A 60,446-nucleotide genomic window follows, 5' to 3' on the forward strand; every position below is an offset into this window, starting at 1 on the left:
ATATATATTTTCTAAAGTACTATATATTTAACGTATACATGTGTATATATTTTATAAATTAGTATATAACTATATATATATATAGTGTGCGTATATATTGTAGTATATTTTATTTAAAGTAGTACGTATATATTGAATGGTACGTATATATGTGTGTATATCTTCTATAGACATATATATTTAACGTATATATGTGTATATGTTTTATAAATTAGTATATAACTATATATATAGTGTGTGTATATATTCTAGTATATTTTATTTAAATTAGTATGTATATATTGAATGGTACGTATATATGTGTGTATATCTTCTATAGACGTATATATTTAACGTATACATGCGTATATATTTTATAAATTAGTATATAACTATATATTTAATGTGTGTATATATTGTAGTATATATATTGTAGTATATTTTAGTTAAAGTAGTACGTATATATTGAATGAAACTTATATATGTGTATATCTTCTATAGACGTATATATTTAATGTATACATGTGTATATGCTTTATAAATTAGTATATAACTATATATAGTGTGTGTGTATATATATTGTAGTATATATATTGTAGTATATTTTATTTAAAGTAGTATGTATATATTGAATGGTACGTATATATGTGTGTATATCTTCTATAGACGTATATATTTAACGTATACATGTGTATATATTTTATAAATTAGTATATAACTATATATATATAGTGTGTGTGTGTGTGTGTATATTATAGTATATCTATATTGTAGTATATGTTTTATTTATAGTAGTATATATATTTAACTAACGTATAGTCGTATACACGATTACATGTGTAATTGTATATATGTATTATGTGTATATATTTTTTAAATTCTAATGTAGTATATACTATATATATAGTGTATATATATTATTTAATGTATTTAAAATGTGTATAGGTAGGTATATATAGTGTATATTGGAGAAAAAACTTTTTTTTGGTTTTTGACCGATTTTGATCGGGTTTAGGTGGGTTGGACTGGGTTGGGTTAAGTGGGCTGGTTCAGGATTGTTTTTAAAATTTTTACTGTTGGGCCCAAAATTGAACCGGCTCGTTTAACCAGGCTCGGATCCGGACCGTCCCACAACCCAATTAAATTTCACGTGCTGGTTCCTGGTTGACCCGACCCGACCCACTTAACACCTCTAATGCTATTTCTATAAGTTCCATGACATTCTTATGATTGCTTTAAACCATGAACTATAGGTGTTTGATAAAATGCCTATAAGAGTGATTGATTTAATAAAAGCCTTCATGCTTTGTCCCCCAAGCTTTAGTGTCATTTTACCATAGTTGTTTTTGAGTCCTATAGGTATTGAATACCCCCAAACCATAACTGTTTATGTAGTCTAGTCTCAGTATATTACAGAATAGTCTTCAGAACATACTATGAGCATTATCAGAATAGTCAAATATTAGTCAGTTAAACTCAGAACAGTCTAGTATTTCAGTGTCTTTCAGTTGGGAGTAGGATTTAGCACCGAGCGAGTGTAAGGATGGCGGCTTCTCCGTCAGATAGGCAGAGTTGTTAGTAGCAGTCCCTATACTCCAGAACTATGTAACCAGCGTAGGATATGAGAAGTCACCCGTCAGATTAAGCTTGACTATCTCCCAGGGGTCACCCGTCAGTTCAGGCTTGACACCCTTAGTACTTTGGACATTATATCAGTTTAATGGATCCACACAGCTAGTGTGAGTACCCATAGCACACTATTAACACCCTTCCAACTGGGGTTACAGGTTGGACCCCAATTATCTTAAATTGGGGAATATCGGTTAGATGATACCTCCCACAGTCTTAGATACAGTCTCAGTTACAGTCCCAGTTCAGTTATTCAATCTTAGTGTTTTTTTCCCAAAGAATACCAATTTCAGTTATTTCAATATTTTAGTTTATAGATTTTACTCAGTTCATGTTATATGCTTGGTCATGCATTGATTTTCATGCATACTCAGTATTTACAAATTTCCACATATTCCCAGTACCTATAGATTTTATGCTCTCTATTTAGTACTCTATGCTTTATATTCTATGCTTTACATGCATATTCAGTTTTCATGCATGTTCATGAAACCATGCATATCAGCCTACCTCATTTAGCATACCAGTACATTCAAAGTACTGATCGTATATTTTTTCTTTTGCGCTATGATATATTGTATCATAGGTTCTGACGCTCAGTTCCTAGGTAGCGATTAGACTTATCAGATCCTCAGTAGTAGCAGTGGTGAGTCTTCATACTTCGAGGATAGGCTTACTTTATTTCATATCTTAATTTAGTAGTTAGTTAGAGTTAGTTGGGGCCTGTCCCATCAACTCACAGTCATTCAGTTTTAGAGGCTTATCAGATATTAGAGTCAGTTATTCAGTATTCAGACATTACAGTTAGATATCCAGTTTATCAATATTTTATCAGATTCAGAGAATTGTTTCTCTAGATTTATATTTCAATATTGATTCAGTAATAAAACCTTATGGCATATCAGTTATTCTTCCGCATTTATGATTATGTTATTCAATGCTCATAGCAGGTACCAACTCATGGGTTAGCTTGTGGTCCCTCAGGATTATAAACATCGTGTGACATCCAGGGTGTGCTCTTGGGTCATTACAGTATCGCTATTGCCATCGTCTTACCGCGATCATGGGAGCTGAGGCTCAATTCTATATAGACTTAGCTCAAACTCGTGATCGTGATCTGGTGACCGCGATTGCACCACCTAAGACCAGTTTTTTGTCCCTTATTTTCAGTCATCCCACCCCCAATTCAATTCCACTTCACCTATAATCCTTTAATTCCTCAAATGCACCTTCAGAGTGCTACAATTTCATGGATTAATCAAAAATAAAACAAAACTACTCTAACAATCAAAATTTAAAAGATATGATGGGTTGTCTCCCATCCAGCGCCTAATTTAATATTGCGACACGACGTCTATTAATCATCAAGTCAGATCTTTGAGCTGGAGTGACCCTAGACCATCTCCTTTATCCATAATATGGATCACAGACAACACTTGTAGCTCTATTGGTTGCTTTTTGATTTTGCACACACGAAAAGAGACTTCATCATCATGCACCTAAAACTTCATTTCTCTATACTCCATATCAACTAGAGATCTTTCGGTTGCTAGAAATGGTCTCTTGAGTATGATTAATATCTCATGATCGATATCACAATCGAGGACCACAAAATCCCCCACCAATTAACCTTAACCAACACATCATACAATATGTCCACTGATTTTTTTGCGGAACAGTTCGCTATCAGGAGTCTCATAGTGGTAGGTGTGGGAGCTCCCAACTCTAGCCTTTCATACACGACATATGGCATCAAGTTGATACTCTCCCCAAGGTCATACAATGCCTTTTCAAATTTATGCATCCCGGTGGTGCAAGGAATTATAAATGCACCCGGGGCTTTCTTTTTTCTTCGCCATGGCATTTTTTATGATAGCACTACATCTGGGGGTCACTTCAATAGTCTCACCATCCACAAAGCCTCTTTTTCGACATCAAGTTCTTCATTAATTTAGCATAATCCAGAATCTCTTGAAGAGCCTCCAACAATGGAATATTGATTGAGAGATTGCTAAGCTTTGCAATAAATTTTTTAAACTTGGCATTGTCGTCTTTCTTCTTCAACCTTTGTAGAAAGTGTGGAGGAATTTTAATTGGGGGCAATGGAACACATTGAGGTTCATTCCCCATTTTTTTGTCACCATCATCACTTTAGGAGTTTCCTCCTCATCACCATTCTTTTTAACTTTAATTGGTTCCTCATCACCCTCTTCAAGAGACATTGAAGCACCATCACTTGGCATTTTGGATCGCTTCCTCTTCGTATTCATTTAATCATCAAGAGATTTTTCCTCAACTTCGACTATATGCTCACCAAGATTTCTACCACTTCTTATAACTATGACCATAACTTGGGCATCATTCTTTGGATTTGCCACCGTGTCACTAGGTAGGCCTCCTTTTGGTATAGCATTAAGTTGGGTTGAAATTTGCCCCACTTGTGTCTCCAATTTCTTGATGGAAGTCGAATGTGAAATGATAGTTTGGTTAAGTTGAGAAAAGTCACTCGTCATCTCCCTTACTATTTTGTTGGTACCTTCAACACGCATCAAAATTATAGCAAGCACATCCTCGATTTTAGATTTTTTGAGTCTACCGAGTTTGATTCTTTATCCTTGATACAATCATGAGGGGGCGTATATTTATCATAACCTCTCTCATTGTCCCTCCAATCTCGATCTCTATCCCTTTCTCTATTACACTAATCACGATCTCGGTCTCAATTGTCCTAACCTTGATTCCTATCTTAAATTTAGTAGGCGGGGCAGAAACTCCCCAGATGATTTTCCAAAAACCTTGTCTTTTCATCGAGTGCCTTAGATTCATCCTCATTATAACTTTTATCACCTTGAGAGGCAACGATATTGATAGCTTTTATAGGTGCTTCACTTCCCGACAACGATGTCATTTCTGATAATTCTCAAGTTACATCATTATTTTGATGCAAGGCGATCGTCGTCAATATATATCCAATAAAATTCAGAGTTAAATCTACAAGGAGTGTAAACTAGTGTCCGATACCTATGTGTGTTGAGAGTTAACTATGTGTTAACCTGTAATGCGAAACTAAAACAAAACATGAACATAAAATGAGGGTTTTGGTGTAAATATTTGTTAAACAAAATTACACAATAACACTAATAAGTGGTTGAACAAGTGATAAGTGAACTATATTAAGAAAAACTTTGGGTTATGCTATCTTAGGGGTTACTCATGTATGGATAATCAAGAGTTAGTCCAAGTTTTAGTTAAGGGTCTGGGTAGGCTAGATTTAGGGTATCAGTGTTAGTCTTTCAACAAAATACTAAATTTCACTCACGGGTTCTTTCGAATACCTCATGATCCTGACAAATTCATCAATCTAATACCTCATACTAATATGCTAATTTCTAAGATGATGCTTCTTAGCATAGCCAATCCAATAATATCCCTATTTCTAAGATAATACCACAAGAGAAGCTAATTAGAATTGTAGTTCACAATTACTCATAATCTATATCCCTCTTTCAAGGATGATATGGGATCCAAGACAATTGGGGTTTTCACCCATAATTTTTTCAATTCAAAATAGAGTAATAGCAAAACCCAGCATCCTTAACTAGTTATTTGGACTAATAATTAACCCCCACACAATATTAACCACCTAATTAGACATAACCCCAAGATAAAAATTTAGCTACTCATGAAACTAAAGAGAGAAGACATACCCAAGTTGGCATTCAATGCATCCATTGAAAAGCAATGCAAGATCAAATCCAAACTTCAATTTCAAATTACAACTAAAAATTCTTTGGAAATAATTACTAACAATTGTTCTTTCCTTAATATCGAATGTTTTCTCTCTACCCATAAATGGAAAATTTGTTAAAAGATGCTGAAAATGTGCAAAGGTTTTGCCCTTTTGAGTTTTAGGATTCAACTACATGAAATTATAATTCTACCCTTGAAAATTCCTGGCCAACCACGATCGCCATCTCCTGGTCGTGATCGCATTTCTGCGATCGTGTGGCATCTTAGTACGATCGCCATATACTGACTTTTATTGACTGATCACTATCGTAACTCTCAGATTGATCACGGTTCTTGAGAGTCATCTGATCTTCAACTCCTATTCCTTTATGCTCACTTTCCTTCTTTTCCAACTTGATCTCAATTCATTTTCATCATATATCACAAAAACTGGACATTAATGCATTTAAATAGAGGATTCGTCTTATTTACACAATTAAATCATTATAGTGTTCATGACTTTGGATATAAATGAGTGACAAATTTGCCACTCATCAGTGATCATTTTTACTATTTTATTACTTCATTGTATCATTGAATAGCATTGTTGTTATTGTGATTAGTTAATTAGTTAGCTACTTATTAGTTGGTTGTTAGTGTAGTTTGTTGCATAGTGAGCTATCACAGAAAGGTTCTATAATAGTTAGTTACTTGATGTTTTCCTCTTTTAACTCAATCTATAAAAAGGTTGAATGTGTACTTTATTGTAACTACTTTGAAAAAACAGTTATAAAGTTCCCTCTCTATTCTTCTTTCTTTCTCCTTCAAAGCTCCATCAATAGAGTCATAGCTACATAGGGTCGTTTTCACAGTACTGTTATTATTTTTGTATTGGTAAATATTGGGAATGTTCTTGACAATTATTGCTCAAGTGATAAATATTGGTATCTGTATGTTGGTGTTGTTGATGATTTATGTATATAAATATTTGTCTATATTGGTGTTGCTGGTGGTGATATATGTATATATGTGGTAAAAATTATTGTTAATATCCCAATAGATGTGTAATATATTGGAACATATTAAGTATCTCTTGGGAATAATTGTACCATCTGTTGATTTACTGTTATGATGTTTTTACAGATGAGTAATCTGTTGGAATAGATGGGCCATCTGTTGGTTTGGTTTCTTGCATGATCACTCATTTATTGCAATATATGAGTGATTTATAGTATAAATAAAAATAGTAGGGTATATTATTTTGATTTCTTCCAACAGATGATCCATCTGCTGTAATAGCTGGGTCATCTATTCGACCAAATAAAAATAATAGGGTATACTATTTTGATTTCCTTCAACAGGTGATTTATCTGTTGCAATAAATCGCTCATCTATTGAAACTGTTATTTTACTGTATTGTACTTGTCAAATTCACTGTTACCCTTTTTTTAATGGTGCATAAATCAATTATAATCTTTCTTATTTTTCCCTTTATTTGTAGCTAAAATGGCTCCCAAAAGAAAAAAAGTGAATTAACTTCAACGAAAGAAAGAAGTAAAGTAGCTAGGCTACATTCACCACTAGATGAGCTTGATGTTCAAGTAATATCTCAATCAAAAGTAGAAGTCTCTTCTCAATCAGCTCTAGATATAGAATAAGAGAAGGAAAAAAAGAGAATGAAGTAAAAATAAGTGAAAAATTTGTAGGTTTAAATAAAGATAAACAAGGAGATGTAGAAAGTAAGGGATATGAGAAAAATGGAGAGAAAAGTAATGAAAATGTAAAGGATGTAGATATAGATAAAGAAGGGAATAGAGAAGATGATAAAGTAAAAGAATATGATAAAGATAATGAAAGAGGCGAAGATGAGGGAGAAGAAGAGAAAAGAGAAGATGATGAAAATGAATACGAGGAGGAAGAAAGGTTCACACGAGATCCTGAATTTAGATAAAAAAGTCAACATGATCTAAATAATAATATTGATCCTAATAGCCCTTCCATTGAAGAGTTAGTCAAAATCTTCTGTATTGATAACCTTTTTGTGAGGGTGTAGTGTGATGGTGCCACAATTTAAATGTTCAATCATGAAAAAATCTTTTGAGACCTTCAGAAAAATACTTTAAGAATAAAATTGAATGTTTATTTTAGGGACAATTGCTTTAGACAATATCTTAATTTGCCGGAGAATAATAATGCTCGTTTTTAAATAACCATGGTGTATGGTCTTCTTACTATGTATGAGAATAAAGATAAGATGAATTAGGTCTCAATAAATTACTATAACATGCCACCTTGTTTTGGTTGGAAGGACTTTGCCATAGTTATTGTATTAAAATGATGTCCTCCTTCTCAACCTATACCCATTGCAAAATAAAAAAGTACCCGCACACCAAAAACAACAATAAAGAAATGAGCTAAGTCAACTACTAAGACGGTCAAGAAAATTCAAAAAGGTAAATCAAGTGATGACAATGACGTGGTGTCCCTTGTTGGTCCAAGCTTTAAAAATACAAATTTTATTGAAAAGTTGAAAGGTAAAAGACCATCAAAGAAGCACAAGTAATTATTGTGCCTGGTTTGATTGTATATAATATTTTTGAGCGAGAGACTTTAGCAACAACATACCACTTGATCTAATAAATCTCCTCTAAGATTTAAAGGCATTCAACAGCTACCTTTGAGGTCATAAAAAGCTTCAAAATACCCATCAAATGTTTGTTGACTTCATTAACGCCAAAGATAGTAAACTTATATGGATTTTCATGGGCTTTCATGTTAAATATTTTCTTTTTATGTTTCATTTATATTTTTAGTGAATAATGCTTTAGATTTGTTGGCATAATTTTAATAGATTTTGACATTTGAAGTCATTTCTCATCTCAGACAACAAGTAAACGACTATCAAGAGGAGGTTTCTAGTCTAAGAATTCTGAAATGATTGTCAGAAAAAAATGATTAAAAAAATTAAAACTTCTTAATCTTTTCAACCCCCTCCCCCCAGGGTGTGTTTCTCACACCCTCACAAGTTTACTTATGAAACTCAAAAAATGAGGACAGTTTAAGTGTATTTTTGAAACTTCACTCATAGACTGTAGTATTTTTTTAGATTCATAAATATAATAAAAACTTTTGGTATAAAGAGACCTCATTCTTCTCTAGAATGCAAATTGTATTTTTCTTTGTTTAAGATTTAGCCAATTATTTCATACCACATGAACAGTAAAAGTATAATTGTAAATTTTGGGGCTTCTCATTTGAAGGAACCAAATCATCTATAAAATGATATATCTTTCCCTGAACCTTGAATGTGTAAATACCTGAGTTTCTTTTTGCTAGATCTTTATCATATTTAACACCAAGTGAAGTGAACGCAAACATATTATTGTATGTTCTAATATAAGTACAAAAATTTTCTGATTCCTCAGTTTTTTCAAAGTATAAGTTGGATAATTCAGTCGGCATTTTATGTAATGTTAATATTATTGAACCACTACTATAGCAAAATCACGGAGGTTCGTATTCAAACCTTTTTGCATTACAATATTAACAGTTTGAAATCCTTTTTAAAGCAACGTATTCACTTCGTTGCTCAATTGTAGCTAGATATAGCTTTTTTATGCGTCGATTATCTGAATTTTAAACAAATATCATTAGAGAAAAGAGAGCGCCAATGAAATGGCAAAATAAATAATATTGTACTACAAGATTTGTATAAACCTTTGGTGGCAAGGGTTTGGACACTTTGATTAGATGTGCTGCATGTGCCTCCTTACATGCAAACAAACATATATCACAAACAATAATTCATACAATATGTGTCGTGGGGGAAATATAGTATCGAGGTAAACTTACCTGTTTTATGAATCACAAATGGGCTATGTACATCTTTTGTTTTTTCTAGATTATCATGCAACACAGTTAGATATGGTTGATGGCAGACCTCTGGTACAAATAATAGCTAAGATATTTAAAATAAAAGTCAAAGTACAACAAACTAAAAGTATATGGTATATAAATGTGAGTGTCATAATATCACCTCTTTCATGAAGTGGTGGCAATTCTCCTCTGGGAAGAGTTATTCATTTTTGAAGCCCTGGATTGTAGCAAGGAGATATTGGCTGGTTTGATGTATTTCCTAATATGAAAATAGTCATCCTCAATAATAAAGCAGGCATAATATATCACAATGGAGGAATGTAATGCGAACAAGTGATATATAAGTGGTGAACAGTTAGTAAGGAAGTTGGCAGTTGAAGGTTGTCCTGTCAGCTTCCCAAGGGTTATTTCCGTCATTTTTGCTACCTTTTCAAGGGCTATTTTCATCATTGGCTATTTCCATCATTTTAATAAGGCAACTTGATTATTTTAACTTTCACTTGTAATCACCGCTTCTGTGTTTTCCTCTTCCGTTATCTTTCTACCCTTTTTGCTTCTTCCTCCGTCACGGTGATAAAGACGACGGCGTTTGATCTACAAAAAATTATTTATGAAAAATTGGTAATTTATTTATTTTTGGGTTTAATGGTTGGATCTGGACTGATTTTTTTTATTTGCTTTGTTTCGAGGGTTTTGAGAAAATTTTAAAAAAAATTTCCTTGTTTGATAAATCGTAAGAAGTTGATTTGAATCTTTGTTGGAGTTTTGTTTGTATAAGATGAATTAGTGAAGTATCAAGTTGGGAAGCATTTTCTGGTTACATAAATCATGAGAAAATGATTTCGATTTTTGTTTTCAGCTTGATAAATTAGTGAACTAGCAAGTTCTCATTTTTTTCCCATTTTTCAGTTAAGGTAATTGAGGATTCTATGCTAAGAGAAAAATAAAATTTTAATTTTTTTTTGGTTACATAAACCATGAAAAAATTCTTTGGATTTTTGATTTCGGTTTGATAAATTAGTGAACTAGAAAGTTAGCATTTTTTCCCGTTTCGAGCTAAGTTAAATGAGGGTTATACTTGAGTCAAATAGTTACTATTTGAAGACTATGTCCCTGTGGTTGAGCAAATTAGGAAGTTATATATATGGAAAAGGGGATTAGAAGATTGGAGAATCAAATCCTCAGCAGCAATGCCAAAGCTCGAGCTCAGGTGCACCAAGGAAGTTATAAAGTACAAAAGAAAGGGGGATTTAGAAAAGATGTGTCAGTTTTTTTATGGAGAGGCATTTGACTAATTAAAGGGGCATTTGACTATATTGTTAATGTGCGGGCATGCTTATTTTTAAGAATTAAAATGTAAGAACAATGCTAACTTAGTATAGCCGTGTCGTAAGCTCTTAAAAGATTGTGTATACAGAGCCGACATCTGTGTAGCTAGACCATTTCACAGAGACACAGTATCCAATAAAGCTGAAATTCCAATCTTTATTGATTTAGACCTTGAAGCACCAGCTGATGAGAGATTAGAGTTAGTCAAGTTTATAAAAAGGGAATCTCTGTTTGTTGAAGTTGGGAGTGTGAGAGTTATCGTGAGATCTAATTTGGTTACTTATAAAAGGCCTACTATAAACTTCTGTTGCATATATGTATAGTTTAGTTGCAAACATAGGTTTTGACTGTGAATTAATTGTATGTATACATTGTTTAATACAACTACATTAATAGTTTTCAATAAAATAATTCAGGTATTTCAATGTAATCGGCTAAGACCTTGAAGGAAAATTTGGTGAAGCTCCTCAACCAGAGTTGCGCGAGCAAGGCCATATATCTGGTGCTTTTTTTTATGTAACCAGGGGAATAATTCCAGGGTTGAAGGTTAGTAGTAATATGTGTGTAATACTACTAATATGTGTATAATACTACTGAGTTTAACTTCCACACGCTACATTGACAGTGTCAAATACTTTTTCCTCTATCAAGTCACCCTGGGGATAACAATTATTTAATAACCTAAAAATAAGACGTTATCTACTACTGGCGATTAAAATACATTGGTAGAGCAAAAAATTGTTTACATTGTCGACTGGATTTAAGTAAAGTCCTTCTAGGAGTTCACCAAAAGCACCACATTTTTCGTTTAGGGGTCTTTGAAGCTATGTTACTCGGACTCATCAGAAATGTTGACAGGTGCATATCAAATCCTCTAAAAGTAGTGCATTTTTTATGGAGCGTATACTGATACGACAATATTTTTGGAATGTCAGATCAACATAGCTTTGAAGCTTCCGACTTGTTATATCCTTAATATAGTACCAATGGATTCTTTTCTTCTCTATATTGAATTTGCTGAAGATAAGAAGAGTAGATTACAACACACCTGATGGAACTTGTATATGAGACTACATTGATATGAATGACCTAATCGACGCTCATGTAAAAGCGTTGGAGCACACAATACCTAGCAAAGTTGGCATCTACAACGTTGGGATAGGAAAAGGTTTGCTTCCACTGCTTTCTTTGTTTCGAAGTTACAAAAATCACTTGACATTTGTGGATGCGCGAAACTTAAAATACTAAACTCTGTCGCGAAATTAATCAACTAGTCTAACTCGTTTTTTCCTTTGGCTGAATTAGTGGTCATAATTGAGAAATTCTTTTCATTATCTACTGCTTTTCACCATTCTGTTGAAAAACAAAGTAGTACAAATAAAAATAGTTAATGAAAAAAAAAATGAAATGGTAATTTAATAAGAAGAACTAAAAGAAATTGGTTGACATCTTATTTACAGCATCACACAAATTTGGTGGTACCATTCTCCGAAGTAAATGATCTTTTTGGTTAATATTAGCTATAGTATTTCTAGAGATACCTTCCTGCTTGTCTCTGTCAGTACTCAACAAAGTTCTGCCAGAACATGGTGCCTGACTCTAAGTGTGGTTTGGTCCATGATTCAATATATTTGTGTTGAGTATCAACCAATAGATGCATTGACAATTAGGTTGAAACTTGAACATAGGCGACAGGGGAAAGCCGTTACTTTTGTCCCCTTTCTTTGCAATTCTAATTGCTATGGTCTTTAATTATTAGCAAGCTCTTACCCTTGTTTTTCTCGAGACGAAAAATAGAGTTGATTCATTGGAGCATTGGCTTTGTATGAATGGTTTCCCTGCTACTGCTATTCAAGGGGATAGAAATCATCAGATATTGATGATTTCTCTATAATTCTGGTACAGTTCCGATGTAGCTATTTATTCTCCATTTTAAATTATGTGCTTGTGACCTTAGAGATGTGCTTCATTTTTAATTAATTGAAGCCTAATAATGAATTCCGTTTCAATGCTAACTTATTTTTAACCATAGTAACTTTGCAACTCTTAATTGTACATTACAGTTCATCTTCACTGCAACCTTTACTTCTTCGGTGGAGCGTTGATCCCGTATAAAGAGATGCCAGAAATGGAAACTTATATTGGATTCTCCAAGTAGCCTACTACCATCATCTACAATGGTCTGTCCTGAAATCTCAGAAATTCGCCTTCTATATTGTCAACTGATTTCCCTCAAATGATACAATCTCAAGTAATTGTGCGCTGCAATTCTCATTCCTAAACCAGCTTCTTCTGCACTTGAGATATTATGTTTTTTCCGCATGCAATCCATGAATAGAGGTAGAACTTTGAATTGAATTTCTTACAATATGTAGATGAAAGTATTAGTGTGTTAGTTGCGTTACCAACTGCTTCAATGTGTTTGAAATCCCTTGAAATAACTTATAGAACTGAAAATTCGACATACAAAATTAACAGTTACAAATCATACTTGTGTCGCTATTATTGGGCTCGTGCTTGCGCGGGCACCACCATCTAGTATATATATCATTTATAAATTTACTTTAGTATTCTATGTTTTATCTTTTTATTTTATGTAATCCCTTTTATACAACAAGTCTCAATTTTATATTTCCAAAGCTCAATCTGATTATGCATCAAATCTTGTTATCTATGTAAATAAAATATACAAAACCATTTTATAAAACTTGGCTCTTTGATGTTCATATGTGTGTGTGTGTATGGCTCTGTGTGGGCCTTTGGTCTAAGATAAATCCTGGGTATTGTATCAACTTTAGCTTAAAGTTGCAATCTTTATACACTTCAAGGCATTTTTGGAAAAAAAAAAAAATGGTGTTAATTAAAGTTTTTGATTGCTGAATCCTTTTAGTCCAACATAAATCGTGGATATTTATTATTTTATTTTCAACTTTATTTATCTATTTCAGCTTAAAGTTGCAATTTTTATACACTTCAAGTAACTTTTATGAAAGAAAAATAGTATATTTGAAGGTTCTGAACAATGTGTTTGATGACTTAACACATTCTTTCGCGTTGGGCTTGTGCTAACACGAGCCTTGCACCTCTAGTTATATTTATAAAGAGTACTAGTCAAGTGTACGTGCGTTGCACGTGTGCTTCATGTTGAGCCATTGATATAATATCTATATCTATATATATATATATATATATATAATATAATTTATTGAAAAACAAAAATTGACTTTAAAGACTAAAGATAGTCACGTAAATAAAAGCTTGTTTTCCAGCATCACTTAACGGATAATAATAACAAAAACAATGGATACTAATAGATTGAAAACTACAACAAAATAATATGATTAAACCTAACATTTACATAACAATCATTCAAAGTTCGAACATTCATCTACCATCTGTAAAATATAACAAAATCATGCGATGATCGAGATATCAACCTAACCTTACACAAAAATCATTCAAAGCTCGAACATTCATCTACCACCTTTAAAATACAATAAATAATACGATGATCCAGATATCATGAAAATACGATTAAACCTAAGTTTTACATAAAAATTTCTCGAAGCCCGACTGAACGTTCATCTACCACCTGTATTAGGTAGAAAAAACAACAGATACTAATAGAACATAAACTACAATAATTGAGATATTGGAAAAATACAATTAAACCTAACCTTTTACTCAGATAATTCTTCAAAGTCAAATCAAACATTCTTTTACAATATATCAAAACGATACGATTAAACCTAAAGCACAATCAAACACTCATTCATCTACAATATAGACTTGAAATTGATGAAAGTGTTACATACCGCACCTTCAAAACTCATTTACTTAAATAGAATTGAAAATATATATATATATATATATATGATAAAATTCTAATTGATTTAGAAATATTAAATACTATGATTTCTTGTCTGAATTAAATATGGACTATTTTTAATGTTTATATATAATTCGAACTTTTTACTGGTGGAGTATAAAATTTGGCAAAAAAAATATTAATTAACGGAAGTACCTCTTAAAAGGAATAATATATTTAGGTTACATGTTTGCTAGTGATTGTATTGTTCTTTTTTCATTTTAATGAATTCTTCTAAAATTGGGATATTTCAAGAAGATTCCTACTTGTAATAGGATACTATAATTAATTTTTTTTTTCCTTTTTGTTGTGTGCAATTTTATTTTTATTACAAATAATTAAATAATAGTAAATAAACTACATGTTGTCTTAAACTTTTAAGATAAAAACTATACTTAAAGAAAAATATGATAATTTATCACCATATGTTTTCTCAAAAATCACTTTAACCTATTTTTGTTTCCTATCATATTGTCGTAAAAAGGAATGATTCTCAATTTATAAAAATTCAAATTCAAAATTTTTACTTCAAAGAAAGTCACCAAACTATGAAAATTTTTATTTTTCTTTACTATTTAGGACTTTTTCTATGTTACTTTTTTTTATTTGGTGTTTTACTATAATTAATTTTACAATACCCATTATGAAATTAGTAATACCCCTTTTCCGTGCACAAACAAATTATTAAAATAACAATTTTTTGGAGCTAAAGTAATTATTTTTCTACTATCATATATTTTAGGATTCTTTAATTATTAATCATGGAAAAAATCATAAAGTCATAGTCTAACAACACAAAATTTATCGAAAATATGCATGAAAAAATATTTGGATATAAACCTTTGAGAAGCTGCATATTCTTACAACACAAATAGAAAAAAAAATGGCATTTATTAGCAACTGAAAAATAGAGAAAGATGAAGAATAATACACATATTTATTCTTTAATTTTTATTTACATTAACAAGAAACAAAAAAAAAATTGAATGACAACAAAAAAGAAAAATTTATTCATATATTTTAGAATTCTTTAATTATAAATCATAAAAAAATCATAAAGTGATAGCCTAATAGTGCAAAATTTATAGAAAATATAGCTGAAATACCTGATTATAAACTGTTGAAATGCATATTCCTACAACACAAAATAGAAAAAAAATAGAGAAAGATGAAGAATAATACAAATATTTATTATTTAATTTTTCGTTATATCATCAAGAAACAAAGAAATCTTGAACGATGATAAGAAAGAAAATTATAAAAATATAATTTGTAATAAATTAAATCTACATATGACTGATATAAAAAAATCTGTAATATTGGGAGAATAATATCTCTAAGTTGATGTGAAAGGAATAATAATTAATTTATAGAAATTCAAATTCTTTTATTCTTAGAAAATGATTCTTTAAATAAGAAATTTTTATTTTTTTTTGTCTTTTGAAAAAAGTAACAATCAATTATGTTATTAAATTATTTAAGGTAGTATATTATGTTTTTAACTAACCAAAGTATTTACGGTGGCTTTAATTTTCCTTTTAGGATCATAACGTGAAAATGGGGGGAGGGATTGCCATATATTATATTATATTTTAATATATTTTAGCAATTATTAGTTTTATATATTTTAGGAATTAATATTATAAATATAATTATATAATAAAATAATAATGTCAAAAGACGATTTAATTTATAGCGGAGACTTTTAATGAAGGGCAAAAAGTTCAAATCACTTTTCTAAGGCTCTTCACACTTTTAATATGTTATAAATTATAGATATAGATTATAGATTATAGATATAGATTATAGATTATAGATATAGATATAGATATAGATATAGATATAGATATAGATATAGATATAGATATAGATTAATAAATTATTTTTTGCTAACATGATTAAAATGATCTAATTTTCTTTTGCAAAAATTATAAATCTAAGGAGTATACCCTTAAATTACACACAACGAATAGAAAATTAAGAATTTTATTTGACAACTAAAAAAATGTAATAAAATAGTAAAACTTGATTAAAGAGCTTATTTGGTCAAGTTATCACAAATTGTTTATTTTGAGAAACACTTTCATCAAAATAACTTTTCAAAAGAACACTTTCAGAGAAAAATGATATGTATTTAATCAATTCATTTAAAAAGTATTTTTAATAAATAAATTTGTTTCGCCAATCTTTTCAAAAACATTTTTGAGAGACAAGTAACGAAAAAGCACAAGCATCATTAGTTCATTCCATATTTTACTGTGAAGATTGTTTAAATGGATTTTTTTTTTCAAATATCTATTGTCAAAGCCTTTAAAGTTATGTGAAAAAATATTAACTCATATTTTCTAGCAATTATTTCAGAGAGAAATATAAGAAAGGGGCATGTAAATTTGTATTATGCAAATATGCAATCATATATTAATATTTCAATTCAGATACATATAGACATTCTTAGACCTGTAGACTCTTAGACATGTAAAAAATATAGGAAAGAGACATGTAAATGTGTTTCACGCAATCATATATTAACATTTGAAGCTATAAGACATATAGGTATTCTTGAAAAATATAAATATTCTATAAGAAACTCTATGAAGAGAAATGTTCGACAATGTTTTTTTAGCTAATATTAGCTTAGTGTATTTCATATGACTCAATGAGAGTCGATCTACGTAAAACAATGGGCATTCGTCATTAACAATTCATACGCACTGTTATAGTTTATTAACCAACTCTTTCGCACTATTATAGTTTAATCCCAAATCATGAAAATATTCATTTTCACCTGTAGGATTCTATTATTGTGTATCAACTTCAATTCCCTTTCACATGATTCTAACGAACGCAACCAGTTTATTAGTAACATCCAATTATACAATTCTTTGTCGTTTGGTGTAAACTATGTTCAATTCCCTCTTATAATACTCTTAATATGTTAACCACTCTTTCACTCTTCATATCTTTCTCTATTTCTAACCCTAAATTTAAGAATACTCATTTTAATACTGTTAAAGAAATAAATTTTGGATATAACTCAACCTCAAAAGTTATCTTATAAAGAGAGTTTCCAATTCCATATAAGGAAACCGATTACCTATCCTTTTTCGACGTGGGTCTCTTAACACTATCCCACACACCCAAACTTTATTAACTGAGGTGTGAACAATATGATATGGGGGCCCAATATCGTTGAACAAAGAATTGAGATGGGTCTGACTTTGATATCATGTTAGACTTGTAACATTCCATATTGCGAACATAATAAAAAGACGAAAACCTTAGAGAGGAAAAGAAAGAAGAAAATTTTGTTTATATCTGGTTACAACTGACCCTTCAAGTCCCTTTATAGAAAATACTCTATCCGTAATACATTACAATTAGGACATAAAAGGAAATGAGCTAGTCCTCTAACTTGGGCCTACACCGATGGATGAAATCGATAGGGGTCTCTATCAACACCTCCCTCAAGCTGGAGTATGTAAATACATGCAACTTGCACAACATTGAATGATGAAGAGGACATGGAAGAACTTTCTTCATTATATCAGCCTACTGATCACATTAACAAACATAATGGATAAAAATAAGATCAGTGATCAGACAATCACGTACAAAATGACGATCAATTTCAATATTTGATGTTCTTATGAAAAATTGAATTCCTTGCAATAGGAAGAGCAACCCGATTGTCACAAAATATAAGAACATAAGAAAACATAACAAACCCCAAATCATAAAAAATGTGAAAAAGCAAACAACCTCAACAACAACATTACGTAAAATGTGATACTTAGCCTCAGCTGAGAACAAGGATATGGTGGGTTGTTTCTTATTCTTCCAAGAGATTGGGTGACCACCAAGTGTTATGTAAAAAACCAGTGACTTGTTTACGAGATGAGGTATATGTAGCCCAGTCAGAATCGGAAAAAACGTAGAGTGAAAAGTTAGAACTGAAAGACAAAAAAATGCCTTGATGAGGAACATTCATCAGATATGTCAAGAGATGGAACCCAACCAATATATGAGGAACATGAGGGTAATTAAGAAATTGAATTATCTGTTGAACAACAAAAGCATTATTAGGTCTAGTATGTTGAAGAAAATTCAACTTTTCAATAAGCCATCAGTAAATAGTAGGATTAGCAAATAGGATAACCAGAATCAGTACTTAACTTAAGAGAACAATCCAAATGTGTAGATAGGTCTAAGATAAATCAAACTCTTTTAACAAGTCACTAGTATGTTTATGCTGATTCATAAGATAGTAGTTTTCAACAAGTCACTAGTATGTTTATGCTGATTCATAAGATAGTCAGAAGAATGAGAAGTGATCTCCAAGCCCCAAAAATATTTCACTAAACCTAAATCCTTGATCTTAAAAGTGACATCCAGAAAAGACGTAAGATAGTCATCTCAACTATATTAGAAACAACTAACAAGATGTCATCAGCATACACCACACGAATAATTAGGGGATCATTAGAAGACTTAACAGACAATGATTAGTCATTCTTGTTAGGGATGTAGCCTCTAGATAATAAAGCCTCAGACAACTTAGAAAATTATTGTCTAGAAGCCTGTTTGAGGTCATATAAGGGCTTTCTGAATTTACAAATCAGAGGAGAATCAAATAAAACAGATGAAGAAGACACATGAAGCCCAAAAGAACAATCGATTTCAATATTTGGTGTGCTTATGAAAAGTTGAATTCCTTGCAATATGAAGACCAGTCTGGTTGTCACAGAATTTTATTATTATATATGTAATTAGGGAGAATCCAAAGATTTGGTAGTACTTAGTTGGATTTCAACTAATGCTTATCCAAATATTTTGTCATCTTTAGTTAGATTGCATTTAATGTTTATCAATTACTTTAAAAGATTTCTTTTTCTAAATTATCATTTGACATTTGTTTTAACTTATTATTTCATATTAATTTATTTTGTCTCCTTTTTTATATTATCCTCAATGTTGCTTAACTTGCCATTATACAATAACTAAAAAAATATTTTTATTTTTGTAAATTTAAATAATTATATTGACGTTTAAAATGCTATAAAAAAAGTAATAAGCCATAGAAAAAGTGATAGTGACACCATAAAAGATTTATTTATCCAATTAAATTAAAAATTAAAAAATTGACTATTTCTTTTATATGAAAAAAATAATAAGAGATAACACCCAGCTTTTTAAAATCTATTTTTATCTCTAATTGAAGTTTTAATAATCTTGTAAGATTTGACCCATTGAAAGAACATTTACAAAAGGATTTTGCTAAATCAGACTTTCAACTATTTAATTTAAATGTTATCTTTATTTATAAATTAACTTTATTGATGTAATAATACAATAATTTGTAACATCAAATATTTTTTATATTTACTTAAATATTGTATTTCTTAAAAATAAAATGGCCTAGTCAATAAATTTAATTGAGAAAAAGATAATAAAGGTAATTCAACATAAAATAACAATCATTTTAGATTGTTAAAAACTTTTATTTAAAAAAATTCAGTAAATGAAAAAAGAACAGTTTTAGAGCGTGCGTTTGTTTGAAAATTAAAAGTCTAAAAAAAAACTATAAAAAATATTGTTTTTTAACTTACATTTTACTCCCTTCATTTTAACTTATTTGTCTGATTTTGACTTAGCCGAAGTTTAAACGTGTGATGAAAATTTTAAAATTTTGTGATCTTAAATAGAAGATATATGTGGAAAGAACCTAAAAATTCTTTAATCTTATGGCATTAAATATGTCATATGGAAAGAAAGAAATTAAAAGAGTCTAAAAAAAGGAAAGATATATTCTTTTTTAAACGAACTAAAAAAGAAATAGGACACAAGAAAATTGAACGTATATATGATTTAACATTTAAAAAGTATTGAGAAATTATCAAACTACTTTCAACTAATACTATAATGTTACAAAAACAAAATAAAAAACAAGAGTAGCAAAAAACATAAAAGATTATAAATATAACTATTAAAAGGTAGTTTGAGCGAGCCTTTCAATATATCTAGTATAGGAACAACAACAACAACAACAAACCCAGTGTGTTCCCACAAAGTGGGGTCTAGGGAGGGTAAGATGTATGCAGTCCATACCGCTACCTTTGAAGAAGTAGAGAGGTTGTTTCCGATAAACCCTCGGCTCAAGATAAAGAATAGGTGACAAGGAGATGGATTACATAACAAAAAAGGCGTAAGGAATAATAAAAAGTAAATCAGAGCAATACGAAAATACGAGAGAAACAACAACACAAAATAAACAGATAGCAACTGAGAAAATATGAAAGGGACACCCACGTATAAGTAACACATACTCGCCGCCATAGACACCTATAGACACAGACCTAAGGTTACTAACCCGGCTACACAAGATCTCTCCTGGTGGCTTGCTACAACCCACATCCTTCCGTTAGCCTTCTACCCTTATCCACGACCTCCACACCTTTCTATCTAGGGTTATGTCCTCAGTAAGCTGCAACTGCTTCATGTCACGTCTGATCACCCCCCTTCAGTATTTCTTCGGCCTACCTCTACTCTTCATGAAGCCATCCAACGCTAGTATCTCACACCTACGCATTGGGGTATCCGTGTCCCTCCTCATCACATGTTCAAACCATCTCAGCCTTCCTCCCCACATTTTGTCCTCCACCAACGCCACTTCCATTTTCTCCCGGATAATCTCATTCCTAATCTTGTTCCCTCTAGTAAGCCCACACATCCAACGCATCATCCTCATTTCCGTCACCCTCACTTTTTAGATGTGGGAGTTCTTGACTGGCCAACACTCCATATTATACAACATGGTCGGATGGACTACCACTTTATAGGATTTGCCTTTAAGCTTAAGGGATATTTTCTTATCACACAGCACCCTTGAGGCGAGCCTCCACTTCATCCAACCTCATATGGATTAAAGACCCAAGATACTTAAAACTATCCCTCTTACAAACATCTTTGGAGTCCAACCTCACCACCATATCGTCCTCCTAGCTCAAGTCACTAAACTTGCATTCCAAATACTCTGTCTTTGACCTAATCAACCTGAACCCATTCGACTCAAGGGTTTGCCTCCAAACCTCCAATTTGTCATTCACGCCCCTCTGCGTATCATCAATCAGCACTACACATCCACAAATAGAGTACACTAAGGCACCTCACCTTGAATACTCCGCGTCAACACATCCATCACCATCACAAACAGGAACGGACTAAGAGTCGATCTCTGATGCAACCCTGTCTCAACCGAAAAATGGTCTAAATCTCTTCCCACCGTCCTCACCCTGGTCTTCCCTCCATCATATATCTCCTTAATAACTCTGGTGTATGCCACTGGGACCCCTCTCACCTCCAAACACCTCCAAAGAACCTTCCTTGGAACTTTATCATACGTTTTTTCTATGTCGATGAACACCAAGTGTAAATCCCTCTTCCTTTCTCTATACTGCTCCACCAATCTTCTCACCAAATGGATTGCCTCTGTCATTGAACGACCAGGCCTAAATCGAAATTGGTTCTCCGAAACAGACACAACCCTTCTTAATCTCCGCTCAAGCACTCTCTCTCAAATCTTCATAGTGTGACTCAACAGCTTAATACCCCTGTAGTTGTTGCAACTCTGAATGTCACCCTTGTTTTTATAAAGCAAAATCATTGTACTCTATCTCCAAGCCTCCGGCATTCTCGCAGTCTTAAAAATATCGTTAAATAAATCCGTCAATCACCTAAGCCTTGTCCCACCCGCATACTTCCAAAAATCCACCGAAATCTCATCCGGCCCCGTCGCCTTACCCCTCCGCATCTTACGAATAACCTCTTTAACCTCCTCCACCTTAAAACGCCTGCAGTAGCTGAAATTACGGCTCTTCTCCGAATGCTCCAGCTCCCCTAGCTCAATGTTTCTGTCCTCTTCCTCGTTCAAAAGTCTATGAAAGTAGTCCTGCCATCTCTTCTTAATGTAAGCATCTTCCACCAGACTACCATCCTCCCCTTTAATGTACTTCACTTGATCTAGGTCACGACCCTTCCGCTCTCTAACTTTTGCAAACTTATACAACCTCTTATCCCCTCGTTTCTCCTCCAACCCCGCATACAAACGCTCAAACACTGCTGACTTGGCAGCCGTAACTGCCAAGTTAGCCTCCTTCCTAGCTACCTTGTACACCTCCCTATTCACCCATTTCTCTTCTTTATTTTTACTCTTAATCAACTCAACATATGCCCCCTTCTTGATCTCTACTTTCTTCTTTACTTCTTCATTCCACCACCAGTCCCCCTTATGCCGACCTGTCCGGCCCTTCGAAATACCCAACACACCTTTAGCAGTCTCTGTGATGTAGCTGGCCGCCCTATCCCATATAGCACCCATGTCCCCCCTACACTCCCACCCCCTATACCCGTCACTTTTTCCCCTATCTCCAGTGTACTTTCTGGCGTCAAGCTACCTCACTTTATTCTAGATCGACCCTCTCCGACCCATCTCTTCTTCCTCTTCTTGATAGACAAGTCCATCACTAACAGTCTATGCTGGGTCAAGAGGTGCTCGCTAGAAATGACCTTACAGTCCTTACATAGCACCCTATCCCCCTTCCTAAGCAGCAGAAAGTCAACCTGAGTCTTGCCTTTTGCGCTTCGGAAGGTAATTAGGTGATCCTCCTTCTTCGGGAAACTTGAGTTTACAACCACCAGCTCAAAGGCCCTCACAAAATCTAACAGGGCCGCTCCTTCGCCATTTCTAACACCGAAGCCAAAACCACCATGCACATCATCATAGCTTCCAGGTAGGACCCTAATGTGTCCATTGAAGTCCCCTGCTATGACGATCTTCTCCACGCTAGGCACGCTTTTCACCACCTTGTCCAAATCTTCCCAAAATCTCGCCTTCACCTCCCCTTCCAAGCCCATTTGCGGTGCATAAACACTACACACATGCAATGTAAAACCTCCAAGACCAACTTAATCTTCATCAGCCTATCACTGACCCTCTTAACCTCTACCACCTGACCTCTAAGCTCCTCATCCACTAAGATGCCATAAATCAACAAAAATATGAAGAAGCAAACAACCTCAGCTACAACATTACGTAAAATGTGATACTTAGCCTCAGTTGAGGAGAGGGATATAATGGGTTGTTTATTATTCTTTCAAGAGATTGGGCGACCACCAAATTTTATGTAACAAACTAGTGACTGATTTACGAGATGAGGCACATGTAGCTCAGTCAGAATCAGAAAAAACCTGGAGTAAAAAGTTAGAATTGGAAGACAACAAATGCCCTAATCAGAAGCATTCATCAGATATCTCAAGAGATGAAACCCAACCAATATATGAGGAACACGAGGGTAACTAAGAAATTGAATTATCTGTTAAACAATAAAAGAAATATCAGGTCTAGTATATTGAAGAAAATTCAACTTTCCAATGAGAGATCAATAAATAGTAGAATCAACGAATAAGAACACCAGAATAAGTACTTAACTTGAGAGAACAATCCAAAGGTATCGAGAGGTATGAGATAAATCAAACTCTCCCAACAAGTCACTAGTATATTTATGCTGATTCATAAGATAGTCAGAAGAATGAGAAGTGATCTCCAAGCCTAAAAAATATTTCACTAAATCTAAATCCTTGATTTTAAAAGTGACATCCAGAAAAGACATAAGATTAGTCATCTCAACTATATTAGACCAACTAAAAAGAAGCTTCATATGGACATCCTCATTGGAGATCACCATGTGATATGGTATTAATATATAGCTCTCTTTGACATGCAAAGTGTTTTTAAAATTTTTAATGGTGCTTTAAAATCTTAGGAAATTTTACCGAGCCTTATATTTGGACAATCTTTGCGAAAAATAAAAGGCCATAAGATAAAGCTTCACAAAAAAAAAAAAGAAAAAAGAGAAAATAAAGAAGAGAAAAGAAAAGAATAAGAAAAGAAAGAAAGCCTAGACAACAAATACGAACCGTTAGATCAAACTTGATCCATCGGCAGAGGAACTGGAAATATTTGCCCTAAAGTTTTATTGACTTCGCTGCACTCGTCTTGTTCGATTTCTCCATAGATTGTTTGGGGTGCAAAAGAAAATTGTCAGATTAACGAGGAAGAAAGGTAGCAATGAGTCGGAGCTTAGGAATACCGGTGAAGCTTCTACACGAAGCGACAGGGCATATAGTAACTGTAGAGATGAAGAGCGGAGAACTTTACAGAGGAAGTATGGTTGAGTGCGAGGACAACTGGAATTGCCAGCTCGAAAGTATCACTTACACTGCTAAAGTATGCTTCTTACATGTTCCTAATTTGCTTGATTTCCCGTTTTATTTTAACTTTTTATCAATGCCGTGTTTGCTGTTTCTTATATCCAACAAAACCCTAGTTCCCGTTTGGCCATGAGAGAATTCACTTTTTTCCCTTTTTTTTTCTCTTTATTCAAAAAATGATGTTTGGCTATGAAAACTCACTGTATTTGGAAAAGTGAAAACAAGTCTCAACCAATTTTCACTTTTTTCACTCTCCCACTTCTCGATATTCATGACCTAACACAACTCTAACTCCAACTCCAATTTTTTTTTTCATGGCCAAATGCCCACATAATCTCACATTATTCGTAGTATTCTTGTGTAGCTTATAATTAGGTAAAATTTATTTTTGAAAAAAATAAAGAATTATTTCGAGGTCAGATGGAAAAATTAGGCGTCGAGTTGTGTTGACCATTATTTTGGATAGTGAAGTAGTTGAGTAATGGGCAGCCTGGTTCAATAAAGCTGTAAGGGTTGAAACACAAGGGTTTATTGTACGTAGCCTTACACTGCATTTGTAAGGGTTGAAATATAAGGGTTTATTGTATGTAGCCTTACACTGCATTTCTACCCTGATTATTTGTCAAATGTCTCTTTAGTTTGGATGCTTAACCTTGGTAGTCTTAGCTATCATGTACTTGCTGTCACGACCCGAGCCGGGGCCCTGGCCGCGTCGTGCATCCCGAACCACGAAGGCTCGAGAGACCTCTTGGCCCATCCCATTAGTGATATTGTCTGCTCTGGGCCCAGGTCCGCACGGCTTTAAAATACGTCACTAGGGATAAAGGCTTGCTTACTTATGTACCCAGCATCCCTTCTGTGTTTTGCCAATGTGGGACTCCTTATCCAAAGTTGGGGCGTTACATATACCCCCTTATGGACTCAACATCCTCGCTGAAGTTTGCCCCACCGAATGGGATTTGCCTAGACTCAGGACTGAGGTTTGCCCCGTCTTACCGAGATTTGCCTAAACTCAGTTCAAATTCTGGCCCACATTGACAGGGCTGACACAGGAGTGGCTCTGATACCATTTTGTCACGACCTGAGTCGGGGCCCTGGCCACGATGGGCATCTCGAACCACGAAGGCCCGAGAGACCCTTATAACGGCCCAACCCACTAGTGATATTGTCCGCTCTGGGCCCAGGCCCGCACAACTTTAAAACGCATTACTAGGGATTAAAGCTTGCTTACTTATATATGCAGCATCCCTCCTGTGTTTTGGTGATGACTCTCCTTATCCTATGTTGGGGTGTTACATTTGCAGTGGGAGCATTTTCTAGAAACCTACTTGAATATCAGTACAGAAACCTAGTTGAAATCTGAGTTAGTATTTTGGGAGGAGGTAGTTACAGCATGGCACCCACTTCCTTGCTGTTTCTGGGATGAGCTCGGGCTTTTGGGATAGCTTGTTCTGGGCTTAAGTTAAAGAATCTCATTTTCTAACACAAATGTCTCATTGATTGGATTTCAATCTCTTAGTCTTTATTGTCCTGTATTTTTCTGTTGCAAGTTAATATTTAGTTTTCGCTTAAATTTATGTTGTCTTCAAATGAAGGATTATACTGTGTTTTCTGAAAACAAAAGTGTCTTTACTTCCTGAGAGAAATATAAGAGAAAAATATTATTGAATTGTTGTAACTATATTATTACATTGAGGTCCTATTTATAGACAATACATTCCAATCCTTTTCCTAATAGGACACTACATTACAATTCTTTTCCAAGTAGGATTTTATATGCTATTCCTATTCCTACTCATATTCTAACACTCCCCCTCAATCTGGTGCATAGAAGACATTTGTATCAAGCTTTTTATGGATGTAACTAATATGAGAATCGGTGAGGGACTTGGTGAAGATATCTGCAAGAAAACTAATAAGGACTGCTTTGAACGTCTGGGAAACCTCAATTGAAACGGAAAAAACTGAAAAAATGATCCGAAAAGTAGTAAATATTATTGTAAAGTCGATGTGTAGCCGGAAAATTGTCGAAAACTGGTATAAAATATACAGGTTATCTCGAAATCAAGAGACAAGTAGATCTTGAACATGAAAGTCACCAGAAACTTAGCCGGAACATGCTCACACGCCGGATTATTAGATTTGATGGCTGAAAAGTGACTAGAATCTGAGGAACAAATAAGTATATGGGTAGGGTCGGAATGATGACACGATTCTACAGAAAAAGAGAAATATGTGTTGGGTCGGAATGATGGCACGACCCTATTGAGAAATAGCAATCATATGAGTAGGGTCGGAATGACTGCACGATCCTACTGGAAAAGAGAAATTATATGGGCAGGGTCGGAATGATGGCACGACCCTACTGAAAAAGATATGAGGAGTCACCGGAAAGACATATGGAATGAGTCACCGAAAGATGCATGGTGCTATGCAACTCAGATATGAGACAGTAGTCCGGAAAGATGCACGGTGCTACGCAAATCAGATATGAGAAACTAGTCATCGAAAAGAAGTACGGTGCTAAGAAAAATAGATATGAAAAAGTAGTCACCGGACAGATGCATGGTGCTACGCAAAGATATGAGAAAATAGTCACTAGAAAGACACACGGTGAGTCAGTGACCCAACTTTTGCTAACATAATCATTGGCCAGACGGGCGGCATATATGGATTATAGCTGCCCGCCGGTAGTGGAAACTCTTTGATTCTTTACCAAGATCATGGAAGCTTTGATACCATGTGAGAAATATAGGAGAGAAATATTATTGAATTGTTGTAACTACATTATTACATTGAGGCCCTATTTATAGACAATACATTCCGATCCTTTTCCTAATAGGATACTACATTACAATTCTTTTCCAAATAGGATTTTATATGCTATTCCTATTCCTACTCATATTCTAACACTTCCAAACAGCTCTATTTTATGAAAATGAAGGACTTTTGGCCTGTATGGCTTATTGGAACATTTTCTGTTTCCATTCTTCAAGAAAGTTATGATTTTTTATTCTTTCATATACAATTATTGGAAGAGTTGTTTGGTATTAGAAAATGAAAACAGCTCTCTGGCTGATCTCCAACCATCTTCCATTAGCTAAGCAGAAGCAAATATTTTCAACGAACAAGCTTTTTATTGTTTAAAGCAATTTTAATGATTTCCAGCAACAAGAGAATGCTGGAAGGTATTTACAAGGATAACATCATGACGAGTCGTGAAATGAGCTAAAAGAGTCTACCATGGCTTCTTCAATGCTTAATTTGGCACATGAAGAAATCAAAATCACAGGCGAAAGTGATTGAAAACTAAATATGCAAACATAAGAAGAGAGGCAGAGCCATCTGTTAAACCTGTCTGATTTAAGTGCTGAGGATCTTTGGATATCAAGTAGAGATGGAGCCGTAGAAGTTGGACAAGTAGACAGTAGTTAGTCTTTGGCAGGCTCTTTTCTCAAGGTAAATGTGGATAATAATCTGGTGCTGCTCCTCCTGTCAATTCCATGTAAAGTATGAGCTCCCTTGTACTCCTATGAACAAATTGGCGAAAAAAGGTATGAAATAGTGTTAAGCGCTGAGATGTTATTTAATTCTATTCTGTGAGGATGCCTTCAAAAATTATTTTCATGGTGGGGAAAGATGCTCATATTGGAGATTCTCAGGTTCGTATTGAGAGATGTTTAAGAGATAGAGGGAGGGGGACGGTGTGGAGAAAGTAAGGGAAGGGAAGGCCAGATGGATTTAAGTTTGTACATAACTATCTATAAATGAATAATAACTCCCATGCTCTCATTATAACAAAAAATCAACTTCCAAACTTTGTTTTCCAGGATTTTCAGGAACTTGATCCCTTTGTTAACGAACAGATTTTCCAAAATCCCATCTTTTCCTGGAAAAGGATAACATAGGACAAGGAAAGTCTACAAAACACTACCAAATTTTCCTTTTTCTTTAGGTTATCAAATACTCCACAGCAATTTACAAAAATTAACCAAGTATGTGAGGGATTTGATATATTGTAAACTTTTGTTTACCAAAATTTAATATTTGATATTCCTCCGTCCCATTTTATGTGTCACCATTTACTTTTTTGGTCCGTCCCAAAAAGAATGTCACCTTTTCTTATTTCGTAACTATTTAACGACACAATTCCACTTTTACCCTTATTGGTCCACTCATAAGGTCCCACATAATTAAAGATAGTAGTAGTAGATTTTTTAATAAAGGACAATTTGATAAACATCACCAAGTCTTTCCTTATTTCTTAAACTCCGTGCCCGGTCAAAGTATGCCACATAAAATGGGATGAAGGGAGTATCATATTGCCCATGGATAGCAGGTTAATTTAGACTGTGATAGGGGGAAACACTAGAGTAGCGGGTCTTTTTCCCCTTCATACAGTGGTATCTGTGTCAGCTCACACACACCTCACATAATCCCTACCAGCTACCTGCTCTATCCGTTGCAGATCACTTAACTTTTTGCCTTTGTTGAGATTTGAACCTTGTTAACACATGATCCATCTTATTTTCATTGATCATTAGGTCACCCTTTGATTGAATATTGACTAAAATTGCTTGATCACAACTTTTTCTAGTTATATGCGTCTTAAGAAGTGATTTAACCTAAATTGCACTCCAAAAGGCAGGAGTATGTGCTACACAAATCATTTTAAATCACACTCAACGAAATGAGTGCTGCACATATCATTTTGCATCACGCTCAAGGAAATTAATACCAATTTCCAACACAACACAAGCATAAAAACATGGACTTCCAACAACAACATCAACAACAACAAACCCAGTGTATTCCCACAAAGTGGGGTGTGTGGAGGGTAAGATGTACGCAGTCCATACTGCTACCTCCGAAGAAGTAGAGAGGGTGTTTTCGATAGACCCCCGACTCAAGATAAAGAATAGTAAATAAGAGGGGTGGAGTGGGGGTGGGGGGGAGATGGGTGACATAAAAGAATATAATAGATTAAAAGGCCAGTAAAATAAACAAATATAAAAGAAATATCTAAGTAGGCAACACAAGCAAACATGTCAATCTGCTACCTGCTTATCATCCTTTATAATTGAGGTAATAAATCATAAAAGTCAATTTAAGTGACAAAAAACATGGACTTCCATGAAAAAAAGTCTCAGATACCTCACAATAAGGGTATAATATTAACAATAATATAACTAGACTTTAGTCCCAAACAATAAGGGTACATCTAATATAAATTCCTCCTCCACCTTCCATATCCGTTTATCTATTGTATGATAAGAAATTCAGAGGGTCTTGATGCATTGTTGGAAACTTGGTGGATCATTGGCCCATCCCTCTATCCCTTTCCACTTAAATACTAGAGTTTTGTCTGCGACATGATTGAAACTTGTGATGTGCACCTAACCGAACATCACATGTTGCGATCTTACTACTAGAGCAAAGCCCTATGAACCTTCCATATCCAACAACAGCAACAACAACTACAACATATACCAGAATATTCCCACAAAGTGGGATCTGAAAGGGTCAAGTGTATGCAGTCCGTACCACTATCTCACATGGATGTGCACCTAACCGAACATCACATGTTGCGATCTTACTACTAGAGCAAAGCCCTATGAACCTTCCATATCCAACAACAGCAACAACAACAACAACACATACAAGAATATTCCCACAAAGTGGGATCTGGAAGGGTCAAGTGTATGCAGTCCGTACCACTATCTCACAGGTGAGGTACAGAGGCTGTTTCCAACCCCTTCCATATCCATATATAAAATATGGATGACGGATCCTATTGTAAATAATTAATACATAAACGACAACACAAAACATAGCAACGGTCAGTATATGAAACTTCTAGCCTTTGAAGTTTGTCTTGTTATTTGGCTTTCTGATGTTCTATTAGATCAAGTGTGTATTCCTGGTAGTAAAGGTGCTAAGAAGAGGTTTAGAATTTGTGAATTTTTGCTGTCATGTTTCTGTTGCGCTTCCCAATTGTGTTTCTCAAGTTCCTTCTTTTTTAGTTTCTTCACTTCCAATTTCTTGTGGGGTGCAACTTACTCTCCAGTGCATTAGCTGAACTGGTAAATAATGTGAAATTGTTCTTATACTGCAGTCCCTGTCCTTGATATTTTTCTTAACACTGTCTGTGAAGAAAAAACATCAGGATATATCATAAAGCATCCCAATCTTATTGAACCTTTGCCATAGAAAAAGAGTGATTTTTGCAATCCTTGAGTTGAAACTCCTATGGATAGTTGATGATAAGCCTGGGTACTTGGGAGGGTTTGGTAAAACAAAATAAGAACCCGGAAAAAGCTGATTTAGCAATACGTCAGAGTCTTATTTTGCATTTGTTGCTGCATGCCTGGTATTGGATGAATGATTCAGCTTCTAAGCTGTAATACTTTGTTCTTTATCCAGTTGCTCATGGAAAAAGAAATGTACCTTCTGTCTATGGGGTCTTCTAAAATATTTTTTGTAATGCAGGATGGAAGGGTGTCACAACTGGAACATGTTTTTATCAGAGGCAGTAAAGTCAGGTATATAGAAATATACATGCTCCTATTGCATGAGTTTAGGCTGTTTCCTGGTAAAATCGTAGCTGAACTTTAATTTCCACCAGGTTCATGATAATTCCAGATATGCTTAAGAATGCTCCCATGTTCAAGCGTTTAGAAGCTAGAATTAAGGTACTTCACTGAAGTATCCATCTTTGTTTTATCCTTGTACTTCACTTATGTTAGTTGTTACGTGTTTAACTTATGTTTAATTTCACTTTTGAAGGGCAAAGGTTCTTCACTTGGTGTTGGACGGGGACGTGCTATGGCCATGCGAGCTAAAGTGAGCGTTGCTTCTATTCCTTTTACTTGTTTTCTCTGTTTGACACCAACTGCTAAAACTTAACCACATACTATCTCTTGTAGAATTTAGGTATATGCTGTTAATATGCTTGATTTTGCAAAATCTGGGGCTCAAAGAAACGGAGGGAGATTGATTTATTTACTTCTACTGTGTTCCTTAGTTTGCTTCTTAGAGGAAGTTGAGCTTATCTATCTTTTGGTTCGTCTAGTTTGAGAAAGTTGTCAGCTCTTGATACGTTTACTTCTACCCTCCATTTTACTATAACTCTAAAAGAGTACCTTGCTGGTTGCTCTAGGTTGTTGTGAGTTGGAATTGTGATCCTCCCAAGAACTTTAGTGGGATTTCATATCCTCCTTTCCTTTCGTGGGAGAGAAGGAGAGGAGAGGATGTTACATAGAATTGCTCTTTGAAAAAATAGAAGGATGTCATGAAGAATTTGTTTGTGTTTTATAGCTAGCCAAGAATTGTACTTCTAGTGAAGAGATGAAATGTGCCTGATTATAAACATGTTTGCAGGCTCAGGCAGCAGGTCGTGGAGCAGCACCTGGTCGTGGTGTTGTACCCCCTGTAAGAAGATGATTGTCCCACACGGGATTTCATGTGATCTGGTTTTGAGTTCTTAAGTTGTATTGGCAGTAAGCTTCTGCTCCCTTGTAATTTAAATATTAAGGAACATTCGGTGTAGAATTTTGACTTCCTAGTCTAGATATGACTTGAGAGAGCTGGACAATTGAGTGACTTTCGGATGGCTGCCATAAATTATAGTAATATGGATTGGCATAGTTTCTCTATCAACATTTTGTGATCCAAGAGTATTTTGCTGTGCCTCAGTTTAGTGATGGATTGTGATTTTTTTCTAGTGTTTTAAATGCAAATGGTCCCTTTTTGATTGGCTGGAACGTCTTCCGGTGCTTAGCTGAATGGATTCGCCAGAACATCCAGCATGGTATCTTGTAGTCATGTATGTTTATAAATGCTTTTCCTTGTGAGGGCTGTAGCTGAAGCGAGCGGACAAAAAACAGATATTTTAGGTTAAACCATTGGTGATTTACTTCTGGAAGTTGACTTGGATAGAGTGCTACGTTCATTTCTCAAAGTATCGTAGTAGTGCAACATACCTTGTTTCTCCCTGCCACGTATATCTTTGGTTTTCATTTTCTCCATGCCTGTTGTAATAAATCATGATTATTATTTTTAATGATAGTGTTTGGGCTTAGATTGCACGTTGTAAATCATGAGTATAATATGGCTTGTTTTACTGGTTTGATTGAACGGCAAAGAGAGAGAGTCGAAGCATATATTAATTTTAAGTATCAATTTGATTTAAATCCAGAACCTTTAATAAAGCGTGAATCTGAGCACAAGCATTTTTAGTTGTGCAAGGAGCTCCCACTCGTTAGCGCCACTAGTGGTCAACATTATGGATGAAAACTAAGCAAGGATTAGGTGCACATCCCACCCAAAAACAAAAACTTGAGTCAATTCCTTTCATATGCTTAAACTTTGACGAATAAAGTTGAATCAACGAATGGATATGGTTGATTTCTTTGAAAGAGTAGGTAACTTAAATTTACTGAGCTGAGTACATCTCTAAAGTTAGAAGATGCAATCGCATTCTTATTGCTTGCGATACCATATGCATATAGATGTTACTGTAGTTTTGATATTGCTTGTAATACCATTGAGTAATACCAACCCTGTGATTAGTAAATAAAATCTCTCTCTGTATACATCAACAAAAGTTTAGAAAAAACTCTAATTTATTTCATGGCCAAACATGACTCCAATTTTCAATATCATTTTTCACTTTGAATATAATGTTATAAACTAATAAAGAATAAAGAAGAAGAGTAGAGAGAATAGAGAGAGTATTTCTTATTTCTCTTAAGGGATGAATTACAATGAAGGAAAATTCTTTTATTTATAGGGGAAAACTAACCTTGGGGTTTGTAACTTTTTCATAAATAGGCATACACAATATATGAGGAGGTAGGTATTCACTATATATGGTAAAGTAGACATTCACTATATATGGTACATTTATAACATTCCCCCTTGAATGTCTAATTGATAGATAATACGTATATATGCTGTCTTATTAAAAACCTTACAAGGAAAACCTAGTGGGACAAAACCTCGTAAGGGAAAAAGAGTACAAAGTGTATTAACTCCCCCTAATGAGAACATCCTTGAACCTTTGCATTCCGATCTTGTGCATCATCTTCTTGAAAGTTGCAGTTGGAAGAGACTTGGTGAATAGATTAGCCACATTATCACTTGACGAACCTGTTCCACATTAATATCACCATTCTTTTAGAGCTCATCTGTATAGAAAAGTTTTGGCGGAATGTGCTTCATTCTATCTTCTTTTATGAATCCCCTCTTAAGTTGTGCTACGCATGCTGCATTATCTTCATATAAAATTGTGGGTACTTTGTCACATTTCAAACCGCATCTTTCTCGAATGAGATGTATTATGGACCTTAACCACACACATTCTCGGCTTGCTTCATGAATAACTATATTCTCAGCATGGTTCGATGAGGTGGCTACGACAGACTGCTTTGCGGATCTCCAAGATATGGCAGTACCCCCACATATGAATACATAACCTGTTTGAGAACGAGCTTTATGCGGGTCGGATAAGTACCCAGCATCAGCATAACTAACAAGATCGGGACTGCAATCTTTAGAATAAAATAGGCTTATATCGGTAGTCCTTTTTAGATACCGTAATATGTGTTTGATCCCATTCCAATGTCTCCTAGTAGGAGCAGAACTATACCTTGCTAACAAATTAATTGAAAAGGCTATATCAGGCCTTGTAGTATTTGCAAGATACATTAGTGTATCAATTGCACAAAGATATGGTATTTCAGGACCAAGGAGTTCCCCATTCTTTTCTTGAGGTCGGAATGGATCCTTGTTCACATCAAGTGATCGAATAACCATCGGAGTACTTAATGAATATGCACTATCCATAGAGAATCTTTTCAACACCTTTTTTATATAGGCAGATTGATGGACAAAGATACCGTTTGTCATATGCTCAATTTGCAAACCAAGGCATAATTTTGTCTTTTCGAGATCTTTCATCTCAAATTCTTTCTTTAGGTAATCAATTGTCTTTTGAAGCTCGATTGGAGCTCCAATAAGGTTTATGTCATCGACATAGACAGCAAGTATAACAAATTCCGATGTTGTTTTCTTTATAAAAACACATGGGCAAATTTCATTATTCGTATAACCTTTCTTAGATAAATATTCACTAAGACGGTTATACCACATGCGTCCAGATTGCTTCAAATCATACAATGATCTTTGCAATCAAATAGAATACATTTTTCGAGGCTTTGAACTATATGTTTTCGGCATTTTAAATCCTTTGGGAATTTTCATGTATATCTCATTATCAAGTGATCCATATAGGTAGGCTGTTACCACATCTATTAAATGCATTTCAAGTCTCTCATGGATAGTGAAACTAATAAGATAACGCAATGTTATTGCATCCATAACTGGTGAATATGTCTCGTCATAATCGACACAGGCTGTTGTGAAAAACCTTGTGCAACAAGGCGTGCCTTATACCTTTGTATTTTATTTTTCTCATTTCTTTTTCACACAAAGACCCATTTATAGCCAACAGGCTTAGCACCATTAGGTGTTTGAGCTATAGGTCCAAAAACTTCACGTTTAGCAAGTGAATTCAATTCAAATTGAATTGCTTCTTGCCATTTTGGTCAGTCATTTCTTTGTTGACATTCTGTGACAGATCGAGGTTTAAGATCCTCACTATCTTGCATGATTTTTATTGCAACATTATATGCAAAGACATAATCCACTATTATTTCAGATCGATTCAAATGAGTTTTAAAATCACTTGAATTTATGAATAGTTCCTCATTTTCTTGAGTCTCAGGCTCATTGATTCCTTCAGGGATATCAATATTGCTCAAATCTTGAACTTCCATATATGGATCTTTCGTAGTGTCATCTTGACCATTTATTTTTTTTCTAGGATTTCGATCCTTAGAATCTAATGGTCTACCATGCTTCAAGCGTGCTTTAGATTCATGAGTTATGACACTAGTGGAAGGTCCTTTAGGGACATCAATTCGAATTGAGACATTTTCTGCAGGAATATGTGATTTAGTGATCCTTTTCAAATCTGTAAATGTGTCAGACATTTGATTTGTAATTTTCTTCAGTTGAATAATCTTTTGTACTTCTTGCTCATAAATAGAAGCACGTGGATCAAGATGAGATAATGATGGATTTTTCACAAAATTTTTCTTTGGATGTCACTATCTTCTCCTCCTAATTTTGAGAAAACTATCTCATCAAATCAAAAATCTGCAAATCAAACAGTGAACATATCTCCCGTTAATAGTTCAAGATAGCGAATAATGGAGGGTGATTCAAACCCAACATAAATTCCTAACCTTCTTTGGGGTCCATCTTGGTACAATTTGGTGGTGCTATAGGCACATATCCACCGAACCCAAAAATTTTCAAATGAGATATATTAGGCTCTTGATCCAAAATCAATTGCAACAGAGAAAATTTATGATAATTTATCGATCTAAGATGAACAAGTATTGCAGGATGCAAAATTGTATGACCCCAAATAGAAGTGGGCAACTTAATTTTCATAAGCAATGGTCTTGCTATCAACTGCAGACGTTTAATTAATGACTCGGCAAGGCCATTTTGAGTGTGAACATGAGGTACAGGATGTTTCACTTTTATCCCAATCGATAAGCAAAAGTCATTAAATGCTTGGGATGAAAATTCTGCAGCATTATCAAGGCGAATAGATTTAATCTGATTATTAGGAAACTGTGCCCGTAATCGTATTATTTGTGCCAACAATTTTGCGAATGCGAAGTTACGAGATGACAATAGGCACACATGAGACCATCTAGAAGAAGCATCTATTAGGACCATAAAGTATATAGACGACCCACTAGGTGGGTGAATGGGTTCACAAATATCCCCAAGTATGCGTTCCAAGAACGCGGGGGACTCAATCCCAACTTTTATTCGCGATGGCCTCACAATCAGCTTGCCTTGATAACCTGCATTCCATGAAAATTCACCATTCGAAAGAACCTTCAAGTTCTTTAATGAATGCCCATTTGATTTTCTATGATTCGTCTCATCATTATAGATCCAGGATGTCCCAGACGATCATGCCAAAGTACGAAAGTATTGAAATTAGTAAACTTCTTGTTTACTATGGAATGTGCCTCAATTGCACAAATCTTTGTCCAAAGATCAGAAGATAAAGCAGAAAACTTTTCTATAACACATGTCTGCCTAAAGACATTCTTGGTGATACCAAGATATTCAAGATTTATCTCATCAATTGTCTTAATATAATAACCATTTTCACGGATATCTTTAAAACTCATCAAGTTTCTCTGAGACTTAGGAGAAAATATGACATTATTTATGATGAGTTTAGTTTCCTTGGACAAGATTATAATGATTTTTCCGAAGCCTTCAATCAAATTAGCACTACCAGAAATTGTAGTAACATTAATCTTGCCGATGTTTAGATGAGAGAAATATTTATCGTCTTTGAATATCGTATGTGTAGTGCCAGAATCAATCAAACAAATATCTTCACAATTGGATAGCTTACTTTGAAAATTATCCATATCTTCAAATAAAAATATATACACAAAATAAATATATATTGCACAAAGTGAAAATCTTTAATAAATTATTAATTACCTTTTATTAAACAATTAGTTACATAATAGATGTAGTATCGTAAGTTGTGATTATTTTAAACATAAACAAATGTAATCTTTATGATATTTATATAACACAAAGAATGTGAATCATACCTTAATTTTAGATAATACTGCACGAAAATAAAATCACTACAAACACAACTTTGGATCCACAGTTAGCAAATACATGTTATTTATAGGGCAAAATTCAGAAATAGTATAAAGATCAACCAAGTGCTTGAGAGCACGACAGTCACGTGAATAGTATCCTTTTCCACCACATAAAAAAAAGGTAATTTCTTCACATTTCTCATCTTTTCTCTTTATGTTCGATGAGTGATTAACACCCGGAACAGGGTTTCTTTCTTGGTCATCACGACCACGTCTACGATTAGGGCTGCGACCTTTTTCACGCCTAGTATGGTGAGCGTGCACATCATTCACCTTAGGGAATGGTGCAAATCCAGTAGGTTGTTCTCGTGATTTTTCATCAACAAATCATTATTTTGTTCAGCCACGAGAAGATGAGAACTCAGTTCAGTATAATTCTTGAAACCCTTTTCTCGATATTGTTGTTGTAAGAGCACATTTGAGGCATGAAAAGTGGAGAGTGTCTTTTCCATCATATCGTCATCTTTGACCGTCTCTCCACATAATTTCAATTGAGAAGAAATTCTGAACATGACAGAGTTGTACTCATGAACAAACTTATAGTCTTGAAATCTCAGATGCATACATTCATATCGTGCTTTTGGGAGAATGACCATCTTTAAGTGGTCAAATATTTCTTTTAGGCTATTCCACAATACGAGTGGACCCTTAGTAGTAAGGTATTCAATTTTTAGTACTTCGTCAAGATGATGACGTAAGAAAATCATAGTCTTAGCACGATTTTGACTAGATGTTGTATTTTCTTTCTTTATGGCGCCTCCAAGACCCATAACATCTAGGTGGATTTCAGCATCCAGCACCCATGAAATATAGTTCTTGCCCAAACTTTGAAGGGCAACGAACTCACACTTTATAAGATAGTTAGCGATATGAAAAAGAGAAGAAAAATAATACCTTAGCCTTAGCCTTCAAATTTGAGACGATAGAGTCTCGTGCTGATAACATATTATAAACTAATAAAGAATAAAGAAGAAGAGTAGAGAGTATAGAGAGAGTATTTCTTATTTCTCTTGAGAGATGATTACAATGAAGGAAAACCCCTTTATTTATAGGGAAAAAGTAACCTTGGGTTTGTAACTTTTTCATAAATAAGCATACACAATATATGAGAAAATAGGTACTCACTATAGATGGTAAAGTAGACATTCACTATATATGGTACATTTATAACATATAAGAATTACTTTTTTTTTTTAATTTTCACAATGAAACGTAGTGGCCTATTAAGTCTTGCTAACTCTATCACTTTATTTGTTAATCCACTCAAAATTTTATGCTAGAACCAAAAACATAAATAAAAAGATATTAAACTTGAAACTTGCATCTTCATAAACAAAGAACAACCGCTTTGCTCGTACTGATCTGCCCATATGTCGTCTTTCAACATATAATCATGTCTTTCAAAATCCTGCATGTAAAAGTTACACAAAGCAATATATCACACAGATATTTATATCCATATCACGTAATATATATATATATATATATATATATATATATATATATATATATATTTTAATCGGGCCATATCCACATTCAACAAAGAAGGAAGCATGAGAGTCTAGCTTGTCAATATATAATGAATAGTTACAGAGTTATATTCACAAATTTAATTATAAAAGAATATATATATATATATATGTTTGAAACCAACTTTCAATAGAGGAAGTCACTTTCGATCTTAAATTTTTACTTGAAAAAGAAACATGAGAAATTATCAAAAAGGAAGAATCCATAGTCACACAAGAAATTATTACAACAACAACAACAACAACAAACCCAGTGTATTCCCACCTAGTGGGGTCTGGGGGGGTAAGATGTACGCAGACCATACCTGTACCTCTGGTGAAGTACATAATCTTTATTGATCCTGTATAATTCATATAATCTTTAAATTTAATTGAAAAAAAGCAGAAGAAGGTAGTGCAGAAGAAAAGTAGAAAAAAGTAATATAGAAGAAAGTATGTTTCTTGTAGAAGAATTGAAGAAATTCTACTTTGTATATAAGGTAAAATTTTGATAGATCTAAAAGTACAGAAAAGGATATAAAATTGGTTAAAAAATATAGTTAGCAATTAATTTTTATTAGAGTATAAAGAGAACTCAACTTGCCTTGTATTTGTTTCCGTAAATTGTACATTGAGGAGGAAAAATTAGAACGTAAAGGTAAATAAATTGAGTAGTATCAACTATCGAGAGAGAAAATTAAATATTACTCGATCATCTACATCACTCCAACCAAATTAAAAGGACATTAAATTTCAAAATCTTTTGTTGATAATAGCTTCATGTACATGTTTAATATAATGATATTATGCATAATTATTTTTGGGGCCTTCAATATTTGAAGGTTGAAGGTAATAGCTTCATTTACCTAAGATAGATTGCAGCCATGAAGTTACTCAAAATCAAAATTGCATAACATTGGTTAGTCAAGAATACAATCTTACCGTGAGCATTGATTCCATATGTATTCTCTTATTGTCGCACTTGTGGCAAAATTTTCAAAAATACATTAATTTTGTTGAAGGGATTTCACTTGAATGTAGGTGAGCCTCGAAGCGATGGTGAAGTTGTCTACAGGCCAAAAGTTTAAACTACGGAGTTAATGATTAATGCTTGCGTTAGGATAGTCTGCCCACATTACATCCCTTGGGATCAGGGACGGAGCTACCCTTTGCCGAGGGGGTTCCTTCGGCGAAAAATTATGCTATATATTCATGGTTAAAATTATTTTTTATGTATATTTATTAGATGTTGAACTCTCTTCGGTTAGTTCGTATGTTCACTTATGAACCCTTAGTGAATATCCTGGCTCCGCCACTGCTTAGGGTGCGGCTCCTTCTGACCTCTACGTGAACGTGGGATGCGTGAATTTTGTGCACTGAGATTCCCCTTTATATACAAAATTGTTAGTGTAGGAATTGCTCAAAATTTGTGTTGAATTGCAAGTTCAAATAATCTCAAGTAACATTCTTGCATTATGGTCGATGAAAACACAGCGGAAATCATACGCACCTATCTTCACTTTTCCATTAGTCGGGATTTTCTAAGCAAAAACAGATTTTACCCTCTCAATTTTAGGCTGTGTTCTAAGAAACTTACCTATGATAGTGTATTTACACAATTCATCCATGACTCCATAATAATCAACGAATTTGAAGACGACTGCCGAAATGGCGTTATGCATCGTGACTAACTTTCACATTCGGATCTCCCATCCTTTTTTTGGTGGGTTGTGATCTGACAGTAACAACTGGGGTGGAGGCATAGCCGAGCTTTGGAGAAATTTCTTCCCATGGTATAATAGTAATGATCAAAGGAGTGAATACTCTTTACATTTTTCTGTATAATCAGGATGGCACAAGGTTGGGAAGAATTGCATAGAAGAAACCAAATACTCCATTTTTTCAAAGAGATGAAGAAAATCTACACATTTTTTCAAAAGTGGTGCAAATCATACTAACTTAATTGAAGCACATTCTGTTTTCTGTCTAAAAACTATCACTAATAAAATAATTGATAAAACCTTAAAAGTTTGCCTCAAAAGAAAAAAAGAAAAGAAGGAAGAAAATGTAACATTAAGAAAAAACCACAATAGTTCTTACAACTTACAAGTGGTAATAATATAGCTTTTTCAAAAAAACAAAAAAATTACATATTCTATTGCTCATGCACTTTTTCCTTCCTATGTCCTGTTCAGTTTTTTCATAGAGTCTCATCTAAGCAGGTTGCAAGATTCCTGTAGAACTACATGAAAAAAAAAGATACACAGGATCATGGTTAAAAGAGGGAGAATGATAGCTTAGGATCGCCTATGCTACAAAGAAATTTAACTAGCACGTTAATAACTACACCTCAATTTTGTTTAATTTGAAAGTAACAATTAATAGAAATATCAAGCTACTGACTAACAGACAGAAAAGGAACATCTAAAATGATTAAAATCATCACCGAACCCTTTCCAGGGTAGTGAAACAAAAGGGATTAAACATACGGTTAAGTCGAGACATTATCTTATCCCACGGTGCAAATAAAAATCCTTATTTTCATTCAAAAGATATGCTAACACATGTGCTTTACCCTTATATTTTATCACGTTAACATTATACAAGGAATAACCATCTTTTATCATTCTATTTTCAACAATAACATGCACAGTGTAATTCCACAAGAGGGTAGAGTATCTGTATACCTAGAGAGGTAGTTTTCGAGAGACAACCAGCTCAACTAACACATGCCAAAGAACATAAAAAAAGTAAAAAAGACACAACAAATATAGAAAAAACATTACAAAGCATTAAGAAAAAAGGGTAGCAACAACAACCAACTAATGCGATAATTAAAGCACAATTGAACCAAGCGACTGAAGATATTACTGATTCACAACCTTCGAAAATTCTGATAGAAGAAGAAGAAATTGAAAAAGCTGAAGCATTCATCAAGAAATGGAAAGGAAAAGACAACACATGACTGATGGATAAGATATAACTGTAATAATTTCCTCTTTGTAATAGTAAAAACACTGTGCATAGGGACCCACCTATTACTGTGCAAGATTCTCTTTTCTATTATTTATAGGCACCTCATTCTTGAGAAGAGGCAGGAGTTCAGAAATTCTCTTCTTTTATTTTTCAAAAACTCTCTCTCTCTCTCTTTGTAATATATTCAAGAATTAAATAAAGAAGAAGCTACTTGTTTACTACTATTTCAGTTGGGTTCCCGGCTAGTCAGGTACATATCTATTTACTACTTATATTCATTTACTTAAACTTCTACCATAGTCCAGCCGTGACTATGTCCGGCTAAAATTTTTTTTCTTATATCTATGTTGAAGATCTAACTTCGCTGACATGTTAACTATGAAAGCTCCAGACTCTATCAAAATATAAAAGAATCTTTTTAATTTCTTGACTTGGTTCCAAAATGGAGGTACAGTCGAGTTTAATACACTTATGTTAACCTTGTCTTTGTGACGCAGTCTAGTAAGTTGTTCCTCTCTAGCCCGTATTGTTGAGAAAAGGGCGAATTTCTGCACAATTAGAACTTCTAGACACACAGGTTCAACATAAGGTTATTAAATCTTTGACAGGCCCCATGCTTGGGTAAAAGAGTCCATACAGTCATAAAACTACTTAAGATTCTTTTCTATTTTGGTTGGTGCTTTGGTTCGGTCTTCCGACTTAGGCTTAATCCGATATTATTATATGGTCTGGGTGGCATACCCCAGCCTAAGAAACCACCTTTATAAAAGCAGTTCCTCTAAATATGGATTTACACATGCTCATACTACGGAAAGTCATTGACGACCTTATCACAAAAGATACAATTTATGAAGATCTCACTGAATATATGTCATGGTATGCTGATCAAATTCCTAATTATTAATGCAGTATGGATCCTCCTTGGCAACTCGCCAAAGGTAGAGGACGAGATGGAAGAAATCAAAACTCTTCATATCAAGGAGGACGCACAAACCCTTCATATTTTGATTGAAGAAATTCTGCCTATAGCTCTGCGAGTTCAAATTTCCCTATATTGTAGCAAGGAAATAGAACTTTAATTAATTCAAAAATTCCCCATTCTTCAATGGGAATAAGTTTTTTAATTACCATTTTGGAGTATCCATGAACTCCAGGGGTAGTTTCGCTTAGGGGGCTGTGATCAAAGTTTGCACTGAAAGTTTGCACTAATATGTGTTCATAATAAGTCCGAGTTGTGTATGATTCGCCAGTAAAATATACATTAGCAGTAAGGTAATTTTTGAGTAGTCTCCATGCTTCTTCAGAATTTTCTTGTCCGGGAATATGCTGATTTTCAATATATAATATAAGTTCTCTAGCATCCAGTTTTTCATATGAAGGCTTATCTTTAGAATTTTCTTGAACTATGGATGCAAAAGAATCTGCAGTTTTTTGTTGATCTGATAAATAAGATTGCAGTTGTTTGTATAATGGATGATTTTCAGGAATGTCTTCTAAATGGACAGAAGAACCAATATTCAGAGTTTTGGATGATGAAGATTCATCTTGAGGAATTTTTGAATTAATTAAAGTTCTATTTCCTTGCTACAATATAGGGAAATTTGAACTCGCAGAGCTATATGCAGAATTTCTTCGATCAAAATATGAAGGATTTGTGCGTCCTCCTTGATATGAAAAGTTTTGATTTCTTCCACCTCGTCCTCTACCTTTGGCGAGTTGCCAAGGAGGATCCATACTGCATTAATAATTAGGAATTTGATCAGTATACCATGACATATATTCAGTGAGATCTTCATAAAGTGTATCCTTTGTGATAAGGTCGTCAATGACTTTCCGTAGTATGAGCATGTGTAAATCCATATTTAGAGGAACTGCTTTTATAAAGGTGATTAAGATCTTTGCAAAGAAGAAGTGTAGAAAGAACTTCATTATATCTGTAAGCATTAATCACTTAAGTCAATATCAAACCAATAAATTTCCTTTTCAAGGAATTCGTTGTGGTTAACAAAATTTTCTTCTTCTATTAAGCTACGAATTAGAGTTTCTAAGATAAGAAAATGAATATCTTCGTTTAGAGGAATGCATTTGATAATAGTTATTATAGTTTTCTCAGAGAGGAAGTATGTATAAAAATTCATGTTAGATATTCTCGAGAAAGAAAATCAGGCAAAGAATTTTCACTACCCTTTTAATATTGTATTTCATAATCAAAAGGGGCTAATTGAGCTTGCCACCGCGCAAATATTAATTTAGAGGCATCATGTTTGAAGTCTTTATTAAACATAAATTTGACGGATTGAGCATCAGTTCTAATTATAAATTTTTGGTTATACAAATCATCTTGGAATTTTAAAACGCATTTTACAATAGTTAACATTTCATGGGCTACCGTGGCGTATTTTTTCTGACTTTCTGTCCATTTACCAGAATAAAATTGAATCAAACATTCGATCTTCGTATGGGGATTAACTTGTTTAAGTATTCCGTCATATCCAATATTTGAAGCATCAGTTTCAACAATTTTTAACCAGTTAGGGTTTGCAAGCGAAGTACAACGAAGGGTTTGAACTCTGCTTTTAATTAATTTTACTAAATCAGTGTGTGCTTGAGTCCAAGGAGTTTTGTGATCGTTTTTTAGTCTATCATATAAAGGAGCTAAGTCTCTAGACAAGTTTTCATAAAAAGGGGAAATATAGTTAAGACAACCGAGGAACCTTTGAAGCTGTTTTTTATCAGTAATAATATCAGAGAATTTTTTAGCAAATTTGAGAACTCGTTGTATAGGTTCAATAGAACCTTGAGAAATATTATGTCCTAAAAATCTAATATTTCTCTGAAATAAACTTATCTTTGGTTTAAAGATGATTAAGTCGTTTTGAATAATTATTTGTTTAAACGTACACAAATGTTTAAAATGAGACTCAAGGGTTTTTGAAAATACTAAAATATCATCAATATAGACAATGATAAAGTCCATATAGGGATTAAAAATATCATTCATAATCTTTTGAAATTCGGAAGGAGCATTCTTTAAACCAAATGGCATGACATTCCATTCATACTGTCCAAAAGGGACATTAAAAACAGTTCTATAAGTATGATTTTTATCAATTTGAATTTGCCAATATCAAGATTTTAAATCAAATTTAGAAAATATATTAGCATCATATAATCTGGAAAGTAAGTCCTTTTTATTCGGTATAGGGTATCGAATCCATTTTAAAGCTTTATTCAGAGGTTTATAGTTTATAACTAGTCGAGGTACTCCTCGTTCCTTTTCAGTAGCATTATTGACATAAAAAGCGGTACAAGACCAAGGAGATTTTGAGGGTTTTATAAGACCCTTTTGTAGAAGATTATCAATTTCTGTCTTACAGAATTCCACTAACTCTGTATTCATTTGACAGGGTTGAGATTTTGTAGGAATCTTTTCTTCACTAAAGTCATTTTCATAAGGAAGAGAAACAATATGCTTCTTTCGGTTCCAGAAAGCATTTGGATGATCCGCACAAATATCAAGAATCAATTGATTAGAAATCATTTTTATTTTTTCTTGAACTTTTACTGATTTTAAAGAATAAAAAATATTAATACTCATTAGTTCCAATTGTAGAAAATTAACTTGTTTTTGTTTCATATTGATAAGGGTATTTATATCTCTTGTTACAGGATGAGTAACAAAAGGATAAGAGATCTGTTTATTCTTATAAGTAGCCTTAAAACCATTTACATCAATATGTGTATAAGGATAGATAGCATTTATAAAAGGTGTTCCTAAGATAATAGGAGGATATAACTGATTTTTTACTAAAAAGAAGAAATGAGGAATGCAGACTTTATCTCAACATATATGAGTATTTGGTAATTTATAGTTGATATCAAGAGTGTGACCAGATGCAGAATTACTATGTGAGTAGTTTTTTCAAAATACCTGGTTGGAATTAGTCCTTCTTGAATACAACTAACATCAACACCACTATCAATCATAGCAACATTAGTAACAGAAAATTCCTTATTTATCAAAATAGTGCAATTTATATACCATTTATGAGCTGTAACTATTTGCATCATCCCCAAGAAATAATCCCTTTTCAAATCTTCTGTTGGACTAAGTTTGTCAATTTCATTATTTTCAGAGTATTCCAAATCCTTATCTTTTCCTTTTGAGGTAAAAGAAGCTTCAGGGATTTCAATAATCTTTTCTTCAATTTTCGAAATTCTATGATCGGAGATCATCTGATTTTGTTTTAAGGAAACAATTTCTCTCTTCAATTGTTCAACTTCGATTTTTAGATCATTAAAGGTAGTATCTCTACCTGGGGTTTTACTCAACGCAAGACGTCGATTAACTTCGGCTAAGGAATAAGACATGTGATGAGTATCAAAAGATTTATCTTTAGAAATACTAGTATTAGCAGAAGTTTTTTGAGTAGCAAAATTAAGGATTTTTTCACGCAGTTTTTCATCAGTAACTTCTTTTAGTAATTCGAGAACATTTTCAGCAGTAAGAGTTTGAACATTTAAATCAAGGTCTTCAAATTACGCTTGAAGTTTATACATCATTTCATCACAATTGGAAACATCATTATCACAGTCATTACATTTATTAACCTGATCGAGCTCATTATCAGAATTAGGTAATTCAAAATCATCTTCAGAAGTAGAATCAGATTCGGAAGCAGAGGTGTATAATAAATTATAGACTTGGTTATGAACTTCTTCAGAAAGTCCTAAGGACTTGAGTTTTTGTAATTTGCAGTTTGGAGCTATATGACCATACTGGTTACACTTATAGCATTTAATTTTGGCTAATTCTCTTTTGGATCTATTTTTCGTGAATCTAGTAGACTTACGAAAAGATTTTCTAGTTTCACGTTCTTCCTTGGTTCGATGCCTAGAACGTTTATTTCTATAGGATTTATTAGGCTTGGAATATCTTTGGGGTTTTCGTACGAACGGTTTATCCATACCAAATCGCTCACAAAAGTCTCCTAATTGGGATTTTTCTCTGAGTTTATCAAGCTTAATCTGTCTAGCTAATTTCAACTCGTTACAAAGGGCTAAGCCTTCTTGAGTACAAGCTACAATAAGCTGACCATAAGTTTTTTCTGAATACTGGACTTCTCCATAAGATCCTCTAAGAGATTTTCTAACTCTTTCAGCAAATAAAAGTGGAAGGCCATCAATGAATTTAGCTTTCCAATGGTCATACTTACTTTTGGTCCTACTAAGAAAGGTATCTTTATACCATCTAAATTCGCCTAAGTGTTTACATTTTAAACCATTAAGAAGGGTTCTAATGTTTTCATATTGATTAGTAAATCTTCCTCCGAAATGTTCAATAATCGTAAGCATACGGGTATAGATAGCATCCGAACGTCCTGCCCGAAGAGGTCGTCCTAGATTATCTTTCCCGAGATTATCATTGGTAGCATTAAAAATAGCCTCGCATTTTTTATCGTTCAAGAAATTATCCCACCAGCCGCAAAGTTGGCCAGTAAATCCCGCAACAATCATTTTACAAATTATTGGGTCGGTGCGATTGGCTCGATTTTCTGGCGAAGCAGTGGCTGTGGCAATTGTAGCATACATGGACATACGATGGATAAGAATAGAGATTTGTCGATCAGATAATCCGTCAATATTCCATTCATAAATGACTTCTCCACTATAAGAAGTATTCGTCTGATTCCATTCCCTTTCCTCTATCAGAACATCTTGAGGAGTTGGGCGTGGATAATTGCAGTAGACATACGGGGAATAATAATAATAATAATAATAATAAATTGTAGACACATAATTTTGCCCCCCTTAGAAGTCGATTTTATTCATTTTCTACTTTAGCATATCATGTACCCTCCACGATGTCATTTTTACCCACTCTTATTTTATCCTACCGTGTACCCTCACCCATGTCATCATACCCCGCAAAATACAAAAAATAATAAACAAATAATAAAATAACTAACCCTATCTTATCCAAACCACCTACCCAATAAAAACATAACACCTCACCACTACCTCCTACCCCACGTTACCCCACCCCCTCTCTTTTTCTTGTCTAAGAATAAAGAACGCAATATATACCTACCCACATACACACAATAAAGAGGATGAACAGTGAACCAAAAAAAGGAAAAAAATCAGCTCACCTTTCCATCTTTCTAGACTTTCACTATCTCTCTTCATAGATCTCGCCGGTGTCGGTACCGCTCTCTCTCCATCCACGATCACTCCCTCTATACTCTCTCTCTAAAAACTGAACAGAAAAAGACCTCCGTTCGCCGCCTCTCTATCGTCACCGTCTCCGTCCACCAGTCACCGCTTCAACTCCCGATCTCCTTCCTCTTTCCCTCCGGCGAGACACCGCCATCGTCTCTGCCACAACGACGACGGCCAACCCGCCCTTGCCGTAGCTTTATCTCTCGGTCCACGCTTCTCTCCGGCGACAACTCCGTTCTCATTGTCATCCGACCGGACCCGATCTCCCAACCCAAAAATCTGACCAGCTCCTACAGCCGTGGCACGTCGTCCAGCTCCGGCTATAGCTCGTCACCGCCTATATCTGCCGCTACCGTCAACAACCACCCACCGCCGTCCTTCCCTCCCTCCGGTGACAACAGTCATTGTCGACAATAGCCGCTGCCGCCTCTCTGTCACTGGAACTCCCCGGAGCTCGATCTGCATTGGTTTTTGGTTTTCTGTTGTCTTTGGTTGATTTTGGTTTTGTCTATTTCATGGTTCGACGTCGATAGTGGGTTTCGAGTCAACTTTATCGAATATCGTCGTCGTTCTTGGTGGGGTTTCGTATAGTAAAGTTTTTATCACGGGTTTTGGAGCTGTTCGGTTATTATTTTAATATCGAGTTTGGTTTGTTCGTTGTGAGGCTCTCCGATCGGGTATTTTGGTCTTCGAATTTCTTTATTATCGACAAGGATTAGTTTCGTCAAGGTCCATTTCTTCTAACCAAATCTTTAATTTATCTTGACTTGTTATTGATGTTGTTGGTGTGGATGATTTATTTGTTGTGTGTTTGGTTTGAATCTTCGTTGTTTGTGTTGTGTTTGATGTTGGTTTTGGATTATGATATGTGATTGAAAAATCGAAGCATGAACTAATCATGTGGTTTGAAGGGAATTCGGGGCACGAGTTTAAAAATTGTTAAAGTGAATTAGGATTAATTTTGATTTATTGTTGTTTTGATTCGTCGTTATTGTTACTTTCACGTCTAATTATCAATTTCGTGATAGTATCATGGTAAGTCAAGCGGGTAGGCAATCGTAGGTTCGGGTAGGCGAAATTTAGGAATAAGTGTTTTGTTGGATATTGAAATGTGCGTGTGAATGTTTCTTTCTAGTTTATCGTATTTAATTTAGATGTATTTATTTAGCCAGGGAATGCCCCGAGATCACTTGTATTTATTCACCAGGGAATGCCCCGACGTATCATGTTGGCGAAAAATGATCGTGATGAAGGCCCGCGGCGTTGGGTAGGGCATTGGAGCTTAGATTTAGTTTTAGACTAGGATTTATATTTTCGTATTTTTTCTATTTTTCGGACTGTATAATTGGACTGGACTTTTACATTTTTGGACTATTTCATTTTGTTTATTGTTTGATTATTTTGTGTTCTTTTGTGTGGTTTATACATTTCATAATGCCAAAATAGTCGATACACTCCACCAAGCGACCGTGGTCGAACCACGGGATCGAGGGGTGCCTAACACCTTTCCCTCAGTCAACAGAATTCCTTAGCCGGAATCTTTGTTCGCAAATCGGTTTAAGAGTCAAATGGTTTCGAAAAGGATTTTCCAAAGGTGACTTGGCACACCGGATTATGCCAAGTGGCGACTCTGAATAAAAAATGCAAATAATCCTTTTCCAAAATAAATTTTCATTTCTTGTCACTTAAATAATAAAACCCTTTCGAACTTTAAAATATATCCATTTTTTGGAGTACGCGTAAAAAAGAGGTGTGAGAGCTTCTGGCGACTCTGCTGGGGAATATGACAAGTTTTCAGAATTCGAGCTATTTTTGGAGTCATATCGGCTTTATTTGGCATTACGATTGTATAAACATTGTTTGTGGTTATTGTTTGTGTTATTTTCACTTTTTGTCCCTTTTCGTGCTCTTTGTTTATATCATTTATCCTATGTGTTACCCCTTTATATCTGTCATCATGAGTCCACCTCCCGGCCTTCTTTCTGCAACAAGTCCATAGTACATGTGTTGTACACAACCTCTAGTTGAGTCACCCTTATTTTAGGGGGGGAGCCGTCGGTGTTATGGAATAGGTGGAAAGCAAAGCAGCCACTATCTATCATACGCTCCCCCGAACAGCTTTGTTAGTAAACCACAACGTAGGTCAGCCTTTAGGTCATGCTTATGTGCATCATGCGGAGACCTAGCGGGACCCACATGGCCCTTTGTAGGAGACTCCACTTTAAAGCATCCCTACGTGCTAACTGTTGCATTATTAAGGGTAACGTGGTCATTTGATGGACTGATTTTTGAAAAAAAAATAAAAAAAATTAATTTGTTAGGAGTAAGGGGTGTAGGCAAAAACGAAAAGAAAAAATATTGAAAAAGTGAGTCGAAAAGAATGAAAAAAGAGGAGTGTCGTAGTTTATTTTAGAATTCGTTATGGCTTTTGTTTTTCACAATCCAAAAATTCAAAAAAAGAATTTTTTTTTTTACGTTTTGTAAAGTACCGTAAATTCAAAAAAAAAAAAAGAGAGAGAAGGTTTTGTTTGCCTTTTCTACTTATTTATCAAAAACAAAAATGTCAAAAAGATTTTTCTGTATAATTGGTGGTGTCAGTCTTGGTTAAAGCGTCTAGCCGAAAAAAAAAGTTTTATTTGTTTGTTTTTGATTGTGTCTCTTAAGTTAGGGTCAATTTATTTGTTAATCGTTAATTGTTCAATCTGAATGAACTACGCATATCTGATTCCCTTCCCTCGGGTTGGGATACGTAGGCAACCCTTGGTGGGTCCGGTAAAAATTTTTGTGTTGGCCTTTGTCTTAGTATTAGCCTAGGTCTCTCGTCTCGTAATTTGGAGTTGTTGGCCAAGTAGACTGATTCGCTCAGTACTTCTGTTCGGCAAATTGGAATCATGAATATGGTCTGTCCCATCGACGTATGTTTGCGTCAAAAATCTCAAGGGTTGGGAATCTTCTACTCCTGTCGAATTTTTGAGGTAACGTCTTGTGTGTTATTACAGAATGTATTTGTCCACCAAGTCTAGAGTCCTGGTGGTTGTCAAGGTGCCCAAAAAGTTAATCAAATGGTGGGAAATGTTTAACTATGTTGATTAGCAGAAGCTGATTAAAATATTAGGTGATCTTACGGAACTTCTGCATGTTATCCCTCGTCTAGATTTAATAGAGGCCTTGTTGACCTTTTGGATCCAAGTAGTTTGGTGTTCAGGTTTGGAGAATGTGAAATGACTCCTACTTTGGCAGAAATATCCGTTTTTTTGCATTTACCCTATATCGAGAATGATATGATCCGAGCGCGAAATCATACTGGCATGAGATTTTTGCAGTCTTGTGGTTTAAAAAGTAAGGGTATCTGTTTGGTTTGTTTAAGTGACTCGTGGGTTTCCCTAGATTTTTTGTTCTATAGATTCGGACACTTGGAAGGTTTTGATTGCTTTTGGGATGAATTTCATGTGAATAAGGAGAAATGGGAGAAAAAGCGTCTTGAAGTCTTCACCCTCGCTTTGTTAGGTACTTTAGTGTTTCCACTAGAAGAAAGACGTATTAATACCCGTTTGCAATCTGTGGTGATGGCCCTATTTCATAAGGATCAAAACGACAAGGGCATTAATCAAAAGGGCAGGTTCACTCTCATACCCATGATCCTAACAGAAATATATAAGGCTTTAACCGAAGTGAAAGGGGGAAGGAGATTTTCGAGGGCAGTAGCCTGATATTGCAGTTATGGATGATGGAGCACTTGCATGCACCTTCTTTAGTTTGACCAGACGTGTTAGATCATTATATTCCCAATCGAGTGAAAACCATGGATTCCAGGTTACGTTTGGACAAATTCTCGCTACCCGTGGGAGTCGAGGCTTGGATTGAATTTCTTGAATCAAGAACCGAGGATAACATTTTGTGGACTTATCTGTGGCTTTGATCAAAGGTAGTATTGTTGGGTTGTCAGACACAGTTCCCTTTAGTTATGTTAGGGCTCAATTGCACTAGACCATACAATCCTTCTAAGGTAATGCGCCAGTTAGGTAGGCTACAGGACGTGCCACCAGTAGTGGATCTTCTGAAGAATGTTAAGTACTTCAAGGACCAAGCCTTAGGTGAGAGCAGCTATGAGCAGTTTTAGAAGCATGCAACAAAGCTAGGTGTGGACACACTCAAAGAAGGTTTGGATAATCCGGGCCACACTCAGGGATATGAGGTCTGGCTTCAATCTGTCCCTTGGGGTATCAGTCAACCCTTACCAGCACAGCTTAGAGGGATAATGCATGAAAAATGCATAGTAGACGGTCATCAGGATGAAAGTGTAGGGTCCAAAGTGGAAACACCGAGGGTTCAGCTTGCAGATTTGTTCAAGACAGTAGAAAGGTGTCAGAGTAATCTTTCCAAGTGCACTCCTCATGAAGCAGGACTACGGGACCGAAGCTTCTTCCCCGGTATCAGGGTGTCTTTACAGGATATGCTACAAAGTTTAAACGGAAGAAAGAGAACTTCAGAGGCAGGTCCATATCAGCCAGGGTCATCATGCAGAGCACCAGTCTGAAAGAGCACTTCTTATCTTTATTTAGTTTGAGTCTTTTATGTGTCTGTCCCTGTAGGGTGGTGTTGGTTTTAAGTCGAAATCAAGTTGTTTTTGGGTATTAGAGTCTTTACTAGTAATTTCACCTGTGTCGTCTTAGGGGTTTATAATGTTGTTTCGTATTTGTTGTTTAGTTTTAAAGTGGTCCCAAACTTTTGTACGTTTTTGTTGTTTTCTTTCTTCAAATGTTTTATTGTTACGTCTTTCCTTGGTTTGTTTATTTTCGCTTTCGCAAAAAAAAAAGTGTAGGTAGTGTTTGTGCACATGCTGCCCGAACTACGCAAGATCTGATTCATGTACAACATGATACGTAGGCAACCTACTTTTGGGTTCGATCTAATCATTTTGTTTCGTTGTTTCTCATTTTTCCTCTTTTAAAGAAAAACAAATGCCATAAAGAATGATAAAATAAAGGTAGATAACGAGAGAAAAGAAAAGAACAGAGATTGATATGAAAAAAAAAGAGAAGAAAAAAAAAAGAGAGAAAAGAGAGGGAAAGAAAAATAATAATAAGTGTAGATAAAAAAAATAGTGTAGACAAAAATCAGGATGATGTTAAAATGACCTCGCTACCCTCAAAAGCTGGTAGAAATGAACATGAATTTAGGACAATTTTACCAATGTGATTCCCATGTTTCTTATGTGCCTTAATCCTAACGGATGTCGTCTTTGATGAGCATGTTCTTTCAGATAACAGTGGTAGGTTTGCAGCACTCTGGCTAGTCACCCATACTTCACCAGATCCAAAGCAAAGCTCACCATGGCTAGCAGAAAGATTGAAAATTCGCTCATTGACCCAGATCAGGATCACAGGGAAGAAAATTCTGAACACAATAATGAGGTAGTAAGGCTCAGGCAACAATTGATAGATTTGCATCGGGCATGGGCCAGCGGAATGCCTCCTCCTCCACTCCCTAAAGGTTTTGCGAATGTCTCTAATTGCCCACCGCTCTCTCATGCATAATTTTTTGCTCCTACTGAGTCACCTGAGCACGCACCAGGGTTCACTCCGCGACATTATTATCCTGGCAGTTCTAGTGTGCCCTTGGCAGCTCCTCAATCGAGACCCGCTGCTCAGCCAGCGCCACCGATCACACCGGTATTCATGGCTTTGCCACCACATGAAACTCCCATATATGCTGCGCGTCCCACAATGAGGCTTCCTAGGTCTTCCAGTGAGCCAGTACTGAAGGTTTCAGATGGTCAGTATTATGCCTCGGAGCCTACTTTGCAATTGAATGAACCGTATGGGTACACTCAGCCGCCTGCATTTCCATTTGATACGAAGAAACCTATCGTCACGGAGGAATAGGATATCATAGCTCAGAAACTGAAGAGTTTAAAGCAGGCTATGAGAAATCTGTAAGGGATCGGAGATTACAGGAGTATTTCTTATAAAGATCTGTGCATGTTCCCAGACATCAATCTTCCCCCCGGTTTTAAGATGCCTAAGTTTGAGAAGTATGCAGGACACGACAATCCCGTGGCACACTTAAGACGTTATTGCAACCAGTTGAGGGTTGCAGGAGGAAATGAAGAATTGCTCATGGTCTTCTTTGGCGTGAGTCTTTCAGATTTGGCCTCAGAATGGTTTATCGATCGAGATATCGATAAATAGAACAGTTGGGATGATTTGGCTTCTGAATTTATTTAGCATTTTTAGTATAACATCAACCTGATTCATGACGAAAAGTCCTTGGTCAACATGAAGAAGAAGAGCACTGAAGGTTTTAAGGAATACGCGATAAGGTGGCGTGAACAGGCCGCCAGGGTAAAGCCTCCAATGAAAGAAAGTAAGTTGGTAGAAGTTTTCATTCAGGCACAGGATGAGACCTATTTTCAGTATTTACTTCCGGCAATGGGAAAATCTTTTATGGAAGTTCTCAAAATGGGGAAGATGATAGAGGACGGAATTAAGACCGGCCGAATAGTGAGTTTTACCGCATTAAAAGCTACCACACAAGCGATTCAAGGTGGATCTGGCGTATTTGGAGGTAGAAAGAAGAAAGAGGACGTGGTGACTGTCGTAGCTAGAACCCATTCCTATCCCAAAAGACCACCTCGCCCCTATCCCCAATCCCAAGCCCAAGTCTACACCCAAGCTCCATATATTCCTCCCCACTATTACTACCCTCCATAAAACCCTTTATATTTCATTCCACCACCACCGTACCCAGTATATAGCGCGCAGCCATAAGCCCAAACCCCTTCTTACCCGCAATGGCGCGCGCAAGCTCCACAAAATTGCCCATTCGCTCCACCAAATTACCAAAACCCCTCCAGACCCACCTTTCAGCCTAGGCCTGAGTATAAGAAGGAGAAGGCGGTCAAAAATTAATTCACACCTCTTGGGGAGTCATATGCTAGCTTATTTGACAGGTTGAGAAAGTTGAAGGTTTTAAGCCCAATTCAAGGAAGGCTTTTAAATCCACCGCCGAGGAATCTCGATTATTCTTTAAGGTGTGCATACTGTTTTGATATGACAGGCCATGATATCAAGAAATTCTAGCATTTAAAGAGAGCTGTCTAAGATTTAATTAACACAAATCAGATGCTGGTCCAGGCCCCAGAGGGTCCAAACATTAACCAAAATATGTTGCCAACCCATGCTGAAGCCAATATGCTAGAATTGATATATGACGGGAAAGAGTCTTCGAGGGGTTAAAATCCTATTGTCAAGATACAGACCATTGAGGAGAAATCAGTGAATATAGCAGACTCTTTGAAAGCAATGTCATTGAGCCAGGAAGGAATGAGAGAAGATAAAGCCCTAGAAAGCACAAAGAATCCCCTGATCACAGTACAAGGCACCAGAAGGTATGTTGATTTAAGCCAGGATAAACCTAAGTTGACAGTGGTGGGATCTCTGAGTTAGCCCATCTTGACGGTGAAAGGAGCACTGGCAGTGCCTATTGTCCTCAAACCGATGACCCAAGCTCCGATAGTTGATACGAAAAGGGTTCCCTGGAATTATGGGTGGACTGTGATGACCTATCATGGGAAAGAAGTTGTAGAAGATGTAGATGAGGTAGGGGATTTGACTAGGTCAGGAAGATGTTTCGTGCCTGAAGTCTTAAGAAAGTCTAAGCCAACAGTGAGTGAACCGTCGTCTATCAAAAAGCCTATCACTAAAGAGGAAGCCAAAGAATTTTTGAAAAAGATGAAGTTGCGAGAGTATTCAATATTAGACCAGTTGAAGAAAACCCCTGCTCAAATTTCCCTTTAATCTTTGCTGTTGCACTCCAAGGAGCACCGTGATGTTTTATTGAAGGTGTTAAATGAAGCATATGTCGCAAGGGAGGTTACAATCAACCAGCTTGAGAAAATAGTTGGAAAAATCTTTGAGGTCAATCGGATCAGCTTTTCGGACGATGAATTGCCTGTTGAAGGTACAAGGCATAAACGGGGCCTTTATATTACAGTGATGTGTAAAGATTTCTATGTCACTCATGTTATGATTGATGGAGGTTTAGGTGCAAATATTTTCCCTATTTCTACTTCACAAAACCTGAATATTGGTGCTGATAGGATCAAACCCAACAATGTATGTGTTAGGGCTTTCGATGGTGCAAAGTCAAATTCCATTGGCGAAATAGAGCTAATGTTGACCATAGGGCCTGTTGAGTTCGCCATAGAGTTTCAAGTATTGAATGTAGACTCCTCTTACAATCTGTTGCTGGGAAGGCCGTGGATCCATAAGGCCAAGGCGGTTGCATCTACACTGCACCAAATAATTAAGTTTGAGCATGACAGGCAAGAAGTAGTTATTCATGGTGAAGGAGATTTGTCAGCCTACGAAGATTCTTCCTTGTCTCTTATTGAAGCAAATAACGTAGAGGAGGCATTCATCTATCAAATTTTTGATATAGTGCTAGTGAGTCGTAACCCTGAATGGCAGGCTATACCGGGACCGCAATTGTCTCCTTCTTCTATCATGATGATGAAAAAGAAGCACTAGAAGAAATAAACAAAGAGTTGGAACAATTTGAAGACAAACCGAATCCTAATTTGAATGAGATTGAGCCGATAAATCTAGGGGATCAAGAAGATGTTAGGGAAACTAAAATCAGTATACATGTTTTGCCAAAGCTAAAAGAGGAAATGATTCAAGAATTAATGGATTATAAGGATGTTTTTGCATGGTCTTATGATGATATGCCTGGTTTAAGCACTGAATTAGTGGCTCACAAATTGCCAACTGATCCCGCGTTCCCTCCTGTCAAACAGAAGTTGAGAAAGTTTAAAACAGATGTAAGTATTAAAATTAAATAGAAAATCATGAAACAACTTGAAGCCAAAGTAATTCGAGTGGCTCGTTATCCCATGTGGTTGTCCAATGTTGTTCCCATACCAAAGAAAGATGGCAAAATTCGAGTGTGTGTTGATTACCGTGATTTAAACAGAGCAAGTCCAAAAGATGATTTTCCACTGCCCAACATTCACATTTTGTTACACAAATGTGCTAAACACGAGGTTGCCTCTTTTGTGGATTGCTATGCTGGATATCACCAGATCATTATGGATGATGAAGACGCGGAGAAGACATCTTTTATCACACCATGGGGAACTTATTGTTATCGAGTGATGCCGTTCGATTTGAAGAATGCTGGAGCAACATATATGAGAGCCATGACCACTATGTTTCATGACATGATGCATAAGGAGATTGAGGTCTATGTGGATGATGTGATTATTAAGTCAAAAAGTCAGTCCGACCATGTAAAAGATTTAAGAAAGTTCTTTGAAAGGCTTCGCAGGTATAATCTCAAACTCAACCCGGCAAAATGTGTATTTGGAGTTTCATCTGGAAAGCTGTTGGGGTTTGTAGTTAGCCGTCGGGGAATTGAATTGGATCCCTCAAAAATCAAAGCCATTCAGGATTTGCCCCTGCCCAAGAACAGAACGGAGGTGATGAGTTTGCTTGGTAGACTGAACTACATTAGCAGGTTTATTGCTCAATTCACAACCACTTGTGAGCCCATATTCAAGTTGCTGAAAAAGAGTGCTGCAGTAAAATAGACTGAAGAATGTCAGAAAGCGTTCGATCGAATCAAAAGATATTTATCGAATCCGCCCGTGTTGGTAGCCCCAGAGCCTGGTAGGCCTTTGATCTTATATTTATTAGTCATGGACAATTCTTTCGGTTGTGTCCTGGGTCAACATGATGTCACAGGCAAAAAAGAGCAGGCCATTTATTATCTTAGCAAGAAATTCACTGCGTATGAGACCAGGTATACTCTTCTTAAAAGGACGTGTTGTGCCCTAACTTGGGTAGAATATAAGTTGAAGCATTATCTCTCTTCCTATACTACTTATCTCATCTCCCGCATGGATCTTTTAAAGTATATCTTGCAGAAGCCTATGCCAACGGGTCGATTGGCAAAGTGGCAAATATTGCTTACCGAGTTCGACATTGTATATGTGACTCAAACCACCATGAAATCCCAAGCTTTGGCAGATCATCTTGCTGAAAATCCCATCGATGAAGAGTACGAGCCGTTAAAGACATATTTTCCTGATGAAGAAGTGTCGTGTGCCGATGAAGTCGTTATAGATACTAATCCTGGTTGGAAGTTATTTTTCGATGGAGTTGTTAATACGAAAGGAGTCGGAATAGGTGTGGTTCTTATCTCTGAATCGGGACAATATTTCCCAATAACAGCACAACTTCGATTCTACTGTACTAATAATATGGCAGAGTATGAAGCTTGCATTCTTGGTTTAAGGTTAGCTATTGATATGGGAGTCCAGGAATTATTAGTGTTGGGAGATTCAGATTCGCTCGTCCATCAAATTCAAGGCGATTGGGAGATGTGAGATTTGAAGCTCATCCCGTATCGACAATGCTTGCAGAAGCTATGTCAATGGTTTGTGTTAGTGAAATTTAGGCATATTCCAAGGATTCGTAATGAAATTGCTGATGCTTTAGCCACTTTGTCTTTAATGCTCCAACATCCTAACAAAACCTACATCGATCCAGTGCATATACAGAGTCGTGATCAGCATGCCTACTGTAATGTGGTTGAAGAAGAGCTCGATGGAGAACCTTGGTTCTTGGATATCAAGCGGTACATTCAGTCAGACGAATACCCAGCATATGCCACCAACGATCAAAAGAGGGCTATTAGGTATTTGGCTAGTGGATTTTTCTTAAGTAGGGGAATCTTATATAAGAGAACCCCAGATCTAGGACATTTAAGGTGTGCAGATGCAAAAGAAGCCTCGGCAATTATGGTTGAAATACACTCGGGAGTATGCGGGTCGCATATGAACGGTCATGTCTTGTCAAAGAAGATTCTTCGAGCAGGTTATTACTGGCTTACTATGAAAAGGGATGCTATTTAATTTGTTCGGAAGTGTCATCAATGTCAGGTACACGGTGATCTGATACGTTCTCTTTCTGTTGAATTACATGCAATGGCCACTCCATGGCCATTCGTAGCTTGGGGAATGGATGTGATTGGACCGATTGAGCCGAAGGCATCAAATGGGCATAGATTCATTTTGGTAGCCATTGACTACTTCACAAAGTGGGTAGAAGCAGTCACTTTCAAGTCAATGATGAAGAAAGCGGTGGTAGATTTTGTTCATGCCAATATCATTTGTAGATTTGGAATTCCTAAGATGATCAGTACAGATAATGCTGCCAATCTCAATAGTCATTTGATGTAAGAAGTATGTCAACAGTTTAAGATCGCACATTGAAATTCTACCCCATATCGCCCAAAGGCCAATGGTGCTGTAGAAGCCGCCAATAAGAATATAAAGAAGATACTGCGAAAGATGGTACAAGGGTCTAGACAGTGGCATGAAAAGTTGCCATTTGCATTGCTGGGTTATCGCACCACTGTTCGTACTTCAACAAGGGCAACTCCATATTTATTGGTGTATGGGACAGAAGTAGTCATCCCTGCAGAAGTTGAAATTCCCTCTCTCTGAGTCATTGTAGAAGCAGAGATTGATGATTACGAATGGGTAAAAACCCGATTGGAACATTTGAGTTTGATTGAGGAAAAAAGGCTAACGTCTGTGTGTCATGGCCAGTTGTATCAGAGGAGGATGGCTCGAGCGTATAACAAAAAGGTCCATCCCAGGAATTTTGAAGTTGGTCAGTTGGTATTAAGACGTATCCTTCCTCACCAGGTTGAAGCGAAAGGCAAGTTCTCCCCTGACTGGCAAGGTTCCTTTGTTGTGAAGAAAGTGTTGCCCAATGGAGCCTTATATTTGACAGATGTTGAAGGCAAAATGGCAGAAATGGCTATCAATGCTAATGTGGTCAAAAGATATTACGTATGATAGTTGATCCTTTGTTGATTTTATTGCATGTTTAGTACTTGCATTTTTGAAGACTAATATGATGAAGGCATTTTATTCTTCTATCCAAATATTGTGTCATCCCTTGTTTACCCGTTTGAGATTCATTTTATTTTTCTTTCATATCCCTCTTTTGGAATCAAAATAGAGTCAAAGATAAATGTCAAGAAAATAAGAACAAAAGAAAGAGTTTGAAAATAAAAAAAAGAAAAAAAAATCAAAATCAAAATCAAATCAAAACAAAGAACAAGCTGATGGAACTACGTGCAACCTGATTCTCCTCTCTCGGGAGTGAGATACGTAGGCTGCCCTATTTCGGGATCGGTCCAACCAAATAAAGATTTAAGATTCACCCAGTTTTGTTGACTGGGTGAATCTTAAATCTTTATTTGGTTGGA

At 35.3% G+C, this 60,446-nt stretch overlaps 1 protein-coding gene across 1 annotated transcript; it reads left to right on the forward strand.

The window, feature by feature from the left end:
* The first annotated feature begins 24,204 nt into the window (after window positions 1-24,204).
* Window positions 24,205-32,335, forward strand: LOC107858560 (small nuclear ribonucleoprotein SmD3b). Its single transcript, XM_016703289.2, has 5 exons — window positions 24,205-24,692; window positions 31,166-31,218; window positions 31,302-31,368; window positions 31,463-31,519; window positions 32,057-32,335. The coding sequence occupies exons 1-5, from the start codon at window positions 24,534-24,536 to the stop codon at window positions 32,117-32,119; spliced, it is 399 nt and encodes a 132-aa protein (XP_016558775.1). The 5' UTR covers window positions 24,205-24,533; the 3' UTR covers window positions 32,120-32,335.
* The last annotated feature ends 28,111 nt before the right edge of the window (window positions 32,336-60,446 follow it).

Source organism: Capsicum annuum, chromosome 2, assembly GCF_002878395.1.
Source record: "Capsicum annuum cultivar UCD-10X-F1 chromosome 2, UCD10Xv1.1, whole genome shotgun sequence".
Taxonomy (NCBI): domain Eukaryota; kingdom Viridiplantae; phylum Streptophyta; class Magnoliopsida; order Solanales; family Solanaceae; genus Capsicum; species Capsicum annuum.

Bases quoted from the DNA above. Each gene is read 5' to 3' on its own strand.
- LOC107858560 (XM_016703289.2), top strand. From the start codon at position 24,534: ATGAGTCGGAGCTTAGGAATACCGGTGAAGCTTCTACACGAAGCGACA. The intron at 31,369-31,462 runs GTACTTCACTGA...TCACTTTTGAAG, and splicing joins GTTTAGAAGCTAGAATTAAG to GGCAAAGGTTCTTCACTTGG. The intron at 31,520-32,056 runs GTGAGCGTTGCT...ACATGTTTGCAG, and splicing joins CTATGGCCATGCGAGCTAAA to GCTCAGGCAGCAGGTCGTGG.